The 71785-nt window shown below is 47.6% G+C and overlaps 1 protein-coding gene across 1 annotated transcript; it reads right to left on the bottom strand.

Moving 5' to 3' along the window:
- Nucleotides 1–19530: 19530 nt before the first annotated feature.
- Nucleotides 19531–45304, bottom strand: LOC147526215 (coiled-coil domain-containing protein 68-like). Its single transcript, XM_086630310.1, has 9 exons — nt 45185–45304; nt 43388–43528; nt 42868–43013; nt 42473–42589; nt 41378–41461; nt 38969–39074; nt 38437–38515; nt 35470–35520; nt 19531–19703 (listed from the first exon to the last, which is right to left on the bottom strand). The coding sequence occupies exons 1-9, from the start codon at nt 45302–45304 to the stop codon at nt 19531–19533; spliced, it is 1017 nt and encodes a 338-aa protein (XP_086486436.1).
- Between the last annotated feature and the right edge of the window lie 26481 nt (nt 45305–71785).

The following is a 71785-nucleotide window of genomic DNA, read 5'->3' as shown; positions in this document are numbered from 1 at the left end:
GAGGAGCATCACAGGGAGTTGAGAAGACGGGCGTGAGAAGACCTTTCTCCTTCCTGATACAGCCTCAGCTGGAAGAGAGAAATAACTGTTCTCTCTCTGACTTAAAGGGGTTAAAACTTCTGGGATAACCAATTTGTGCCTGAGCAGTACAATAGACTTGAATTCCTAAAACCTTTCATGGAATAATCAGATTGCTTCAGTGTTTGAATAAGATTGTCTGCCCTAGAAAGAAGAAATGATTTACTGTTTCAAAAGCAGTGATTTAAATGTGTAACAGCCATTAGCTTGTTAGAACTAATGACTTTCTGTCTCCAGGATCCTTCTTTGCAATTCGCAGTCCTTAAAGGGCCAGGAGAAATGGGATCAGATTATTTGATGAGCCGAACTGTTTTGATCACTGTTGTATGTTTTTATTTAAACAGGTATTTAAAATATTTATTTAAAATGGTACATTTATTTAAATGGTACAGGGAGTGGGAATCTGCGTTATTGTATGGAGGGAGGTGTAGCTGCTGTTGTGGCTAACAATTATTGCAGCGATTGTTTAAAGGGACACTCAAAGTGTTAGAGCTTTCCTGAATAATAGGGAACCAAAATAATTCATTTTCAGTTATGCCAAAAATCTTCTTGGACCATCAGCTTTACAAGAATGATGGCCATGATTTTTCAGAGCTGTAACCAGCAGTAAGCTCCGCTCGCTGCTTTCTGTCTCTTCCCAAACTGATATGACTGGGTTTCCTTATTTATTTATTTTTTTCCTTTACTATACATGCAGCCCGTTATCTATAGGCAGCACAAAATAGAAATTCTCTTAGTCTTAATCTTGATTCAGACTTTCCATTAGATAATTTGCTATGAAGATGCTCGAAAATACAGGTTTGGGTTGATCCGGGGATCAATTAGAGGGCTAATGATGGCCTCTGGCTGATTGTGGTCAGCCTGGTGTTCCCCTACTGCTTCCAAAATATTTTTGGAAGGACGTTAGAGAGGATCCACAGTAACAAAATGGAGGTGTATTGGCCAGCCTTTGGGCTGACTGTAAACCAATGTAACTGGTTGGTGGAGCGATGCTGTTTCGTAGCGTCGGAGGACGGCCCCAACTATCGGGACAGACTTCCGAAGCTGTGGAGTTGACTTTCCTCCCCCCATCCCTTTGCTCTTTACTCTGCTGATAACTGTTCGTTGCACATATTGATTCATGTACGCAGGAAGAAGGGGAGTGTTATAAAAAACACGAGGAGCTGGCAAACGTTCAGGTCTTTTAGATGTAATTATCCAGTTTGGAGTCTTCATCAGCATATCAGGGTTCCTAAATTTAAATAGAGATCTGGAGAAAAACAGGGTAAGAGTCTGGTGCTTGGTGGCAAAGGCTGGGCTTTGTCAAAGGAGATTTACAAAAGATTTCTGATGAATTTTGGATTCAAGACATGAATTCGATAAGGTCGGGGAGAGATGAAGTATGGATAATGATACCATGCTTCTGCAGTTAAAAGGGAAGTCTAGCCCACTTCGTGTCTTTCAGATAACTCTCTTAGCTCATAAATTTTCATAGAATGTATCTCTTTTCCCCTGACACACAGACAGAGAAGTAACATAATGAATGGTGGGTTTCACTTGCCTTCAAAAGAGCAGGAGAGACGTCTCTTCTCAACGTCTCTCCTGGAACCCGGGGCATGTTGGGCTGTGTCGGTGGGGTGGGAAGTGACCCTGCGCTTGGGACAGCAGTCCCAATACCCCCTTTCTCTCCCAGTTAACCAGGGGTATGTCCAATCCTTGTACAACTTTTGGACTTCAAAGGGAGTTAGATAATTTATATATATTTGATGAGATTTTTTTTTCAATGAGCCACTGAAACTTCCTCATTCTATATGTTCATATATTTCTTCCTCCTTAAATACATTCCTGTAAATGCTATTAGTACCTGTGCTTGTTTTCCCTTTTGAAGTGTGGACGAAAGGTTAGAGTTTTTGCCGTCTGGGTTATTTTACAGTGGCAGGATTCTGCTGCCTTTTGCAAAATCCCTTTCTGGCTTGTGTATTTTGCAGGTATTTGGGAAATTATCCTTATTTTCTGGTCGATAGCACAGTAGTCAAGTGTGATAGACTGGGGTACGTGCTAAATACAGACCTACTGTGGCATGGTCAACCCAGAACCAATTCCTGTACTTACCGAGCAGGTTTTTGACATGGTGACATAGAGGAAGATGCGTGTGGTCGCTTGTGTCATAACTCACCTCGTACTACGTGTTTGACCTAGAGGAAAAAAGCACCGGGGAAGTGTCGTGATAACAGCTTCTGGTAACGGTTGGGCACGGTCCTTCTCTTTGCCTTTTTTTCTTTTTTGGATTGCATGCATTTTTTCACATTGATTAATACTGAAAATGACCAAATTAGTCACTCTTCTCCCTTGCCCACGTAAATGTAAATATGTATTTGCTGTGTGTGGATGTAGCGAGAGAGTTTTTAGGCAGCAACACCGCAGCGGCTGGAAAGGAAGGACTTCAGTGCTACTCTTCCCTCTTTAAGTACAACTTGGAGTGGCAGAGCACACCGTGTGAGAAAAGGACCCCAAAAGGTGTGGGTATGTGATTAGAAAACCTGGATGGATGTGGGTAGCTGAGAACGTACTGCTTGGCTTATTCTGAATAATGCCTGTGGGATGTGTGGTGACGTGGATGGGTTCTGGCTTAGGAAATGTCTGGTGTTTACCCATCTATTTCAGAAAGCAATATTTGGAGATTTTACTGGTTTTACTCCTGTGAATTGTGCTCACTGCGGGCTCCTTGTGAGGGATTTTTAAAGTGGAAGTCCTGATGGTTCCTTCGCAGGGCACATTTAGCAGCGAGTGGTAACGAACTCACCTCCTCTCTGATACAGTTTTGTTCAGCCTGTGCTCAAATGAGTGAAAGCTGAAAGTCCATCTATTTAAAGAAGAACTAAATCGCAATGTGTTCTGTATATATTTCTTTCTCTGTTAGAAAGGGTATCCTGGCTTACTGAAAAGAGAGTAGTACGTGGCTGTGGCTTGCCAAGTCTTTTACATACTGAAGCCTGAAGCTGTCTGTGCTCAAATGCTGCGAGGCATCCGTGCCAGGAAGCGTCCGTCTGGTCCTGCATGCGTTTCCACTCTAAGGAAAAAAACGAGGAAAGATCATTTCTTTCACACTGATGCCACATTTGTTACATATTGTTGCTCACAGTTCCTATATGAGAATTATTGTGTATGCCTGATTTTGAGCAAGGAAGCCAGCTTTGATTTCATCTCAGCATAGCTCCAGTGAGCTGTTTGATTTTTTTTTTTGAGGAGAAAAAGTGTTTGGCTCATTGCGGGCCATTTACTTGGCAGCTGTGAGCCTCTGCTTTTTTGGCAGATGATTGTAGACAAATTATAGTGTGAAGCTGGGATGACTGGACAGAGTTTTATCTTATCTTTCCTATGTCCTGTCTCTTTCTCCTGCTCAGGAATGACTTGTGAGGCTACTTTCTGATAATACACTCTTAAATTTAATTCTCTGTCTGTTCCACTTTGTGTTGCAGATGTTCCTGTATGTTCTCTCTGCTAGGGAAGAGGTGTCTAATGTGGCTGCGTAAACAAGTTTGATGTTAATAATCTGATTGATGTGGGGTTCTTTCTTCAGTGCTTCATCGGTGAGAGACATTGTCCCACAGCAAGAGAGTAACAGGTTGTGAAGTTTTAAGGGTGACAGGGGACTGGAGCTTAGTTCTTCACTGTACTGGTTGTGGCTGGGATAGAGTTAATACTGGTCAGAATCTTGAGGATGAAAGAAAAGGAAGTTTTCTGATGTTCCCGCAGAAGACCAGAGGGGGCTTTCTGTTTGTGTTGCAGAGCTTTGCGTGTCTTTTCAAAGGACGTAGCTGAAGAACTTCAAAGTCCAGCCACGTCCAGGTCAATCTTGGGATGTCTTTCTGCTACAGCCTGTATGATTTCTTTAGGAGGATAGATGGAGCTAGGAATAATGCATTTCAAAATTCCCTTTACATAGTGACTGATTTCCAACAGGAACCTGCTGCCATCAGTGTTTTTCATCTCCTAGAAGATATTCTAACAGGAAACCTAGCAGGCAGCCTGTCCTCCCACAGATCAGCTTTGCCTAGCTCTCTGCTAGTTGGAAGTCTCTGTGCAGCTCTCTGTTTATCAGGAAGTTAATGGTACGTCTGTGGAGTGCTTGGGGATGAGAACAGGTCTTCTTGGTGGTACCGTGCTAAACTTGGTCAGTGCCCACCTGTCCCTCAGGCCCTTTCCAAAGTATTTTTAAACAATGAGTTGGTATTGGAGTCATCTCTCTGCATGCCACACGTTGGTCATGAGTTCTTTTGTCACCTATAGCTAATTGCTGACCCCAAAGAGATGCAGGATTGGGATCTCCAGAGTGAAAGGATGGTGCCACAGTCATTCCGAGGGATCCTGAAGGTCATCTTCATGCGGTCCAGTACCTTTGCCTGCACTTAGGCACGTCATCTTGTGACCCAGGGCATGATGGCTCGTGCCATGCACCAAAGAAGGTTGACTGGGCTTGGTTTGTAGTTTTTTGGTGTTACTGGATCTATCAGGCTGTTGCTGGGCTCTTGGAACAGCAGTGCATTTTATTGGAGTGTCAAATTTGTATCAGCTGATGGACACTTTTTAGAAGTAGGTTGAACTCCTTTCAACAACTCTCTCCGTTAATGAGAAAATGTGTTATCAGAAAATCTATTTGATTAGGAAAGTCTTTTTAAAATTTAAAAATCTGCAAAGTTGCAAATTTAGAAGTTTTAAAATTTTTCAAACTTTTCCAATTCTGAGAGGCTAAAAATATGACTAACAGGCAATGTTTTTAGGTTAGGTTCATCAGAATTTTAGCCTGCTTAAATTATTTTTTACTGTATGTATAAACATCTTGAGATGAAAAAGAGTTTCTGAATTGAAACCATTTTTCTACAGAGTTTGTTCCCAACCAAAAGTGATTTTTTTCAAAAGCAATTTAGATTTCAAGGAATTGCCTTTCTCCCAGTTTTTAAGGAACACACTAGAAATGGAAGAAGAAAACCAGACTTAACAACTTTTCTCCCCTGCATCTCTTTCCGTGTGCTGGGGTGGGTCTTCTGGAGCAGAGTTCAGCGTTACTTCAGAGAGAGCTGCTGACTTGAGCCGAGGCTGCTCCTTCAGTTGGAGGGGTTATTGATGATGGAATCATAGAATGGTTTGAGTTGGAAGGGACCTTCAAGATCATCTAGTTCCAGGGACATCTGCCGGTAGACCAGGTTGCTCAAAGCCTCATCCAACCTGGCCATGAACACTTCCAGGCAGCCACAACTTTGCTGGGCAACCTGGTCCAGTGTTTCACCATTCTCATTGTAAAAAATTTCTTCCTTAGATCTAATCGAAATCTCCCCTCTTTCAGTTTAAAGCCATTGCCCCTTGTCCTGTCACTACATGCTCTTGTCCAAAGTCCCTCTCCAGCTTTCTTGTAGCCCCTTTAGGTACTGGAAGGCTGCTGGAAGGTCTCCTTCTCCATCCTCAACAACCCCAGCTGTCTTAGCCTGTCTCCATAGCAGAGGTGCTCCAGCCCTCGGATCATCTTTGTGGCCTCCTCTGGACCCACTCCAACAGCTCCATGTCCTTCTTGTGTTGGGGACCCCAGAGCTGAACGCAGCACTGCAGGGGGGGTCTCAGGAGAGCAGAGCAGAGGGGCAGAATCCCCTCCCTCGACCTGCTGCCCACGCTGCTTTGGATGCAGCCCAGGATACGATGGGTGATGGATGTGCAAAAGGCTGGAGCCCTCGTGCTTCCATGGCCTGTGGTCAGTGCCACCTTTGGAGGTGCTGCATTCGGGAGGTTTCTCTGGGCATGCCAAGCTGGGTGCGGTGGGATGTGCCGCGATGCGTTTTCTCCGTGCCTTGGATACGAAGCCGCAGAGCAAAGGCACAGTGCCCAAGGAATAGATTTTCCCATCCCTGTAGGCTGTAACTGAGTGTCTTAAGGTTTGGTTTGTTTATGTGAAGCCATATCTCTCTATCGAGAAAATGTTCTCTGGACTATCTGCTGACAAGTGCCAGATTTTAAATGATCTCTCACACTGTAGTTAGGGAACATTAAATAGAGATGGAACAAAATAATCAATCAAGAAACAAGATGCTGCTTCTGTTCTAGATAAGAATCTTATCTGCCAAGAAAGCAGAAGAGTGTTGTTTGGGTTTTTTTTTAATCAGGCTCTGTCTAGATGCACAGCCTGGAAGAACAGCATCAAAACGTCACGTTTATCATCCTCTAGCTGTTGGCCATGATGGGAGGGCTGGTCAGGAGGCCTGTTTGGGTAACGTGGTGTAAGAGAGACAACACAGGCTTTAGAATTGGAGAGGGAGATTGCGTTAGTTGAGGGGAAAGTTGGTTTTGGTGTGGGTGGGTGCTGGCAGGTTGGCTGTGCCCTGCGGGACAGGCGGTGGGGGAGACCTCGCTGGCTCTGGCTGCTCTGCCTGCAGGTAGTCACAGTCACAGTGAAATGAGTCACCATCGCTCCTGTGAACAGCTTCGAGTCTGTTTAGATGCTCTCGGGATGGTGAGGACTTGAAAAGTTCAGGATCCAGCCACAGGGGTGTTTTTTGAATGTGGTCATGGAAAATCGGGAGTTGAGTTGATTTAGTTTACACTGTGAGACTTTAACCTTACAGCCCAGGGGGGTTTCTTTTCAGTAGCTCAATATATTGAGCCGTTTAAAATTAGAGTTCAATAAAATATATTGCACTTTTATTGAAATGCCTTGTTAATAACCTCTCAATAGAAAATTTTAAAGTGTTTCTCCGATTGTTGCTAGAAATTCTCTTCAAATAAAGTCTCTTTTCTTTAAGAACCCCAAACCTCCTCCTCTGAAGGATCTTGCTTTGTTTCAGATACGGTGTCTAATTTTTGTACTTCAGTTTTACATACTGTTTAATCATAGAATCATAGAATGGTTAAGGTTGGAAGGGACCTCAAAGATCATCTAGTTCCAACCCCCCTGCCATGGGCAGGGAAACCCTCCACTACACCAGGTTGCCCAAAGCCTCATCCAACCTGGCCTTGAACACTTCCAGGGATGGAGCATCCACAACTTCTCTGGGCAACCTGTTCCACTGCCTCACCAACATCTGAGTGAAAAATTTCTTCCTTATATCCAATCTAAATCTCCCCTCTTTCAGTTTAAAGCTATTTCCCCTTGTCCTGTCACTACACATCTACACATTTACAGGCTGAAAGAGTTGGGGCTGTTCAGCCTGGAGAAGAGGAGGCTCCGGGGTGACCTTATAGCGGTCTTCCAGTACCTCAAGGGGGCCTACAGGAAAGATGGGGAGAGGCTGTTCAGGAGGGCCAGTTATGATAGGACAAGGGGTAATGGTTTTAAAATAGAGGGAGGTAGGTTCAGGTTGGATATTAGGAAAAAATTTTTTACTATGAGAGTGGTAGAACACTGGAACAGGTTGCCCAGAGAGGTGGTGGATGCTCCATCCCTGGAGACGTTCAAGGCCAGGTTGGACAAGGCCCTGAGCAACCTGATCTAGTTGGAGATATCCCTGTTCCTTGCAGGGGGGTTGGACTAGATGACCTTTGAAGGTCCCTTCCAGCCCTAACCATTCTATGATTCTATGATTCTATGATTCTACACGCCCTTGTAAAAAGTCCCTCTCCAGCTTTCCTGTAGGCCCCCTTTAAGTACTGGAAGACTGCTATAAGATCACCCCGGAGCCTTCTCTTCTCCAGGCTCAACAGCCCCAACTCTCTCAGCCCACCTTCATAGCAGAGGTGTTCCAGCCCTCGGATCATCTTCGTGGCCCGCTCCAGCAGCTCCATGTCCTTCTTGTGCTGGGGACTCCAGAGCTGAACGCAGTATTCCAGGTGGGGTCTCACAAGAGCAGAGCAGAGGGGCAGAATCACCTCCCTCGACCTACTGGCCACGCTTCTTTTGATGCAGCCCAGGATACGGTTGGCTTTCTGGGCTGCCAGCGCACATTGCCGGCTCATGGTGAGCTTCTCCTCAACCAACACCCCCAAGTCCTTTTCCTCAGGGCTGCTCTCAGTCCATTCTCTGCCCAGCCTGTACTTGTGCTTGGGATTGCCCCCACCCACGTGCAGGACCTTGCACTTGGCCTTGTTGAACTTCATTAGGTTCTTACAGGCCCACCTCTCCAGCCTGTCAAGGTCCCTGTGGATGGCATCTCTTCCCTCCAGCGTGTTCACAACACCACACAACTTGGTGTCATCTGCAAACTTGCTGAGGGTGCACTCGATCCCACTGTCCATGTCTCCAACAAAGATGTTAAATAGCACTGGTCCCAGTACTGACCCCTGAGGAAAATAGCACTGGCCCCAGTACTGACCCCTGAGGAAGTTAACATTTGTCATGAAACCAAATGAAATATTCAGAATTTGCAAATCCAGTTAATTATAGACACGTTTAAAAGCACGCTTAGATGTTTAATAGTAATTATTAGTAATGAGTAGTAATTTTAACTCTCATTCTAAATTAAATTAAAATGTTAATGTTAAAATTTCTTGTGGAATAAGAACTTCGTTTCTGTACTACAGCGTTTTGGAAGTGGTAAACCAGTGATGGCAGAGGATATATCTGGGCTATGAAATTTCCCTCGAACCCGAGGTAAATTGAAGCATGTTCCTCCCACCTCCATCACATAACTGGTCAACCAGGGGAAAAACTGGAAGCTTCAGGTTAAAATCTGAAGGAATAAAACCCCTTTTGTCCAACCAATTACTATATTATTGTCATGGTTTGATGGGGGGGGGGAGGTTTCTGGTGGCAGGAGCTGGCCACCAGATCGGACTCCCATCCCCATCGGAGTTTGAGCCAATCATCAGCACCTCTGCGAATTGCCCTATTTACGTTGGGACAAAGGAACCAGAAAGGTGTGCCTTTGCCCAGGAGCGAGGAGAGGGGAGGGGGGCGCCGCCCCCGCTCCCCAGTGCCTGGCCGGGCGGCAGCCCGGGCCGGGGCCACCCACTGAGGATGGCTGCGGTGGAGCCGCTTGGGGAACTCGGGGAGAGCCCCGCTCCCGGGGTGCCCACTGGGCCGAGTTCACCCAGAGAGGACTGAGATCTGAGAGAAAGGGCCACATCGACACCAGGTCAGTGAAGATGGAACGGGATGAGGTGTGCCGCAGCTGAGTTTCCCCTGCAACCGGTGGCGAGACGGCAAGCGGCCCCCCTGCAGCCAAGGTGGTCCCGGGGGAGCAGAGACCCACTTGTGGCCCATGGAGAACCCATGTCGAGAAGTGTCGGAGTGCAGATCCTTGAAGAGACTGCACGAAGAAAATCCTGTGTAAATAAAGACTGGAGCTCCAAAGTTAGGCCTCAAGGGCAGAATGCCCTTGAAGTTAAGGATAAGAAAACTATGCAGTATGATAAGGGAGTAGTGTTTGCTTAGAGCAGAGCTTCGCTAGGCGGGTGTCTGTTTGAAATAAGCTGTTACATATGACAAGCGTATGTATCATCCAATAATGGTGTAGAAAAGGTGTGGTCTCAGGATTATTGGCAAATACTGTCTATATAAGCAATAAGAACTGCGCAATAAACGAGACTTCCTGCAGCTAACTCATATTGAGTCGTCTCAGTACTTCTCCAAATCCCTTCTCCGCAGAGAAGAGATGCCTGGGCCTGAGAATGGTACGCATCTAGAGTCCGTGGGATGACCCCCGTCAGTGGGGAGGTGTTTTGTTTAGAGGAGATGCCTGAGCCTGAGGACAGTCATGAAGCATGGGCACAGGTAGAGACACATTTAGAGTCTATATGATGACCCATGCCGGAGCGAGTGGCAGCAACTCCTTAAGAATCCGAGACTGTGGTAAAGCCCACACTGGAGCAATCCGATGGGGAAGGATTGCGTCCTGCAGGTAGGACTCACGCTGGAGAAGTTTGTGAATTTTCCTCGTGAGTAGGGGATCCATTGGAGCAAGGGAAAATGGTGTAAGGACTCCTTCTCCTTTAAGAAAGGAGTGGCAGTAACAACATGGGATGAACTGACCTGCACTTCCCCATTCCCTGTCCCCCTGCACCGCTGGGGGAGAAGGTAGAGCCGGGAAGAAAAGGCAAGTGGGGTGGAGAGGTGTTGTTTTTAAGATCTGGCCTTGTTTTCTTTTTATCCTCTCAAGTAACTGGTTTTGCTTGTCTTTATTCTTTAAGTAATTGTTAATAAATTGTTTTGTTTTCAGAAAGTTGAGTCTATTTTGCCCGGGACCATGGTTGGTGGGTGCTCCCTCTGTTCTTGTCTCGACCCTCAGTCCTTTTATTATATTTTTCTCCTCTCCACTTTACTGGAGTGAGAGAGCGGCTCTGTGGAGTTTAGTTGCCGGATCGGCCTAACCCACGACAATTACTTTCCTCTTTCCAGAGAACAAGGAGATGATCTTGTAGCAATTACTGAGACTTGGTGGGACAGCTCGCATGACTGGAATGTGGTCATGGATGGCTATGTCCTCTTCAGGAAAGACAGGCCAGCAAGGCGAGGTGGTGGAGTTGCCCTTTACGTGAGGGAACAACTAGGGTGCATTGAGTTCTGTCCAGGGGCAGATCAGGAGCAAGTTGAGAGCTTGTGGGTGCGAATTAAAGGACAATCTGGCATGTGTGATACTGTTATTGGTGTCTATTACAGACCACCGGATCAGGATGAGGAGGTTGATGAGGCCTTCTACAGGCAGTTGACAGCAGTCTCGCAAATGCAGGCCCTGGTTGTCATGGGGGACTTCAACTATCTTGATATCTGCTGGAAGGCCTGCTCAGCCAGCCATCCACAGTCCAGGAGGTTCCTTCAGTGCATTGATGATAGCTTCCTGATGCAAATGGTGGATGAGCCTACTAGGAGAGGAGCGCTGCTGGATCTTATTCTCACTAATAAGGAGGGTCTGGTTGAAGTGCTGAAGGTCGAGGGTAGCCTTGGTTGTAGTGACCATGAAATGGTGGAGTTCAGGATCTCATGTGGCAGGAAGAGAATACCTAGCAGAACTAGAACCCTGGACTTGAGTAGGGCCAACTTTGATCTTTTCAAACAATTGCTAGGAGAAATCCCATGGGACAGAGTACTGGAAGGTAAAGGGGCCCAAGATAGTTGGTTAGCCTTCAAGGACCTCTTCTTCCGAGCTCAAGACCATTGCATCCCAACAGGTAGGAAGTCAAGAAAGGGTACCAAGAGACCTGCATGGTTAAATGGGGAACTGTTGGGCAAAGTCAAGTGGAAAAAGAGAGTGTACAGATCATGGAAGGAGGGGCAGGCCACTTGGGAGGAATATAGGTCTGCTGTCAGAGGATGTAGGGAGGCAACTAGGAAAACTAAGACCTCCTTGGAATTAAACCTTGCAAGAAAGGTCAAGGACAACAGAAAGGGCTTCTTCAAATACATTGCAGATAAAACTAACACTAGAGGCAATGTAGGCCCACTGGTGAATGAGGAGGGTGCCCTGGTGACAGAGGATAAGAAGAAGGCAGAGTTACTGAATGCCTTCTTTGCCTCAGTCTATACTGCTGGAGGCTATCCTGATGAGCCCCAGAACCCTGAGGCTCCTGAGGAAGTCAGGATAGAGGAGGAGTCTACCCTGGTTGATGAGGACTTGGTTAGGGACCAGTTAAGCAACCTGGCCATCCATAAATCCATGGGTCCTGATGGGATGCACCCGCGGGTGCTGAGGGAGCTGGCGGATGTCATTGCCAGGCCACTCGCCATCATCTTTGTTAAATCGTGGGGAACGGGAGAGGTGCCTGAGGACTGGAGGAAAGCAAATGTCACTCTGATCTTCAAAAAGGGCAAGAAGGAAGAATCAGGTAACTATAGACCGGTCAGCCTCACCTCCATCCCTGGAAAGATAATGGAACAACTTCTCCTTGGTGCTGTCTCTGGACATATCAAGGATAAGAGGGTCATTAGGGGCAGTCAACATGGCTTCACTAAGGGGAAGTCGTGCTTGACAAACCTGATAGCCTTTTATGAGGACATCACCCAGTGGGTGGATGATGGTAGAGCAGTGGATGTGGTCTATCTTGACTTCAGTAAAGCATTTGACACAGTCTCCCACAGCATCCTCACAGCTAAACTGAGGAAGTGTGGTCTGGATGATCGGATAGTGAGGTGGACTGTGAACTGGCTGAAGGATAGAAGCCAGAGAGTAGTGGTCAATGGGACAGAGTCCAGTTGGAGGCCTGTATCCAGTGGAGTCCCTCAAGGGTCGATACTGGGATCAGTATTGTTCAACATATTCATCGATGAGGGAATAGAGTGCATGGTCAGCAAGTTTGCTGATGACACTAAACTGGGAGGAGTGGCTGACACACCTGAAGGCTGTGCTGCCATTCAAAGAGACCTGGACAGGCTGGAGAGTTGGGTGGGGAGAAATTTAATGAAATACAACAAGGGCAAGTGTAGAGTCTTGCATTTGGGTAAGAACAACCCCATGTACCAGTACAAGTTGGGGACTGAACTGTTGGGGAGCAGCACAGGGGAAAGGAAACTGGGGGTCCGGGTGGACAGCAGGATGACCATGAGCCAGCAATGTGCCCTTGTGACCAAGAAGGCCAATGCTACCCTGGGGTGTATTAGAAGGGGTGTGGTTAGTAGGTCGAGAGAGGTTCTCCTCCCCCTCTACTCTGCCCTGGTGAGGCCGCATCTGGAATATTGTGTCCAGTTCTGGGCCCCTCAGTTCAAGAAGGACAAGGAACTGCTTGAGAGAGTCCAGCACAGGGCCACAAAGATGATTAAGGGTGTGGAGCATCTCCCTTATGAGGAAAGGCTGAGGGAGCTGGGTCTCTTTAGCTTGGAGAAGAGGAGACTGAGGGGGGACCTCATTAATGCTTATAAATATGTAAAGGGTGACTGTCATGAGGATGGAGCCAGGCTCTTCTCAGTGGCATCCAATGATAGGACAAGGGGAAATGGATGTAAGCTGGAACATAGGAGGTTCCGCTTAAACATGAGGAAGAACTTCTTCCCAGTAAGGGTAACAGAACACTGGAACAGGCTACCCAGAGAGGTTGTGGAGTCTCCTTCTCTGGAGATGTTCAAAACCCTCCTGGAGGCGTTCTTGTGTGATCTAATCTAGGTGGTCCTGCTCCGGCAGGGGGATTGGACTAGATGATCCTTTGAGGTCCCTTCCAATCCCTAACATTCTGTGATTCTGTGATTCTTTCCCCCTCAAACGCTGCTCTGTCTGCACGTCAGGGATTAGACGACGGACCAGGGACATATCAGGGATTACAAGACAGACCAGGGACATGGCAGTTCTCAGGTTCCCTCTGTCCCACAGCACAGAGGTACACGTGAGTGTGCAAAGCCACTGTCACTCCCCTGGGGACACCGTTTAGCTCCTGAGGGGTGTCAAATCTCTCAAAAAGAGGGGATTTGCTGACCACTGCAGCACCCATTCCGCTTTAGAGAAGAGAAAAAGCAGCTCTCCTCCCCGCAGCAACCGCTCTCCCTTGCAAAAGGGATTTCAGCCAGAGGGAAGGCTCAAGGAGGAACTTGACACTCCTGCTGTGGGTGGAAAACTTCCTATTTGCCGTGGAAAGTTTTCAGGAAAGCAAGAGAAAAGGATCCGCTCGTTCCTTGCCCAAGGACACCAGGACATTATGCTGCTTCTACGTGCTGAGCCCCTCTAAAGACAGGACCACCGCTCCACCTCCACCCTACGCTCCGTCCACCCTACAACAGCAGCTGGGAAAGCAGCGACCATGCCAACATACCAGGTAGCCAAAGGTTTCTTTTATAATCTTAATGAAACGAGAGTCACACTTCAACTGAGTCTCTGCTGCAGTTGGTGTAGGTAGAAGCCCCTTGGTGCAGGCAGGTGCATGCTGCTGCCCTCACCATGGCCACCACGGAGCTGCTCCAGCAGTGTAACACCCCCCAGGCATGGCCGGGGCTGCATTAATGAGCTCATCACCTCTCCCATCAGCTCTCGCCTCATTTCCAGGTTTATTCTTTCAAGCGCAGCTCCGCAGCACTGCTTCTGCACCATGTTGTCGGAGAGGGGCAGCACATGCTGAAGGTGCTTTGCTGTAATGAAGAGGTTGTAGGAGCGACGGGTCGCAACACATAGGAAAAGTCCTTCTGACAAAGGTAGGAAACAAACATCCAGTCGGTCCTTTAGCTCTTTTGCTTCCTTAGCATCAAGTAAGGGGATGCTCTGAAAGCTCTGAATGCTTGCGGAGTGCTGCAGAATGAAACACAAGGTAGAGGTCGCTCAGACACCCTCGCCTGCCTAAGCCAGGCTTAAATCCACCACAACCATATATGAAATAAATCAGAGGTTCATAACTATGGCCCTAAGTAGAGGAGCTGACTTTAAACACCTGCTCTGCTAACTGAGGGGAGAAACTTGTGTCCAGATTTGCCACAACAAGAAGGCTTCAGGCTGTAGCTCCAATGCAGGCCAATGTACCTCCAGCAGTCAGGAGAGAAATCCCCTGCTGCTAGGAAGAAACACTCCACCTTCTAAGAGGAAATGCCCTACCTTAAATAATTACAAGTCACATGGCTCGCCAGATGGGTCAAAGCTATTGGTCACTTGACCATCCACCTCCCAGAGTGATTGGCTGAATGCTACAGCACCTGTTTCAAAACATCTTTCCCAGTGTAACAAGCTACAGGTGTTTCTCAGCTAACCTGCATGGGGAAAGAACTTTAACAGTATGCTGCAGCAGCTGGAAAATTTCTCCACAATTCCCCCTTTTTGTTTAAGACCAATTTAAGGTGGGCAGAGAGATTCTCCAGCAATGCCATGGGAGATACATCTAGCAAACCCAGTTATACATTCCATCATTAATTCCAAATAGCCGTAAGGGCTCTAACATTCTGACTCCATAAGAAACTTATAGTTCAGTCTCTACTTGTGGATGGACCAGGCTGATGGTCAACATTTCTGTCATTATCTTCATCAGAAGGATCATTCGATTGATGATCCGCATTCTGGCCATCATTTGAAGGTTGCCTGTTTTGCTTCTGGTGCCGCAGGTCAGGGCGAACGCATCTTGCAGGCAGCCATCGTACCCCAGTATCTGTGGAAATGCAAACATACCCACGACCCCAAGCAATAAGCTCACACGGGCCTTCCCACTTCTTAGTGAGTAGGTCCCATACCCAGACTTTCGCTCGAGGCAGGTGCATCTCACCTGAAGACTGTAATGAAAGAAAATGATTCAGAATAACAGGATTATTTGAATTTGATGGCACCGTAAGATGGTTAATTGTGTATAACGCTTTTTCTAGGCGACTCTGTGGGGTTTCTCCATGCATTCCCCCTTTTTGTTTATCTAAAACACGCTTCAAGGTGCCATGAGCGCGTTCAACAATGGCTTGGCCAGTAGGAGAATGCGGAATACCCAAAGTATGATTTACACCCCATAGGTGTAAAAACTGCCGCGTCTTCTGTGAGACGTAGGCTGGGCCATTATCGGTTTTCACAGAAAAAGGCACGCCCAAGACCACAAAAGCGAGTTTCCAATGGGCAATGGCATCGCAACCTTTCTCCCCAGTATGAGCAGACGCCCACATAGCTGAGGAGAAAGTGTCAATAGACATGTGCACATACTTAAACCTGCCAAATTCAGGAACATGCATTACATCCGTCTGCCAAAGCTGCAGGGCCTTTAGGCCTCTGGGGTTTACCCCCGATGGCAGAGGCGCAGCAAGTCCGTGGCAGTCAGCGCAAGCACTGACAATGTCCCAAGCCTCAGTGGGCGTTAAGTGAAACTGTTTCTGCAGGGTATGTGCACTTTGATGGAAGAAACTATGCGATGCCTTGGCTTGTGCAATTTTATCAGGCTGAGGTGCTACCCATGCGGGGTTAGCTAGCATGTCAGCCCTGGCATTGCCTTCTGTTATAAAACCTGGCAAATTAGTATGACTATGGACATGCAGAATATAATATGGGTGAACTGGAGCTTGAATTGCACACCATAAAGTTTTTAATAGAGAAAACAGAGCCGCATTATTTACTTCTTTCAGAAGCGAACAATCTAAGCTTTGGGTTATATCCGCTACATAAGCAGAATCAGTGACTAAATTCAAAGGTACCTGCGAGAACCGTTGAAAGGCCATGGCGACAGCCCTTAGTTCAACCAACTGGGCTGAGCCTGACTCATGGCCTTCCAGCACCTGCCACTCAGATTCCTCCTTCCAGGTAACAATAGCTTTCCCAGTTTTCCCGGACCCATCCGTGAAGACGGTGGGTCCTTGTTCTGGCACCCGACTATTTTTTGGCCACAAGGTAAAGCTTGTCGATTTTGCCAATTGAAGCAATTTATGGCTGGGCAGATGGTATGCAATTTGTCCTGAGAAATTTTCCAGCGCACTTTGGAGAGGAGCACTGTTAGTAAGGCTCCACTCAAAGTGTTCCTGCTGTACTGGAAGAACAATTGTTGCAGGATCCGCTGCCATTAATTGCAAACACCGTTGGCAGCATTTGATTATCAGACAATTGATTAATTCAAATAATGTGGATGCTGTCTTTTTTGGTTGATGCGGCAAAAAGACCCATTCCAGAATATGCAAGGGGTCAGGCCACTGTTTATTCCACTGGCCAATGATACCTGTAGGATGAAAATCTGGAGTGGTAATAAAAACGGTAATATCAATGGAGGGATCTACTCGGTACACCTGACGGGCAGAAATGGCCTGTTGAACCTCCTCCAGTGCTCATCGCGCTTCAGGAGTCAATTTCCAAGGTGAATTCAACTCGGGGTCCCCCTTTAAAATATTAAAAAGCAGGGAAAGTTGCGCCGTGGTTAGCCCTAGATAAGGACATAACCAATTGATGATACCCAGCAATTTCTGAGCATCATTCAAGGTCTTAATAGAATCTGAGAATTGCACCTCTTGGTGTTGTATAGTTTGATCCAGAATTTTGGCTCCTAAATATTTCCAAGGAGGATGCTGTTGAACTTTCTCCGGAGCCACTTGCAATCCATAAGAAAGCAGAGCAGCGAGTAGCCGAGGCTGTATCCTCAGCAGTTCGTCCTGGGTGGATGCTGCTACCAGGATATCATCCATGTAATGGTAGCAGTATGCTTCAGGAAACTGCTCACGGATTCCGGACAAAGCTTGAGCGACATACCATTGACAGATAGTTGGGCTGTTCTTCATGCCCTGAGGTAGAACCTTCCATTGGTACCTCTTTGCAGGTTCAGCATTGTTGACTGCAGACACAGTAAAGGCGAACTTTGGTTTGTCATCAGGATGTAAGGGGATTGTGAAAAAACAATCCTTCAAATCAATGATCGGGATTTCCCACCCTGCTGGAATCATGGTGGGTGAGGACATACCAGGCTGCAATGCCCCCATACTTTCCATAACTGCATTGATTTTTCAGAGATCCTGTAATAATCTCCGTTTCCCTGATTTTTTCTTAATTACAAAAACAGGAGTATTCCAGGGACTAGTGGAAGGCTCAAGGTGTCCCTATTGTAATTGCTCCTGAACTAACTGATGAAGGGCAACTAATTTTTCTTTTGGTAGGGGCCACTCGGGTTGCCAGATGGGTTTGCTTACTAGCCACTGCAAAGGCAGCGTAGGATACTCTGCGCCCTTCAGCACAGTGGCCCCCATCAAAAATTTGTCCCAATCCTTACCCCCCAAGCCGCCAATACATCCCACCCCCAGAGGTTAAGTGGAGCTGCAGTGACATAGGGCCGAACCGTAGCTGTTTGCCCCTCTGCATTTTTCACCACCACAGGTCGTTCACTTAAATAGCTCTGTGTGGTTCCCCCCAGTCCTGCAATGGCTGACCCCACAGGGGCTAAAGGCCATGTGGGAGGCCATGCAGAGGAGGAGATGATTGTCACATCAGCGCCCGTGTCAATCAAACCTCGGAGACGAATCTTGGACGGCTGGGCATTTGGTAGAGTTAGGGTGCATGTCATCTGCGGCTTTTGGCTAGATATATCTGCGGTCCAAAAGACCTGTGGAAATCCCGTAGATCCAAAGCCACCATCTTCGCGACTTCGCTGTTCTGTCTTAGGAACACATGATTTGAAAGGCACAAGTTGAGCGATTTGAGTCTTTTCAGGAATAGTAACGGGGAGGGTGGGTGTGGAAACCATGGCACAAATCTGGCCTGTAAAATCAGCATCAATAACACCTGGGTGTACAAAGATCCCTTGAATGGTGGTACTAGATCTTCCCACCAGCAGTGCACTCAGTCCCTGTCCTAGGGGCCCAAATGCATCCAAGGGAACCTTATAAACACAACAGGATTCTAAGATGACTGTTGATGCGGTGTGCACATCCACCCTGGCTGATCCCTGGGTGCTGGCCCTAAGCTGGCTGAGTAGGCCTGTGTCGGTGCCATGCCTTGGGGAAACGTTTGTGTCTGAGCGCACATCCCCATTGCGCTCCTGGTCAAGTTTCCCGAACGTGTCAAGAGTCATCCATTGGCATGGTACGTAGCTTCGCAGTATTTTGCAAAGGGACCTGGCCTATCACATCTCATGCAGCGAGCAACTCTCCTGTTGTCCTTATTTTTCCTCTTTTGTCTGGTCTGTTTCTGGTTGCTCTCACTCTCAGGTTGCCTTTTTGGTCTACGATCAGAATTTTTGAATTGAATAGGCTGCAGAACTGCAGCCAGAGCAGATCTATGGTCTTCAGATCCTACCTTCGAGCAGGCTTCGACCATGTCTGTTAGTGTGGGTTCCCCTGGCAAAGCATCTATAATTCTTCTGCATTCATCATTGGCATTATCTCTTGCTAGTTGTTTGCACAATAGCTGCCTCAGGGTCTCATCTTCAACCTGTTTTTCGAGGGCTGCAGCAATTTTCTCCACGAAGGATAAAAAGTGCTCTTTCTGTCCTTGAGATATCTTCACATATCATGTTTTAGGAGCAGCCATGTCTATGCTTTTTAATAGGGCTCCCATACCAATTTTTTGAGCCTGCTCAAGGACTTGAGAATGCCAGGTAGCTTGAGCATCAGGATCAGAGAAAGCATTAGCTCCCATAAGAGCATCTGCTGAAACTCCATATCTAGGATTGGTTGGAAGTAATTGCATGTTCCCAGCTGCAGTTCTTTCAGCCATCCTTCTCCAATTGGCCTCGAAGACTGCATATTGAACAGGTTGAAATAATACCTGACCCAGATGCTTAATATCAAATGGAGAGAGCAAGTCAGTATTTAGTATTCTAATGATCTGCATGACTTGAGGAGAACTTAGGCCATATTGTGCCACTTTGATGGCTGTAGATCTTCTTTTGAAGACTGTAGATCTTGAACCACTCTCCAACAGATAACTTCATGTTTGTCTGATTGAACTGAGTTAGGAAGCGCTTTCTGCACAAGAAAGGCTTGGATAATACCCTCTGTGGGTTCACTACTTCCCTGAACAACCTGCTCAGGTCTCTTCATATTCAGGCATGCCAACTTTCTCTATTAAATCCCAGTCCCCAGCCTCCAGCGCCTGCCTCTTGACCCCTTCCCAAAACTGTTTTGAATTTTTTGGACGCACAGTCACCTTACATTCTGGAAGCATCCAAGGACAGTTGTGGGCCAGCTGTGTTACTGGTTGCCGGCGTCTAACTGCTGCCACAGTTTCCTGCAGTGTAGTAAGCGTGTCCGTAGTGACACTGCTTACATTGTCGGGTAGAGGTATGTCCGATGGCCTCACGGATGAGGAAGGCTGGCACAAGTCCAGCAGTAGTAGCCTGCCGCAACACCTCCGTCAGTACCACAAGTTGCTGTGACGTTTCTTGAAGGACCGCCAAAAACTGGTATGTCAAGAAATTTGTCAATGGTGGTTGCACCATCTGCACCTGTACCGGAGAATGTCTGGATGCTGGTGCATGTGCTGGATAGCCGAGCTCTATAGGCGATAGTGTGGGACACGAAGATGCCAGAAACGGAGCTGCGGAAGACCAGGGTGCCATGGTCACACCCAGGAACAGTGTGAAAGGTCCTTGCGGCGCCGCCAGGGCGGATTGTGGAGCAGCAAGCATGGGTGCCTGGCCTGGTTGAGGAGTGAATGGCAGAGCCGTAGGACGGACAGATCCCGCTGGCTGTACGGGCGGCTGTAGCACAGGGGAGAAAGGGTAGGCAGCTGAGGCAAAGGGTGGGGAACCCTCCAATGCTTTGTTTTGTGCGGAGGGATATTCCAGTATCACAAAATCGCATGGAACATAATCCCACAGAGAGGGGTAGGATCCCTGTGCAGTCTCCACAACTCTCTCAGTCTCTGAGGGCAGTGGAGACACTGCCCGTGTTGCCCGGGGTCAGTGTCCCATCAGATAACTCATCGTCCCCTTTGGAACCTTCACTCACAGATTCATCAGAGCCCGATAATTCTTTTTCTTTTCTTCCTGCTGTCCATTTTTGCATTATGTCATGCAGGATCCCCCATGTACACAGCAGGTCAACTACACTCTTATCTTGATACGGGGATAGGTATAGGAGTAGGCATAAGACTACATAAGACTATATTAGCTATTATTTCTATGGATAGGTATAAGAATAGGCATAAGACTCTGGGAAATACATAGCTCTGTGAAATAGCTCTGTGAATTGCTAGAAGTTATCAAATACTAATCCCTGCTTTGAAACACTAACTACCCGAAAAGAAGGCCGGTAAGAGAGACAAAATAAATGATGGCAAGGTTGTAACTCGTGACCCATAGGGAGAAAAACAGACAAAGAGGAGAGATAAGGACTAACGAGAACTAACATTTGTCTTCAAGCAATAACAAGTAGGAGACAACCAGGTGTCCACTCAAGGCCAGGCCAGGCTGGGAAACGGTTTGGCTCTGCAAGCCCAGCCAAAACAGGAATTTTAGGGAAGAAGTGAAAACACACAGCAAGGAAGACCTACGGCGTTCATCCCAAAGACCCCTGCCCACGACCACCAGGAGGCGTGTCAAGGCGGATCCTGAGGCGGGGGCTATGGAAATAATCTCCTGGGAGAGACTGCCCTTTTGGGGGAGGGGGTGATGAGTATGTCTGTATAAATACAAGAAAAACTGCTACGGCAGGTGTGCACATTTGTGATGGAGCGATCCCCTGTGCACCCAGCGCTGCACTAAACATACCTACTTTACAACTTTCCAAGTTGTGGAGTCTATTTCCACACATCAGTTTTGGCAAGCCAGGCAGGAAACTCTGCTCGACTGTGGAACCGACTGCGGAGCGGACGCCCCTAGGCGCGCCTCGAGAATTTTCCTCGGAGGAGCCTCCTCTCCTCAGCCGATTACCCAGAGGCAGACAAGGACTTCCTGAGCCGCGGACAAACGGTATGTTTGGGTAAGAATGGCTGGAAACGTCCGGCGTATGGGGCTGCTGGTAAATCGCGCGGAGACGTCCGGCGTGCAGCATTGTCCCTGGGCAGGGCAGGGTGCCCTGCAGTAAGGAGGGCCCTGGGGAGTTTGCTGCCTTAGAGGATCAGAGACTGGTGAGCTGGAATCCGTGCCAGCAAGAACCAGAGACTGAGACCAGGGACTGGTGAGCTGGAATCCAGATCCAGAGACTGGGCCAGCAAGAACCAGGGACTGGCAGACCGCTAGCGATCTTGCGAGCAGATCGAGCAAACTCAGAGGCTGTCGCTACTTCCCTGAATGGCGAGGCGCCGTTTTGGCATTTCACTTGGGCGTCTGAACACTGAGTCTGACTCCGCGGTTCAGTTCTCCCATGAGGGAAACAGCCGGAGACGGACAAAGCGAGTGACAAACTAAAAATTGTATTATTATTCACATGAGCATCAGACAGAATATTAAGGTGCAGTTAAAAGGGAGAAATGGAGTAAAGGGAAAGTAAGTGAAATGGGGGGGGAAAAAGTAAACCTTATGAAAAATCCCCTTTGGGATGTATATTAACACACTGGGAAGATATAGTGGGACAAGGAGGCACGGAGAATACAAAGAAACTAATCAAATATTGTAACCAATGGTGGCTGCTTTATAAGCTAGAAAATGAAGCTAAATGGCCCAGTGAGGGTGGAACACTAAACTATGACACGCTTTTACAATTAATGTGTTGTTCCTAAGAAGGGAAGAAAAATGGGATAAAGTTAAATACACAGATATGCTCTTTGTTCTCTGAAATAACCCTGAATGATGGAGAGATTGCGGACTAATGCCTCCACGAGATCCTATAGTCCTCGCATTAGAAAAAGAAAACAAGAGGGAGAACAAAAATAAATTAAAAAGCTGCTGCTCAGCCTGCAGCATTGGACAAAGGTGTACTAGAAAAAGTAAAATGCGCCAGGGCACAGAACAAGATCTAACTGACATTTTCAAGCCTCCCCCTCAGTTTCAGGAGCGGAATGAGGATTCAAACGAGACCCCTACTCCTCCAGACAGCCCGATATCCTCCCGCACTAAGAAAAAACAGCCAGCAACAGCAGAGCAGCCAACAGCAACGATTCTGCAGGCACCCCTCCGGGAAGTAGTAGGACCAGATGGTGGGACAATAAGAATTAAGGTACCATTTTCCTATAATGATTTAAGGGAATGGAAGACAGCTGCTCAGGAATATTGCAACGATACAGTAAGCACCACCCAAAATCTTAGATTCATAATAAAGCAGCACAACCCTGATTGGAATGATATACAATTATTGATAGAATGTTTAACTGAGACAAAGAAACAATTAGTCATAAAAACTGCCAGGGATCTTGCAAAAGATCACTATGAGGCTAGGGGAGGAACGAAAGGAAATGGAATTTTTACTAGATATGGTGGCAACATATTCCATTTTAAATCAAACCTTAATGCCTTTAGGAAATTATTACATTGTAGTAAAAGGAGCAACTGGCCAGAGTGAAAAGGCTTACTTTTTGAACCTTTAAAATATAAACTGGGTAAGCAAGTGGGCATTCATAAATTCTTGTATATGCCAAACTCCCCAAAAGCCCTTTTGGGAAGAGATCTATTAGAACAATTGGGAGCCACGATAAAATTCAAAAAGGGTGAAATTACTCTGGAGGTAAATGATCATCAGTATGTACAAATAATGAGCTTGCTTTTAGTTAATATTCCCACAGAAGGAAAAAATCGACACGGAAATCACTGACCGGGTGTATCCAGGAGTTTGGGCAACTGATGTTCCAGGATGTGCCACAAATGCCCAGCCAGTGGTAATAAATTTGAAAAGCGAACACAGAGCGGTAAGAATTAAACAATACCCACTAAAAAGGAAGATAGGGAAGGGATTCGTCCAATCATAGAAACAAAATAACAGAGGATCAATACCCTGTGGTTGCTAATCCATATACCCTGTTGTCGTGGGTTAGGCTGAGTCCGGCAACCAAACCCACGCAGCTCTCCCAGTCCAGTAAAATGGAGAGGAGAGAAAAATGTAATAAAAGAGCTGAGGATCGAGACAGGAACAGAGGAGCACCCACCAACCACGGTCCCGGGCAAAAGAGGCTTTTTCTTAATGCAAAACTATTTATTAACAGTTACCTAGAAAGAGAAAAGCACACAAAAACGGTTACTTAAGAGAATAACGAGAAAACAAGGCCAGGTCTTAAAAACAACACCACTCCCCCCCTCTTTGCCTCTTCTTCCCGGCTCTACCTCCTCCCCCCAGCGGCGCAGGGGGGCAGGGAATGGGGGAGTGCAGGTCAGTTCATTCCAAGTTGTTACTGCCGCTTCTCTTAAAGGAAAAGGAGTCCTTACACCATTGTCCTTTGCTCCAGCGGATCCCCTACTCACGGCGAAAGCGTGAATCCTACCCGCTGGGGGGCAAATCCTTACCCCATCAGATTTGCCCCAAGTGCGGGCTTTACCAGTCCTGGGCTTTTAAGGAGCTGTAGCCACTCGCTCTGGCGTGGGTCATCAATAAACTTTAAATGTGCTCCGGCGTGGGTCGTCATGTCGACCTTAAATGCGTCTCCGTACAGATTCTGAATGCGTAAAATGCGTAAATGTGTCTCTACCTGTGCCCATGATTCACAATAGTCTCAGGCTTAGGCATCTCTTCCCGATGTGGGTCATCCACTGGTTGCGAGTGGGTCTCTGCTTGCTCCACCGAGGACTGTTACAAAGGGGCTGCTGGCAAGGGGGACTCAGCCGCGGCACACGTTGTTCCGTTCCATCTTCACTGACCTTTTATCTGTGTGGCCGTTTCTCTTAGATTTCAGTCCTGTCTGGGTGAACTCGGCCCGGTGGGCGCCCCGGCAGCGGGGCTCTCCCCGAGTTCCCCAAGCGGCTCCGCCGCCGCCATCCTCAACGGGGCGGGCATTGGGCCCGGCCCGGGCCACCGGCCCGGCCGGGAGCCAGGAGCGGGGGCCATGCCCCCCTCCCGTCTCCTTGCTCCTGGGCACAGACACCCCTTTCCGGTTCCTTTGTCCGACGTAAATAGGGCAATTCGCAGAGGCGCCGATTGGCTCAAGCCCCGAGGGGGACGGGAGTCCGCCCCGAGGGGGACGGGAGTCCGGTGTGATGGGCAGCTTCTGCCACCCGGACCTCCCCCCCCACTTCAAACCATAACACCTGTTAACCACTCTGACTCCTGATTTGACTTGGTTTACAGTTTTAGATTTAAAAGATGCCTTCTTTTGCCTCCCTCTCCATGAAGCCAGTCAGAAAATCTTTACTTTTGAATGGGAAAATCCCAAAAGTGGTCGAAAGACCCAGCTCACCTGGACGGTGTTGCCACAAGGTTTTAAGAACAGCCCTACGATTTTCAGAAACCAGCCAGCAAAAGACCTAGAGTCATGGGAATGTGAAATATGTTCATTTGATTCGTGTCAATATGGTGGTAAGGAACGGGGTGTGCCCATTCAAGATAAATGATTATCTTAGTTCAAGATCTCTGTGAAATGCAAAAACATAAACCTGCGAAATTCCTCATGATGCTGTCGACCGCCAGAGTGATACACAGGATGCTCTGGCACTGCAGAACAAAGAGCTCTGGTGACAGTTCATCGTGATGCAAAACGAGATAAAAGGAAATGGTGAAAAGGTAGAAAAGGATGGAGAGCATAGATGCTGGGAAGCTCTCTTCAGGTGGTCACCTTCAGCTCCAGGATTTTTCAGTCATTTAAAATATCCTGTGACAATACTGTTAATAGCTGCAGCTGCTTTAATATTGCTACTGACACTGCTGTACATATGGGTTTGGTGTGTATATTTTCAGTGCACAAAGTGTTATATCAATCGGGAAACTTATGCAAGTAAAAGAATTTACTTGATCTAATAAAAAGGGGGGGGCTGACAGAGGGAATATAGAAATACTAACAAAATCACATAAGAGGGTATATATTAGTTATTGTTTAAATACCAAATACTAACAAGTTATTGTTTAAACATTCAATACTAACTGCTACATTAACTGCTGTATGAATTATTGCTTGCCTTAATTAAAGTGTGAAGTCCCAGTCCCTGCTGGCTGCCCAGGGAGGAGGTTGGTGAGAGAGATAAGACAGATGCCAGCAAAGTCGTAACTCAGGACCCACACATCTGTAGGGAGGAAAGGAGACAAAAACTAGCCTATGTGGGCAAGATAAGGACTAACAAGAACTAACATTTGTCTTCAGGCAGTAATAGGTAAGAGACAACCAGATGTCCACTCAAGGACGGACCAGGCTGGAACCGGTTTGGTTCTGCAAACGCAGCCAAATCGGGAATTTTAGAGAAGAGGTGAAAAGTGCACAGTGAGGAAGACCTCCGGCCTTCATCCTGAAGACCCAGGCCCACGACCATCAGGAGGCGTGTCAAGGAGGAGCCTGAGGCGGATCCTAAGGCGGGGACTATAGAAATGATCTCATGGGAAAAAACTGACCTTTTTGGGGGGGCTATGAATATGTTTGTATAAATACAAGAAAAACTGCCACGGCAGGTGTGCGTCTTGGTGGAGCGGAGACTCCCGGCGCACCCAGCGCTGTTTGCTTGCTTTTATTCGCTTAATAAATTGTAAACTTTAATTGGAGTTCTGTTTGGGACTCACTCATTTATCACAATTGGGGGCTCGTCCGGGATGGTCTTAGTTCCTGAAGTCTGACCTGATCTAGGAGGGGCGCCTCACCATTTACTTTTTTGGTGACTCCTGGTCGGGTTGGGTCGGGACTGACACCATCCTGAACCTGAATAGAAGCAAGCAAAGAATTTTATTTTTATACGAGCTCAGCTCCCTTGCCGGTTTCAGTAGTTTTGTTTTGCCCGTAATTCTCTGCGCGCAGACCCGAGCGACCATTTGGTATAATCCCGAACGAAGACAGCGGAGCTGTGAGTAACGCCGCGTGTGATTGTGGTGTGCGTATACTGTTTGGTTCGATCCCGAACCGAGACGGCCGAGGCCGTGCGTACACCGTTCGGTTATATCCCGAACGACAATCCGAATGACGGAGTCGTAAGAAGACGACGGAGGTGTAAGTATTTAAGGCGTTGATCGTTCGGTTGGGTGGGATACGGTTGCCTGTGTGTGTATGTGTGTGTGTAAGAGTGTGACCGAGACGGAACGTAGTTCCGAAGCGAGTGCGGAGGTCTTCTAACCGCGGTTCCAATCTCCCGCGAGGGACTTGGCCGGTGAAGGACCGAAGCGATTCCTATAGGACTCGTGGGTGAGTGATAGATCATTAACCCCCTGCCAGACACTCATACCAGCAACCAAGGGCTGTAGGAATTGTCACACACTCATATCAGCCACCAAGGGCTGTAGGAATTGCCACACATTCATACCAGCAATCAAGGGCTGTAGGAATTGCCACAGTAAAATTCCTAGATGGGTCAAAACAAGTCAAAGACCCAGGATCAGGAAAAAGGGAGCAAATTACCAGATATACCGGTAGAAAGTCCATTAGGACTAATGATCAGAAATTGGGATGAAAGGGGCCCCAGAAAAGAAAAAGATAAATTAAAATTGATTCACTACTGCATGATTACATGGCCAAAAGAACCTTTAAAGCCACATGTTTTTTGGCCCGTTTTTGGATCCTTTGAAGATTGGATTTGCCAAGCCTTAAATATATATGTTAATTCAAAGGAACCTTTCAGTCAGGAGGAAAGCGAATATGCAAAATTATGGATCAGGACTTCAGGTCCTTTTTCAGCCTCAATACTTACATTAAAAACGGATGAGAAATTTGAGGAAAAAGAAGGAGATAAAAGCAAAGAGAAAAAAAAAAAAAGAGAGAGACAATAAATAAAAACCACTGGATAATTTACCGCCACCATATCTTAACAATCCGCCTCCTGTGGTGGTTTCCCCCCCAGTGGCCGTAATATCCCCATCAGAACTGTCTATACCTCTGCCACCTCCACCGACAGCACCGGAGCTGGAAAAACCCCGGCTGCTTGTACAAGAAGTAAGATTGCCGTATCCAAGGGAGCCTCTTTATATCCTTTACGAGAGGTTCCTCTCGGGGGCAATCAGGGGGGTATAGGGTTCGTAGCAGTCCCATTAAATACCACAGACATAAGAAATTTTAAGAAAGAAATGGGAACCCTATTGGATAATCCCCTCGAAGTAGCAGAAAAATTGGATCAATTCCTAGGTCCTAATACTTATACCTGGGAAGAAATACAATCCATTTTAGGGATTTTATTTACTGCTGAAGAAAAAGGAATGATTAGACAAGCTGGAATGAGAATTTGGGAAAGACAAAATCAAGCAGGACCCCCGGGAGACCAGAAATGGCCTAATGTGGATCCCCACTGGGATCATCAACAACCTCAGGGGAGACAAAACATGAGGGATCTGAGAACGTTGATCATACAAGGAATAAGGGAAGCGGTTCCCCGAGGGCAAAATATTAATAAAGCATTTAATGAACAACAAGGGAAAGATGAATCTCCAACAGAATGGTTGGAGAGGCTAAGAAAAAGCCTACAAATGTATTCAGGAATTGATCCGAATACAGTGGCCGGGACCGCATTACTTAGAACGCAATTTGTAGCTAAATCCTGGAAGGATATAAGAAGGAAATTAGAGAAATTAGAAGATTGGCAGGAAAGAGGATTAGAGGAATTACTTAGGGAAGCCCAAAAAGTCTATGTTAGAAGAGACGAAGAGAAACAAACGGCAAAAGCAAGAATCTTTGTAGCAGCAGTGAGAGAAAGTCAGAGGAATAAAGCCCTGTCTGGGGAAGTAAAAAATTAGAAAACATACCCCGGGGGCAGCCGGTTTTAAAAAAAAAAAAAAAAAAATAAAAAATTCACGGTTCCCATTTGTTACTACTGTAACAAGAAGGGACATGTTCAAAAGACTGCCGTAAGCGAGAACAAGATAAAAAAAATGTTTAAGGAAGAATAGGGGTGTCAGGGGCTATATATTCTGGGGACTTCAACATCAACAGAGCCCTTGATAAAATTAACAATAGGTCCCCATAAGGAAGAGGTTCTATTTTAATAGATACAGGGGCCAAAATATAAAGAAAAAGGAATTAGAAAAGTAGAAATGGACCCCGTAAGCGTTTACATAATAAATCTACATCACCCGATTAGAATCAAGCAATACCCTATACCCATGGAGGGTCGAAAGGGGTTAAAACCCGTAGTTGACGGACTTTTAGAAAAATGAACTTTGGAACTATGTATGTCACCTCATAATAAACCCATCCTCCCCGTAAAGAAACCGGGTGGGTCATATAGAATGATGCAAGACCTGAGAGCTGTAGATCAGCGAACAATCATTAAATTCCCTGTGGTAACAAATTCTTATGCTTTACCTGCCCACGTGAGGAAGACCTCCGGCCTTCATCCTGAAGACCCAGGCCCACGACCATCAGGAGGCGTGTCAAGGAGGAGCCTGAGGCGGATCCTAAGGCGGGGACTATAGAAATGATCTCATGGGAAAAAAACTGACCTTTTTGGGGGGGCTATGAATATGTTTGTATAAATACAAGAAAAACTGCCACGGCAGGTGTGCGTCTTGGTGGAGCGGAGACTCCCGGCGCACCCAGCGCTGTTTGCTTGCTTTTATTCGCTTAATAAATTGTAAACTTTGATTGGAGTTCTGTTTGGGACTCACTCATTTATCACAGGAACCACCACAAGAAGAAAGAAAAGTATTACAATATGTAGACTGTGGAGGAATTCCTTTCCGAGACTGGCCATAATATTCTCTCGGGTATGGACAATCCCTGTTTGGGCCCCAGAGCACAAGGTTACCAACTAGATTACTTTTGTCCTTCAAGTTATCTCAATGGCCTTAAAAGGAAACGTAGACTGATAGCCTGCCAAGATGCACGCCTCCTGGATGCCTCTCCGATGACCGCAATGAGGAGACTGAAGGGATGAGCTTATTACCTGTGTTCTGCTAGCGCTGCCCTATCACTATAACCCACGAGAGTGTGTTTATGCTAAGCAAGCCAATTGTAGTATGTAGTCGTGTCACGCCACATTCCGCTATATAACCTGTGTGTTGTTTGTAATAAACGGAGCATGATCTTTTAACCATATTGGTGTATGTTCATGACTCTGGGCCGTCCACAGAAGGGATCCTGCAACAGTAGACGACCTCCTTACCGCGACTAAGACCAGAGAATCCTGTGTCATCTGGACTGTAAGTTTACTAAATTTTCTTGGGCTCCAGGGGTACCGGGTTTCTCAGAGAAAGGCACAAGTAACATTGCAACAAGTTACATATCTTGGGTAGGAAATCAGTGCCGGTCAGCGTTTCCTGAGACAAGCCCAGAAAGAAGCCATATGCCAGATCCCCAACCACAGACAGTGAAAGAGCTACAAACTTTCTTAGGAATGATGGGGTGGTGTCGGCTCTGAATATACAACTATGGCTTGCTTGTTAAACTGCTGTATTCTTTAGTAACATCCAGCCAAAATTACCTCCAGTGGGATACGGAGTCAAACCGAGCATTCCACCAGCTGAAAAAGGCCCTGATGTCAGCGCCAGCATTGGGACTTCCTGATGTGAGTAAACCATTTTTCTCAGAGAATAGCATTAGGGATACTGACACAGGACCTGGGACCATGCAGACGAGCTGTGGTGTACTTTTCCAAACAACTGGATGTTGCCGCAAAAGGATGGCCCAGTTGCCTGAGAGCGGTAGCAGCAGTCATCCTGAATATCCAAGAGGCCTGGAAGTTTACCTTAGGCCAGAAAATGACTGTTTTCGTGTCCCACACAGTGTCCACGGTCCTTGAAGCAAAAGGGGGACATTGGCTCTCCCGCAGAGGTTCCTGAGGTATCGAGCCATCATGGCCGAACAGGATGATGTTGAAATTATAACTACTAACATTGTTAACCCAGCTTGATTTTTCAGTGGGAACACTGGAGAACGAGTGAATCGTGACTGTCTCAAAACAATTCAGGCGACGCACTCAAGCCGCGCTGACTTCAAAGATGCCCCCATGAAGGGGGTAGAACACTGGTTCACAGACGGAAGCAGTTATGTTATGAGTGGAAAGCGACATTCGGGATACGCCGTCACCACTTCTGAAAAGGTAATAGAATCGGGACCATTACCAACTGACACCTTGGCACAGAAAGCTGAAATCATAACCCTGAGTCGAGCTCTAGAAAGAGCTGAAGGAAAAGCTATCAAGCATGCAGAAGAGACTTTAAAACTTTTAATGCAGTACAACTTCCTGAAAGAGTGGCAATTATGCACATCGGCACACCAGAAGGTGAGCACAGAATTGGAAAGAGGGAATGAACTGGTGGATAGAGAGGCAAAACAGGCTGCTAGAAAAGAGATACAGGTAGAAGGGGCACTAATCCCCAATGGATGCATATCTTTAGAAGGTAAGCCAGAGTATACAAAAGATGACCGTAAACTCATTACAGATCTAGAAGGATCATATAATGAGGATAGGTGGGCCATGCCATCACACGAAAAACTTACAGTTCCTTCTTCTATGGTTTGGCCATTAGCCCGAGAAGAACACAAGAAAGGCCATTGTGGGGTGGAAGCATTATACAAATATCTTATCAAAAGTATAGTGGCTCAAAATCTGTATACCGCTGTCAGACAAGTAACTCAGCAATGTGATCTCTGCCTCCAGACTAGTCCAAAGACCATTGCACAGCCAGAAATGGGCCAAATTGGAAAAGGGAATGCTCCAGGACAACATTGGCAAATTGATTTCTCGGAACTTCCTAGAAAAGGGGGGTATCAATATTTGCTTGTACTAACTGATACCTTTTCAGGCTGGCCAGAAACCTTTCCGTGTAGAACAGCTAAAGCTCGAGAAATAACCGAAGCATTACTCCAAGAAATAATACCCAGGTTTGGAGTCCCAGCAGTAATATCCTCAGACAGAGGAACCACACTTCATCTCTAAGGTAGTGCAACAAATTAGTCACCATCTAGGAATAGATTGGCAATTACATGCTCCATATCGGCCACAATTGAGTGGCCAAGTAGAGAAAATGAATCATTTGATTAAACAACAAATTGTTAAATTGGGACAGGAAACTAATTTGGCTTGGCCCCAATCTCTGCCTCTGGCAATTTTATGAATACGAACCAAACCCAGAGCAAAAGAAGGGCTGAGCCCATTTGAGATTTTATATGGGTGGCCTTATGGAGTACAAAAGGGGGTGTCTTCACAAATTGGTGAAGGAATTATGACTTCCTATATGGTGGCATTAAGCAAACAACTCAGAGAAATTGAAAAACATGTATTTGGAACTCGGAGCAGAGGTCTAGATGGACCTGTACATAATATACAACCTGGAGATTTTGTATACGTCGAGTCTCTTGCAGGAAGAACTTTGGAACCACAGTGGGAAGGACCATTCCAAGTACTCCTCACCTCCTACACAGCAATCAAGATCAAGGAGCAGAATGCCTGGATTCATCACACCAGAGTAAAAAGTCCATAGATCTCCATGGAAGGTCACGCAAGTTCAACCAGGGAAATTACTTTTCTCACAGTCATAATTATAATTCAGGGGTGGGAAAGCACTTGTAGCCAGAATGATACTAAGTGGCCTTGGTAGGTATATTGGATCCATGGGGAAATACTCTGCTCGAGAAGGTTTAAATCTATCTACCGTGGTTATGTATGGAAATCAAGAATATTTAAAACAAGAACGGAGTAAGGATACAAAGGGAATTCACCAACTTCAGGGAAATGTAGGGGGAAAAAAAAAATCAAAGTAGGATGCCAAATTATTAATTGCCCCACCCATAAAAAGGCATCCCAAATTACTAAAATTACTATCTCAATTACTCCCACAAATAATGTGCTTCTAAAGAATTAGATTGTTGGCATAATTTCACACTAGTGCAAACCACTGAAGTGGTTTGTCTCTGGGCCAATAGTGCTATTGGACTTTCATTTAAAGTTAAAATAAACACTGGGACGCATCGTAAAGAGATATGTCTACCACACGACCTACGCCAGTACCTAAGCTAGAACCCAAAATTTATGAAATTGGTCCATATGTAATAAGAAACACAGGACAGCAGCAAGTGTTATTCAACCCAGACTGGTCTCTCAAAAAGGTTGAGTTATCAATGCAGATTAATGTATCAGAAATCCAACCATTGTGTTCTCCTTTCTTACAAACCTCTTATGAAGGATGGACTACTTGGCTAAGAAAGAGGAAAGGTATTTCTCAAAGACAAAAAACAAGAGACCTGACGAGGCTATTAGGAACAGGGTTGGGAGTTCTGAGTACCATAGACTCAGAAGTAATAATGAACAAGCTGGCCGCTGTCACTACAGATCTGTCAAAACTGCAATGGCACTTACAATCCTCGTTATTGACTTTAGGAGTTCACCAGTGGTTAGCATCACAAATCTGACCAGACTGGGAACAAACAAACATAAGAGACCACAATATAATTGTAGATGTGATCGACGGGCTACAAGCCAATATCTCACTAGCCCTGAGTTGTGTTCAGGCCCAACTATGGATGCAATCAGATACTATAGTATCGCCTCTATTATAAGAGAAGGAGAAGAAGGAATATTTCCCACTGAAATCCGAAAGGTAGTCTGGGATGGTGCCACAAGTAAAGAAAGAGCGCTTCAATCCTGGTGGAATATGGTAAATTTTACTTGTAACCCCACCACGCACACAGTTACAGCCTTTGTACTAACCATTTGTAATGCTCTAATAACTGTGATCCATAACATCATAGCTTTAGGGATATACCATGACAGAACCCTGCTTTATCCTTTCGAACATAGAACATGGGCCCAAAGGGTAAGAGACAGATGACAAACAGTAGCTCTAAAATCCTGCATTGTGCGAGAACAACAAGGATTTCTAAGTGAAAGTAATACCATATGAGCACAAGATATCTGTCTTGATACTGATCAAAAGGTGTGTCACTTCGAAATTCGCCCTGATGTTGGCTCAAAGACAATCATAATATATGCAGGGAAAGGTTGTGCATGTCTACGAACAAAATGTAGCTCCGTATTTGTAGAAGAAACGGAAGTAGGCACTAAAAATCATTCAAACTTCTGCATCTGTAATTTCACTCGAATCACGGGATGTGACTTCCACTATTCTGCTCCCGTCACATCCCATCATATTCTAAAATCAGACTATACATTGATCTACGAGTTAATACCCGCACCTATAGGAACAAATCTAACTTTGATAAAGAAATTGCTACAGCATCCTGGTTTAATGCAAATACTGGGCAAATTAGAAAGAGCGGACAGAAAACTCTGGTGACAGTTCATTATGATGCAAACAAGATAAAGAAAATTGAAAAAAGAGAGTAGAGAAGGATGGAGAACATAAATGGTGGGAAGCACTTTTGGGATGGTCAGGATTTTTCAGTCATCTAATACATCCTGTTATAATACTGTTAATAGCTACAGCTGCCTTGATGCTGTTACTAACACTGCGGTACATATGGATTTGGTGTGTGTTTCGAAGGGTATCTTCAATGCACAAAGCGTTATATCAATCGGGAAACTTAGGCAAGTAAAAGAATTTACTTGATTTAATAGAAAAGGGGGGACTGATACGGGGATAGGTATAGGAGTAGGCATAAGACTACATAAGACTATATTAGCTATTATTTCTATGGATAGGTATAAGAATAGGCATAAGACTCTGGGAAATACATAGCTCTGTGAAATAGCTCTGTGAATTGCTAGAAGTTATCAAATACTAATCCCTGTTTTGAAACACTAACTACCCGAAAAGAAGGCCGGTAAGAGAGACAAAATAAATGATGGCAAGGTTGTAACTCGTGACCCATAGGGAGAAAAACAGACAAAGAGGAGAGATAAGGACTAACGAGAAGTAACATTTGTCTTCAAACAATAACAAGTAGGAGACAACCAGGTGTCCACTCAAGGCCAGGCCAGGCTGGGAAACGGTTTGGCTCTGCAAGCCCAGCCAAAACAGGAATTTTAGGGAAGAAGTGAAAACACACAGCAAGGAAGACCTACGGCCTTCATCCCAAAGACCCCTGCCCACCACCACCAGGAGGCATGTCAAGGAGGAGCCTGAGGCGGATCCTGAGGCGGGGGCTATGGAAATGATCTCCTGGGAGAGACTGCCCTTTTGGGGAGGGGGTTATGAGTGTGTCTGTATAAATACAAGAAAAACTGCTATGGCGGGTGTGCACGTTTGTGGTGGAGTGATCCCCTGTGCACTCAGCGCTGCAATAAACATACCTACTTTACAACTTTCTGAGTTGTGGAGTCTGTTTCCGCACATCAATCTCCAAACACAACTTCATGCATTAACTTATCCCCTAGACATTTCCAGGCTTCTGGGCTAAAGACAGTGTTAAGGTCAGCTAGACATTAATGTTCTGCCACCTAATTTAGCAATTCGCAAAGAGTTTTATCACTTATGTCAGCTCCTGCATCCGTTATTACAGATTTGAAAGCAGAAAACATCACACTTTCTTTCAAAGAGTTCTGCCCCTGGAGCCCCACAATAGAATGCATGCACCTTCTGATTTCATTTGCGTTCAGATCACATCGGGTTCACCAATTGTTGCAACAAGAAGGCTTCAGGCTGTAGCTCCAACACAGGTCAATATACATCTAGCAATAAGGAGAGAAATACACCACCTTCTAGGAGAAAATGCCCTACCTTAAATAATTACAAGTCACATGGTTCACCAGATGGGTCAAGGCTATTGGTCACTTGACCATCCACCCTCCCAGAGTGATTGGCTGAATGCTACAGAACCTGTTTCAAAACATCTTTCCCAGTGTAACAAGCTACAGGTGTTTCTCAGCTAGCCTGCATGGGGAAAGAACTTTCACAGCATGCTGCAGCAGCTGGAAAATTTCTCCACACAGATTGACTATAGCAAAGGACTGTATCCCCTAGAAAAGGCTCCTGTTTAAATTCAAACTGATGTACCAGCTTCTGAGATGCCCTTGGTGGATGTCCTGAGCATGCCCCATCCAAGCTGGACAGCTGCATGGGAGTCAGGACTTGGGGAACCACCCTCACACCACCAGTTTGAAGCAGAGCTTGTGTTTTTCCTCTCTTTTACAGAGAAGGTAATCTCTGCAGGATGAAATTTGGTTGCTCTCAGCAAGGCCTGACTCAGCTCTGCAAGGATAGCAGAGGTAAGAGGCACAGGCTTGGTTGTTCCCATGTCCCGTGGTACCTCCCAAGGTACTTACTCGGTCCAGACGGCTTTTGAAACTCTACTCTGTCTTTCAGTTCTTTATTCTATGAGGGAAAAAAATAAAATAATCCTCTTTCAGCATAACATAATTTCATAGATTTCATAGATTTCTAGGTTGGAAAAGACCTTAGGGACGGTTGGACTGGATGATCTCTAATCTCCCATTAAACCATACCCCTAAGTAGTTCATCCACCCTTTTCTTAAACACATCCAGGGATGGGGACTCAACCACCTCCCTGGGCAGCCTATTCCAGTGGCTGACAACCCTTTCAGAGAAGAAATACTTTCTAACATCCAACCTGAACCTCCCCTGACTAAGCTTATACCTATTTCCTCTTGTCCTATCACCCATCACTAATATAAAGAGCCCTTCCCCCACCTCCCCACCATTCCTTCTCAAGTATTTGTAGGCTGTAATCAGGTCTTCCCTCAGCCTCCTCTTCTCCAGGCTAAACAGCCCCAATTCCCTTAGCCGCTCCCCATAAGTTTTATTTTCCAGTCCCTTGACCAGTTTAGTCGCCCTTCTTTGGACCCGCTCCAGGAGCTCAATATCTCTCTTAAAGCGAGGGGCCCAAAACTGGACACAATATTCCAGGTGCGGCCTCACCAGTGCCGAGTACAGGGGCAGGATCACTTCCCTGCTCCTGCTGGTCACACTATTCTTGATACACGCCAGTATCCCATTGGCCTTTTTGGCCACCTGGGCACACTGCTGGCTCATATCAAGCCAGTAGTCAACCAACACCCCCAGGTCCTTCTCCGCCAGGCAGCTCTCCAGCCACTCTTCCCTGAGCCTATAACGATGCTTGGGGTTTTTACACCCCAAGTGAAGGACTCTGCACTTGGCCTTATTAAAGCTCATGCCATTGGCCTCAGCCCAACGATCCAGTCTGTTCAAATCCCTCTGAAGGGCCTCCCTACCCTCAATCAGATCGACACAGCCTCCCAGCTTGGTGTTGTCTGCAAACTTACTGAGGGTACATTCAATCCCCTCATCCAGGTCATTGATAAAGATGTTAAACAGAACTGGACCCAGCACTGAGCCCTGGGGAACCCCACTGGTGACCGGCCTCCAGCCAGATTTAGCCCCATTTACCACTACTCTTTGGGCAGGAGACAAACCTGGACACCAGCAAAGACCCCCCAGAAAGGGGTTGGGGGGGATTTTTTTGTTTGTTTTGTTCTTTGGGTTTTATTTTTTTTTAAATCCAGTGGAAGATGCAGTGCAAAGAAATACCACCCCAACAGTGTCATACTGTCACAAGCCCAGCAGTGTGAAGGGCCCCCTGATTGTAGAGAACTGCTTTTGTGTGGGAAACTATGGCTGGTCCGTGGATCCCAGGACAGAAGATGAAGAAACTGACCTTGGAGAGATTGCTGTGTACCCCTGCAGATCTGAAAACTCCCTGAACAGAAGAAATGGAAAACAACTTGCAGGTGCTGGGAGAGCCAGGAAACCGTAAGATAAGGAGGAACTGTAAGATAAGAAACTGGACTGTGCTTTTGCACTAATTGCATGATGTAATGAATTTGGCTTGGATTATATAGAGCGCGTGATCACCAATCATGTATTAGGCTAAGGCGCGTGAACAGCTGTAGTTAACCAATCACCTAATTGCTTATGTCGCGTGCACTGTTAGAATTAGTATAAAAGTGTGCTGGAACCTGCAAGAGGGAGATGGAATTAATTATTGTCGTGGTTTTATAATAAAAGGACTGAGGGTCGAGACAAGAACAGAGGGAGCACCCACCAACCATGGTCCTGGGCAAAACAGACTCAGTTTTCTTAAAACAAAACAATTTATTAACAGTTGCTTAAAAAGGACAAAGGGAAACAAAACCAGTTACTTGAGAGGATAAAGAGAAAACAAGGCCAGATCTTAAAAACAACACCTCCCCACCCCCCTTTCCTTTTGTTCCCGGCTCTACCTTCCCCCCCAGCGGTGCAGGGGGACAGGGAATGGGGGAGCGCAGGTCAGTTCATCCCATGTTGTTACTGCTGCTCCTTTCTTAAAGGGGGAGGAGTCCTTACACCATTTTCCCTTGCTCCAATGGATCCCCTACTCACGAGGAAAAATCCACAAACTTCCCCAGCATGAGTCCTACCCGCAGGACGCAATCCTTCCCCATTGAATTGCTCCAGTGCGGGCTTTACCACAGTCTCGGATTCTTAGGGAGTTGTGGCCACTCGCTTCGGCGTGGATCATCCCACGGACTCTAGATGCCTCACAACTTCGTCGTGCATCCCAAGCTCCATTATTAACAGTTACTCGTCGTGCATCCCATGCTCCACCACCTCTCTAAGGCTCAGGCATCTCTTCCCCGACGTGGGTTTCTCCACGGGCCGCGAGTGGGTCTCTGCTCCGCCAAGCCCATCTTGGCTGCAGGGGGGCCACCTGCCGTCTCGCCACCAGTTGCAAGGGAAAACTCAGCTCCAGCACACCTCCTCCCGCTCCATCTTCACTGACCTGGTGTCTGTGTGGCCATTTCTCTCAGGTCCTAGTCCTCTCTGGGTGAACTCAACCCAGCGGGCACCCCGGGAGTGGGGTGCTCCCCGAGTTCCCTAAGCGGCTCCATCGCCACCATCTTGAGCACGTGGCGCCGGCCCGGCGCGGGCAGCTGCCCGGCCGGGGCCAGGGAGCAAGGGCAGCGCCCTCCTCCCTTCTCGCTCCTGGGCAAAAGCACCTTTTCTGTTCCTTTGTCCCAACTTAAATAGGGTAATTCGCAGAGGCGCCGATGATTGGCTCAACCCCCAGGGGGATAGGAATCCAATCTGGTGGCACAGGGAGCAAACCCTCTCTCCTGCTACCAGAACCCCCTCCCCCACATCGAACTATCACAATTATATAATAAATGAATACTACTTGAACCTGTGTATGTCGTGTCCGTCTCAACAGCGACATACAGCAACACTTTTGCTCTCTCCCTTCAATATATTTTTTTTACTTTCTGACTTCATCTGTGCTTCCAGTGCAGCCAGCTTCTCTGTCAGGTCTATTTTTTTATCTTGGCTTTTGAGTTCGTTGTTCATTTCCTCTGCCTGAGAGTTAAGAAAGAAAGCTTGTAAGAGATTTAAAACCCTTAATACATCAGAAACATCTCTGTGTCAAACAAAACCCAAGAGTTAAACATCTCCCGTGCCAGGGGAATCGCAGACCGTTCAAGTCCCTACTATTTTACCGTCGAAGAACTCAAACTAATGATTAACTGATTTATGAAACAATTTCCCAACACACGGTGTCGTGTTTTCCTTAGGACAAGTCTACCTCCTGTTGTCATATTACAGAAACCTCGTTAGTGCTGGGCCTTGCCTTAGCTGGATGGGAAAAGAAAGTGCTCCACGAGGTGAGGGGAGCACTCTAGGAGAACTCAAGGGTCTGCCCGAAATCATTGACTCCAACACAATAACCCCATTTTTAGTGATGCCATTTCCATCTTAATGGAAGTGGACCACTGAAGACCTGCCCAATGGGACAGCCCGCGCCAGCCTGACCTCCTGTATCACGCTGTGCAGGCAGTGGTGCTGTGCCTGGATCATGTGCTGCAGGTGACAGATCTGCTCCTGGAGGATGGACATCTGCCTCTGGAGATCCAGGCACCTGCGGGCAAGAGCAGAGCACCCCGGGTTCAATCCCCAGGGATTGCTGACCTGCAGGAGCAGCTCAAGAGCTTGTTGCTAGCAAGGATGTTTCCTGGGGATACATGACTGTAATCCATCCAGAACTATATGTATAAAGGCTTCTCTACTCTGTTCTCGTGAGACCCCACCTGGAATACTGCATTCAGCTCTGGAGTCCCCAACACAAGAAGGACATGGAGCTGCTGGAGCGGGTCCAGAGGAGGGCCACGAAGATGCTCCGAGGGCTGGAACACCTCTGCTATGAAGACAGGCTGAGAGAGTTGGGGCTGTTCAGCCTGGAGAAGAGAAGGCTCCGAGGTGATCTTATAGCAGCCTTCCAGTACCTGAAAGGGGCCTACAGGAAAGCTGGGGAGGGACTTTTTACAAGGGCATGTAGTGCCAGGACAAGGGGAAATGGCTTTAAATTGAAAGAGGGCAGATTTAGATTAGATATAAGGAAGAAATTTTTCACTCAGAGGGCGGTGAGGCACTGGAACAGGTTGCCCAGAGAAGTTGTGGATGCCCCATCCCTGGAAGTGTTCAAGGCCAGGTTGGATGAGGCTTTGGGCAACCTGGTGTAGTGGAGGGTTTCCCTGCCCATGGCAGGGGGGTTGAAACTAGATGGTCTTTGAGGTCCCTTCCAACCCTAACCATTCTATGATTCTTTATTGAGCAGAACAAATAAAACTATGGTTTGAGACATATTTTGCCTGGTAGGACCACCCTTACTAGCTGTTGATAAGTAAATTCATACATCATGAAGGCTTCTGCCTTACCTACTGCATGCACAATGTCACTCGCCTCCAGGCAAGAATCGGGAGAGGTGTCGTGGTTTTAGGCTGATCCAGCAACTAAAACTCACACAGTCTCTCCTTCTCCAGTAAAGTAGAGAGGAGAGAAAAAAAAAAAACAAAGGGACTGAGGGTTGAGACAAGAACAGAGGGAGCACCCACCAACCATGGTCCTGGGCAAAACAGACAGGGCTTTCTCAAAGCAAAACAGTTTATTAATGATTACTTAGAAGGACAAAGGGAAACAAAAACCGATTACTTGAGAGGACAGAAAGAAACAAAACCAGATCTTAAAACCGACACCTTCCCCCCCCCTTTCCTTTTCCTCCCGGCTCTACCTCCTCCCCCCAGCAGCACAGGGGGCAGGGACTGGGGGAGTGCAGGTCAGTTCATTCCGTGCTGTTACTGCTGCCTCTTTCTTAAAGGAGAAGGAGTCCTTACACCCTTTTCCCCTGCTCCAATGGATCCCCTACCCACGAGGAAAAATCCACAAACTTCTCCAGCGTGAGTCCAGCCCACTGGAAACAATCCTTCCCCACAGATTGCTCCGGTGTGGGCTTTACCACAGTCTCGGGTACTTAGGGAGCTGTAGCCACTCGCTCTGGCGTGGGTCATCACGCAGACTCCAGATGCCTCTCTGCCTTGCCGTGCACCCCAACACGACCATCCTCAGGCTCAGGCATCTTCTCCCCACGGGCTGCGAGTGGGTCTCTGCTCCACCGAGGCCGTCCGGGTTGCAGGGGGGCCGCCTGCTATCTCACCATCAGCTGCAGGGGAAACTCGGCTCCGGCACACCTCCTCCCGCTCCATCCTCACTGACCTGGTGTCGATGCGGCTGTTTCTCTCAGATCTCAGTCCTCTCCAGGTGAACTCAGCCCAGTGGGCACCCCGGGAGTGGGGTGCCCCCGAGTTCCCCAGCTGGCTCCGCCGCCGCCATTCTCCGTGGGTGGCACCGGCCCAACGCAGGCAGCTGCCCGGCCGAGAGCTAGGGAGTGGGGGCAGTGCCCTCCTCCCTTCTCTCCTTGATCCTGGGCAAAGCACCTTTTCCGGTTCCTTTGTCCTGACTTAAATAGGGCAATTCGCAGAGGCGCCCTATTGGCTCAACCCCGAGGGGGATGGCAGTCTGATCTGGTGGCCAGAACTAAGCCTAACCCGGTTCCAAAACCAGGGAGGTCGCAGGGAGCAAAACCCCTCTCCTGCCACCAGAATCACCCCCCCTCCACATCAAACCATGACAAGAGAGAAGCAATTCGTGCATGCAAGGTGGAAGGAAAAGTACTAGGAATTGGAGTAGAATCAACATCTAAGAGCTGTAGAACATCAACATCTGTCTTGGCTTCTCCAAGCACTCACAGTAAATCAGGTTTTGAACCAGTCACTTTCGTCAGGAGTAATTTTACTACCAGAAGGTAACTGAGGAAGCGATCAGTACTCTGCTTGAAATAATTTCCCAGAAAGAAAGAAAAACACTTTATCACAGGCATTTAATCACCGTTTGCTGTCTTCATTGCTTGATGTCATCTCTTGAAGCATCTTTTCAAATGACATTTTCTTCTCTATCAGAGTTTTCTTTTCCGAAGGAAACAATTCCAAGTCACATAAAAACTATTATTACATCACCTGCCATTTTAGGCTCCTCTCAGTGTCTAAAACCAGACAGAATTCAGCAATAATCACCCACATCAACACCAGCTGGAGATATAAACCAGTCTGACCTCTCTGAATTTAATCTGGAAGGGATGACAGTACTGATTTACCATGAGAAAAGTCCAAACTCTTTTAAAATAGCAGTTCTCTCCTTGACTTAATTAGCAAAATCCTGAGGTCTGGTGAGAGTCTGTGCTCAATGGTCACAGGCTACTGCGTTACTGCTACATCCACCTCTTAAAACCTTGGCCACAGAGGGAAAAATCTGACCAAAACTGATGACAAAACTCTTAGTATCAGAAAAACTCACTGCCTGTAATGGAGGTAGAAATACACTCATTGACTCCCTAATCCCAGTAAATTACAGTAATCTCAGGACAGGAAAAACTTCATTTTAGAACGGCACTTCTGTAGGAGTAATTTCCACCACTATTGAGTGCGTACATCAGAGAAACAACGCACAGTGCCATCACGTCTTCCAACGCAACTACCATGAAGAAAACGCACAATAAAGGCGAAGAAATTTTCTGGAAGTTTCTGCCCACAGCACTCATTCGCCTGCCCGGGATTTCGGATGCTTACGGTGATGCCTTCTGAGGGCTAAAAGGAGCAGGTTTTAGTGCTGGGATGGCTACGTTTTCATGTCCAATGCTAGATGGAGGAAGGTGGAAGAGCAGCTCTTCAGGAGTAGAAATCATAGACTTCTCCCTGATGCTCTACAGATTTTAACCAAATACCAAAATAACTGAAAAAAGGAGCTCAAATTGCACCTTTTCTTTATAGTTCCAGCAAAAGGAATTTGGTGGAACATGGCAGAAGCCTTTTTAGTCCCAATTCCAACAGCTAACACACCCCAAACCCTGAGCATCAACTCCTCTTCCCAAACGCCGGCGTTCCCAGGGCAGAGCTGACTCCCACTGCCAGGACAGCTGGACGTACCTCCTCCATCCTTTGCACGTGCTTCTCCATCTCTGCCACATGGGCACATTTTTCCTTGATGCCCTCGGTGAGGCGGCTGGTGTCTTCCGAGCTTTGCTTCTTGTTGGAGATTGTAGACCTGGGACCAAGAATGTTAACGCAGCCGTGCTGGGAGCTGGGGAACGTAGAGGACGGATCGAGATGGGGCTGCCGCAACGGTTCAAGGAGTTTTGAGCCAACTCTACCGCCCCAATTCCAAAAATTAGGAATAAAACTAAAATAATTTTACATTTTAATATTCCTATTGAACTCCCCACTCCACGATAGCTACTCAGTAGCTCTTAGGTCAAAGTTTGCAGCACAGAGAGCCAGAGCCTGCATAAATATTTTGCGAGTGAACAGGATGGTGGTGGCCACACATGGGGGAAGATTTGTAGCTGGATTTGCTGCTTCTCATTCTCATGCTTTTTTTTCAGTTCCTCTGACCGAGTCTGGTAACTCTCGTAGAGTTTCTGGGAGGCAGATCTGAGAGCCTGTACACCTGCTTCTCTCATGGCTTCCAGCTAGAACAAGTAATAGTACAACACATATATATTGTGCTTTGAGAAAAAAAAACAAGTGATGTTACAATCACATTTTCACGATTTTAAATTTAGTTTCCAAATAAAGGCAGATTTATTCAGTATTGAGCCATCCCCCCATGACGAACGGTGGATGATGGCTTAAGAGGAGAGATGCACTTACAACCGCTTGTAAATACATCTGCTGTCGACTACTAACAGAGCTGCCTGTCCCGTCTCACTGGCCACAAATAGGATGCGTTCCCAGGAGCGGCTTTCCACATGAATTTTGTTCATGCCAACTCTAACTGGGCTGGAAGGCACAAGTATTCATCCGAAAGCTTAAAAAAAAAATAAATAAAAATCTCCAAACACACCTTGATCTTCAGCACTTGGTTCTCCCTGCTCACCAGCAGCAGCTGCTCTTCGGTCTCCTTCATGGTCCTCGCAACGAGGCTGCAGCTCCAGCTCCAGCCACTACTCTTGGACTCCGGTTTATTGCCCGAGACTTGCGGAAGCTGCTAAAAGGAAACACATATGGAAATTTTTTATTTTTTTTTTTTAAAGAATAGAAAAACAGCTTGAGTGATCGATCCGACTCTAAAAGATCTGGCTTCTTATAAACACCTCTCCGGCTCGTGCAGGGAGTGGGGTCTGAGCTGCTAAAAAAAATACCCTGTTTTTTTTACTCCCACATATTTTAACTGTTCGGACACAACATTGCCACATCTGTTTGCTTCCCAGGGGTTAACTCTTTGCTCCAAACCACTTGCTCAAAGTGGTTTTAACTTGCTTAAACCACTTTTTTTCCCCCTCTCTGCAGGTGTTCAGGAATGCGTGCTCAGTGTTTGCCTCCCGGCCGTTTTGAGAGCTGGTACGTGTGAGGGGACAACCTGCAATCTGTCGGATTTGCGCCAGAACACGCTGGCATTTATACAGCCTTTCTTCCAGTACTCCGAGTTGATTTGTTAAAAATAAACCACCACCACCAAAGGGCAGTCTGTACTTCTGAAAGGGTTCAAACCATAAATCACTCCCTTTTCCCTACAGAGGCTTTTGTTTCAGCTCACTCCTCAAGCGAGCAGAGAAAGGAGGAAGATTTTTCTAAAAATAATGTTTTGAGATTGATTCTTTCTTAATTAACCGTGTTTCAGCCCGCTGATCCTTCCTCTCCCTTGTTCCACAGGGCTCTTCTGGGATGCAGCAAAACTGCTTTTGTGGATTATCATCACCATGCTCTGCTGCTTAGAGCAAAGAGAGAAGATACTGGATCCACCAGCCTGAGTCTCGCTGCTCACAAGATCTCTCATGGGGAGAAAAAAAAAAATTAGAAAAAAATAAAGAATTAAAAAGGAATAATAAGGCATGTGCTACCTATTCATGGTGGTGTCATCATCAGGCAGTGCCCAACTTCCTGGGCCCTTCATGAGCTGGTGTCACCACCACAGAATATAGTTTTTTTGTCGGTTATTGCTTCATGCAAATGATTTTGGATTATGAGATGCTTAAGTATCCACCAGAAAATTTATGAAATTACAGTACTGTTCTGCAAGTCCATAAATTTAATCATAAAGGGATTTAAGGAAGTCTGGGTTTTTTTAGCTTAAATCAAAAGTTGGAGCTCTTCTGTCATTACACACAAGAGTTCATTAAATGCACTCATTAAACTCCATTTTTCCTGCATTTCCTGTGGCATTCAGGAAAGGAACAACTCAAGACTATTTCACACCTCTCAAAACTACTGTATGCTGTGCTCTCCTGGGTGCTCTTGGGTTTGCTGACCGACACCTCCAGGATCTGCCCATCCCACAGGTCATCCTCCACCTCCCAAGATACCGGTCCTCCAGACCAATATTTCTACTCCAAATAAAGCTGTTCACTGCTCCAGAGCTTATCGTAGAATCATAGAATGGTTTGGGTTGGAAGGGACCTTCACGATCATCTCATTCCAACTCCGCTGCCTGGTCCAGGGAAGTTGGAACTAGATGATCTTGAAGGTCCCTTCCAACTCAAACCATTCTATGATTCTATGATCGATGCATAAATCAGAAGGTTTTCTAAGTGCGTGTTGCCACACGGGTCAGGATTTTCTCTTTCCGTGGTTGTTAGTTTCATTTACCCTCTTTCCTGCTGAAGCAAAGAAAGGAACAGAACAGTGACGACTTCAGAAATACCTTTTTCACATATTCAGCTTCCTCAGTGATTTGGGAACACAAGGATCCATAAAGGACATAGTTTCCCTCTGAGCCGTGGTCTTCTCGTGTTATTTGCTCAGTGAGTAGCAGGGTAGTCATCACTATACATGTGTTTTTCTGGTATGTACAAGCGAGAGAAGAAAGGAGCCTGTTTCATTACACAAGGATGGAGAACAATCCTATTATTCCATCCCATTTAATTCCATTTCAAGCTCAGGGACATACTGGAGCCAAGCAGACATCGCAAGCTTAAAGCACTAAACATTAAGGACCACTTAAAAAAAATAAAAATGCAGACACCTGATTTATTATTTTTTTTTAATGGATGGGAAAAGTGATATATTCACAAATTATTTTCACCGAAGATTTCAATGACTTTTCACTACCAGCCTACACCCCCGTCCTATATTATTTCAGAAAACACATGGCCAGAGATCCCAGGCAGAAAAACAAGCGCGTAACTCCCACACACACAGTTTAACCAAGAACAACTCCAAACTTTTGCCATCCATCTGCCCAGTTTATAAACCAAACAGGACCATCCTGCCCACGGTAATCCCACTGCCGTTGGGGAATTCAGGCCACGCTTGGCTCTGCCTTCTCAACGGCTACGCCAGAACAGAACTGGTTTTAATCGGGCTCAGCAGGATTAACCTCGTCCTGCTCAGATGCTACAAGCAGCACAAAGCTTAAATGATGTCATAACTCTTAGGAAAATGAAAAAAACCTCAACTACTTAGGGGGAAATAGATGGGAGATAAGAGACGTGGCTTTTTCTCGCAGGGAAAATAACTTCCCAGCACCTTCGGTTGGGTTTGTGCTGTGCAATGGTGACATCCAGTGTCAGCCGCATGGCTCTGAAGTGAGCATTGGGATTTCAAGACGCCGCATTCCCAGCCCTATCCCAGGCACACGATAGAGCAGCTGATTTTTAACGAGCACATTTGAAGGATCTGAAACCGATTCAGGTTAACACGGAGGAATAATAAAGCCAATTACGGAGCACGGAGGGTGTGGATGGGCTCACAGCAGGAGAGACAAAGAGCGGTTGCACTTTACAAAGCTCAGAGATAATTATTTACAATAATGTTTCATTTTAACATGCATTTATTTTAAAATACTCAAGTTCAAGGTCCTGGGGCTCCTGCCCAGGCTGGTGGTTGAGTCAACCCAACACAAAGTATTGCAGCGCTACCGGGGAGATTGCCCAGGTGAGCCCGTTCCTTAACTGGCTCATTTTCCAATAAAACATAATGAGCCAACTTGAAATGTTTATTGCGGAAATGGAGGAGGAATGCCATTCCCTGAGAGCTGCGTGGAGCTGGTTTGCGTAACTGCCCAGGTGGATCTGCAGCAGCTCACCCCACCAGGGACATCTCCATATACCTTGTGTCCCAGGCGAACAACAACAGAAACAACAAATTAACTATAAATGAGCATAGAGAAATTTAACACGTGGGCTTGAAGTGCCCCAGGGCACTTCAAGCTTAGAAGCTTAGAAGTGCCCCAGGATACTTCAAGCTTACTACTTAGAACTCCAATTCTTAAGTGATTTGCAAATTCCAAGAGCAATAAAATAAAAACTCTTATTGCTTTCCTTTGTACTCTTCTCCACCTTCTAGAAGTCAGGAGTATCAGCAGATGCCACATCCCTGTTCTGGACATGGGAGAGAGGAGGAAAATCAATTTGCATAAGAGCAAGCTACATCTCCTACCAGAGCTTCTACTCGAATAGCAAAGAAGAGCTGGAAATCCAGACACGACCCTGGAGGGCTTTGACCTCATGCAAAAAAACAAATCCTTCCCTCCAAATGTCATCCCCTGATTCCACAGTGCCACGACTGATCCAGGCTGGAAGGTAAAGCAGAAACCACAGATGCCTACGGCTGCAGCACAGGAGAGGTTTTTCACCAGTCCCACCAATGCTACAAGGGGTTAACCAAAGTTTGTTCTGTCTTTCTGGCTGCTGTTTTCCCTCCTGCCCACAATCTAACAGCTACTGAGTCACTCAATGCCAAGGCAACCCAGGAGCAATTCAGGCTGAAACCTCCAGGAGATAAGTCCTGGACTGGAAAATATTTTTCAGCTCGGAAGCAGCTGAGCCAGGAGAAGGGAGCGATAACAGGCACGCCTCCCTACCCTGATAGGCTGGTCCCAGGCTGTAGGAAACTACGGCTGGTCCGTGGATCCCAGGACAGAAGATGAAGAAACTGACCTTGGAGAGATTGCTGTGTACCCCTGCAGATCTGAAAACTCCCTGAACAGAAGAAATGGAAAACAACTTGCAGGTGCTGGGAGAACCAGGGAACCGTAAGATAAGGAGGAACTGTAAGATAAGAAACTGGACTGTGCTTTTGCACTAATTGTCTGATGTAATGAATTTGGCTTGGATGATATAGAGCGCGTGATCACCAATCATGTATTAGGCTAAGGCGCGTGAACAGCTGTAGTTAACCAATCACCTAATTGCTTATGTCGCGTGCACTGTTAGAATTAGTATAAAAGTGTGCTGGAACCTGCAAGAGTAGGTGGAATTAATTATATAATAAATGAATACTACTTGAACCTGCGTATGTTGTGTCCGTCTCAACAGCGACATACAGCAACACCAGGCTGTGTGGGACAAATCCTTGGAGAGGTCCTTCTTCCTCAGCTGGTAGACCACCAGCAGCAGAGAAGCAACCCATGGGGCTGCACAGCTGGATCTGCCCACAGCTAGACCCCCAATACTCCTCCGGGCACCTCTGTCCCCATAGCAGTGTTAAAAGAAGTGCCAAGTTCATTTATTATTCACAGACTTTCCTTGCTAGAACCCCATCAAGCGTGTGAGGTCACCTTTGCTCGCCCTGAGATCATCAGCGCGGGTGTGAGAAAACACTGGAATATTCATAAAATATTCTATTTTTATGAATATAGAATCATAGAATGGTTTGGGTTGGAAGGGACCTCAAAAATCATCCGTTTCTGACCCCCCTGCCATGGGCAGGGACACCTTCCACTACACCAGGTTGCCCAAAGCCTCATCCAACCTGGCCTAAAAAATATAAATATAAAATACAAATGTAAAAACATGTCTCTGTGCTTTCACTTCCGTTTGGTTGCTTGCTCCAAAGCTCACGCAGGAGAGAACCTAGGACGCAGCAAGCAGGGAAGCACCACTCTCGCTTACATAAGGAAGAGCCCAAATTATTCAGAATAACCTTATTTTGAGTAACATCCAATATAAAACAACGTTTCTCTTATCTCTCGGCCAGAAAGAGGTGCAGCTCCTCAGCCGCAACCTTCGTGAGCGACTGATCAAAGGTGACGCCGACGCCGGAAACACAGATGCCCTGGGGACAGCGAGACTCATCGCAGCCGGGGCAGGCTGGCAGCAAAAAGGGACACTTGAGAATTTCAAAGGTCCAAAGGCAGGTCACCTGCAACCACGAGGGCCAGGTGTTCACCATAAACCTCTGCTCAGGCTCGGGTAGCCTGACCAGCTACGGAATGAAGGCAGGGCTGGAGTCATTCGCATCGAAATGAATCCATTTAATTGCAATTATCAGGAATAGGCAGATAAATTAATTCCAGCTGAGCACTGTAACTCAAACTCAAGGTTTCTGCATTTTTGTTGTGGGTTTGTTCCCCCCCCCCCCATGCATGCTCCAGGAACAGCCACGTAAATAAATACCGTGCTCATTCCACAGCTAGACAAGGATTTTTAGAATATTCATTCACTTTTTAACACCTGGTGCCTGAGCACAGCCACAAAAAAACCCACAAACACTTATTTGTTACCGTTGTCCTTTTGCAAACAGCCCACGGACTTTTGGCTACAAGACACGCGTTGGTCTTTGCAAGCTGCAAAGAATAATTCACCTCCGGCTTTACGCAGACTCATTAGCAGAGGCAGGGAAAGAAAGATAAACGGGTTGTGCTTTGGTAAAAGCAGAGGTGTGGGTGTGAATGGTACCTCCAGGGGAGGGGGATTTGTCAAGGTTTGGGTTCTTGGGGTGCAGTGATTTGGGGGGAAACGCTGAAAAAAGGCTTTATGGAATGCTGAGCTGATACCCAGTGGGTGGGAACGGGGACCTGTCCCCTAAGAGTCCCCTAAACAAGTGGGGTGAGAGAAGGGGCTCTTTGGGTGCCACCAGGGGTCAGGAAAGGGGCTCTTTGGGTGTCACTGGGGGTCGGGGAAGGGGCACTTTGGGTGCCACCAGCAGAAGGGGCTTTTCAGGTGTCACCGACAGAAGGGGCTCTCTGGGTGCCACCAGGGGTCAAAGGAAGGGGCTCTTGGGGTGCCGCCAGGGGAAGAGGCTCTTTAGGTGCCACTGGGAGTCAGGAAAGGAGCTCTTTGGGTGCCATGGAGGGTCGAGGAAGGGGCTCTTCGGGTGTCACCGAGGGTCAGAAGAAGGGGCTCTTCAGGTGGCACCAGGGGTTGGGGGAAGGGGTTCTTCGGGTGCCATCGGGGGTCGGAGAAGGGGAAGAGGTGCCGCCGCCCCACGGAGAACAACGCCCTGCCCCTAAACCCCCCCTCTCCGGCAGCCGGAGCCGAGACTCACCTCCGGGACTTGCGGACATGCTACAAACCGACCCCACTCCGCTCCGGTCCCGGGTGGAGCCGGTGCCGGGGCTCCGTCGTCCCGCCCCGCTGGCCCCGCCCCCACCTGCGGGCCGGCCTCGGGGGGGTCCCAGCCCCGGGAGCAAAGGCTGGTGCTGCCCTCCATGGGGGGTGACCCACAGCCAAGACCCCCAGCTTCCCGTCCGGGGGGCTTTTGGGAGGTCAGTCCGGATCCTGGCTGCAGGGAACAACTCCCCGGCCTCAGCCGGCAGCACCGCGGTGGGATATGGCTGCGGTGGGGCACGGCCGCGGGGAGGGGGACATGGGGTCACAGAATGACTGAGGTTGCGGAAAAAGACCTTGGAGATGTTTGAGCCCAAGAGTGAGCCCAAGGCTGCCAAACCCATCACTGAACCGTGGCCCTAAACGTGTCCATGTCACTGGGAGCATGTCGAGGTTTTTTCTGCTTGGATATGTGGTCAAACTTCTCATTTTCTACACGGGAAAGTGGGTGGGGGAAAAGGAGGTGTGGAGAAATACCCCTTCCAGCTGGGGTGATTAATACAACCTCGTAGTCCTAATGAGGCAGAAGGAAGAAAGTGAGAAAATGTAGTACATGCAGATAAAAGCGAGGCACGGAAAAGCAGATGGCTGGAAGGAACGAGGAACATCTTGGAGAAGAGGGCTTTCAAGAAAAATATTGATGGAAATACGACCGAGAAAGCCACAAACGGACCGGGAAACGGGTTAAAGGGCAAGAAGATAAAATGGAGAACAGGAAGAGAAAAGTGTACAATAAACTCTTTCACAAACAGGAAAGTCTTGATCAGTGAGTCAAGTCCCCTGCGATCTTTATCCCTCCCTATCGCATGACGGCCATAAAAATATCAAGTTGCACTTGGTTTTCTTTTTCCAGCAACATTTTGAATCTGAGGGTGCTTTGGCCCAGGGCAGGCAGAGGAGGTCCAAGTGCTGCACACCCATACATGTCCCACCATACATGTCCCACCGTACATAGAATCATAGAATCATAGAATGGTTAGGGCTGGAAGGGACCTTCAAAGGTCATCTAGTCCAACCCCCCTGCAAGGAACAGGGATATCTCCAACTAGATCAGATTGCTCAGGGCCTCATCCAACCTGGCCTTGAACGTCTCCAGGGATGGAGCATGCACCACCTCTCTGGGCAACCTGTTCCAGTGTTCTACAACTCTCATGGTAAAAAATTTTTTCCTAATATCCAACCTGAAGCTACCTCCCTCTATTTTAAAACCATTACCCCTTGTCCTATCACAACTGGCCCTCCTGAACAGCCTCTCCCCATCTTTCCTGTAGGCCCCCTTGAGGTACTGAAAGACCGCTATAAGGTCACCCCGGAGCCTCCTCTTCTCCAGGCTGAACAGCCCCAACTCTTTCAGCCTGTCCTCATAGGAAAGGTGCTCCAGCCCTCTTATCATCTTCGTGGCCCTCCTCTGGACCCTCTCCAACTGGTCCATGTCCTTCTTATGTTGGGGACTCCAGAACTGGACGCAATACTCCAAGTGAGGTCTCACGAGGGCTGAGTAGAGGGGGAGAATCACCTCCCTCGACCTGCTGGCCACGCTCCTCTTGATGCAGCCCAGGATGCGGTTGGCCTTCTGGGCCGCAAGAGCACATTGCCGGCTCATATTGAGCTTCTCATCCACCAGTACTCCCAAGTCCTTCTCCTCAGGGCTGCTCTCGATCCATTCTCCTCCCAGTCTGTATTTGTGCCTGGGATTGCCACGACCCAGATGTAGGACCTTGCATTTGGCCTGGTTGAACTTCATGAGGTTGGCACGTGCCCACCTCTCCAGCCTGTCGAGGTCCCTCTGGATGGCATCCCTCCCTTCCAGCGTGTCGACGGCACCACACAGCTTGGTGTCATCGGCGAACTTGCTGAGGGTGCACTCCATGCCACTGTCCACGTCACCGACAAAGATGTTGAAGAGGGCCGGGCCCAACATGGACCCCTGAGGGACACCACTCGTGACCGGTCCCCACTTGGACATCGAGCCGTTGACCACTACTCTCTGAGTGCGGCCATTGAGCCAATTCCTTATCCACCGAGTGGTCCATCCATCAAACCCATGCCTCTCTAGTTTAGAGAGAAGAATGTCGTGCGGGACAGTGTCGAAAGCTTTGCACAAGTCCAGGTAGATGATATCCGTTGGTCGACCCTTGTCCACCGATGCTGTCACCCCATCATAAAAGGCCACCAAGTTGGTCAGGCACGATCTGCCTTTGGTGAAGCCATGTTGGCTGTCACCCACCACCTCTTTGCTCTCCATGTGCCTTAGCATGGTTCCCAGGAGAATCTGCTCCATGACCTTGCCAGGCACAGAGGTGAGGCTGACCGGCCTGTAGTTGCCCGGGTCCTCCTTGTTCCCCTTTTTAAATATGGGGGTTATGTTCCCTCTCTTCCAGTCATTGGGGACCTCGCCAGACCGCCACGACTTCTCAAATACAATGGCCAGTGGCTTGGCAACTTCATCCGCCAGTTCCTTCAGGACCCGCGGATGGATCTCATCAGGTCCCATGGACTTGTGCACCTTCAAGTTCCTCAGATGTTCCCGAACCTGCTCTTCAAGTACAGTGGGCGGTGGTTCATCCTCACAGTCCCTGCTAGTTCTTTCCACAGCTTGGGTGGTAAGACAAGAGGCTTTATCAGTGAAGACTGAGGCAAAAAAGTCATTGAGTAACTCAGCCTTCTCTATGTCCCGGGTAACCAGAGCACCAGTATCCTTCCGGAGGGGGCCTACGTTCTCCTTGGACTTCCTTTTGTCCCCTACATACCTATAGAAGCTTTTCTTATTGCTTTTTATATCCCTTGCCAAATTCAATTCCTTCAGGGCTTTAGCCTTCCTCACCTGATCCCTGGTCAGTCGTACAACTTCTCTGTATTCCTCCCAGGCTATCTGTCTCCGCTTCCACCCTCTATAGGCTATCCTCTTCATTTTCAGTTGGTCCAGGAGCTCCTTGCTCATCCATGCAGGCTTCCTGGTCTTTTTGCCCGACTTGTTCTTCATCGGGATGCACCTCTGCTGAGCTTGGAGGAGGTGCTCCTTGAATGTGGACCAACTTTCCTGGGCCCCTCGTTCCTCCAGGGCCGCCTCCCACGGCACTTTGCCCATCAGGTCCTTGAAGAGGCTGAAGTCCGCCTTCTTGAAGTCTAGGGTACAGAGCTTGCTGTATAGTTTCCTTGCTGCCCCATGGATCTTGAACTCCACCGTGTCGTGGTCACTGCAGCCAAGGCTGTCCTTAAGTTTCACATCGCCCACCAGTCCCTCCCTGTTGGTGAGCACAAGGTCAAGCATGGCACCCCTCCTTGTCGGCTCCTCTATCACCTGCAGGAGGAAGTTGTCGTCCACGCATTCCAGGAACTTCCTGGACTGCCTGTGCCCTGCCGTATTGTCTCTCCAACAGATGTCAGGGTGGTTGAAGTCCCCCATGAGGTCCAGGGCTTGTGACCGTGAGGCTGCTCCTATCTGGCTATAAAGCGCCTCATCTGCTCTGTCCTCCTGGCCAGGTGGCCTGTAACAGACCCCTACCGTAACATCCCCTATCCGTCCCCGTCCTCTAATCTTGACCCATAAGCTCTCTGTCAGCTCATCCTCCGACCCCAGGCGAAGCTCCAGGCACTCCAGCTGGTTGCTGACGTAGAGAGCGACACCCCCTCCTCGTCTCCCCTTCCTGTCCTTTCTAAAAAGCTTATACCCCTCCATGTTGACACTCCAGTCATAGGAGTCGTCCCACCACGTCTCCGTGATGCCAATAAGGTCGTAGTCCTGCTCATGTGCACGCATCTCCAGCTCATCCTGTTTATTTCCCATGCTGCGTGCGTTGGTGTACATACACTTTAGCTGGGCTCCCGACAAAGCCGACTCACTGGCTGGAGCGACAGGGGTTCTCTTGGACGGCAGTGTAAGTTCGTTTGAACATACCTGCGATCCTTCCTCAGCCTCTGGACCCTCGGTGCTGGCACTGGCGCCATGCTGACAGCGGTGGGCTGAACTGTGCTCCCCCTCCCCCAGCAATACTAGTTTAAAGCTCTTTGCACAAGTCTGGCAAGCCTTTGTCCAAGCACCTTCTTCCCTTTCTCGGTTAGGTGCACGCCATCTGCCCCTAGCAACCCAGGCTTCTCAAAAATTACCCCATGGTCAAAATACCCAAAGCCCTGGCTGTATCACCAGTCCCTGAGCCATGAGTTAACCTGCCAGATACGTTTGGCCCTTGCAGGTCCCTGCCCCTCGTGTCCCATCGTACATGTCCCACTGTACATGTCCCATCATACGTGTCCCATCATACATGTCCCACCGTACATGTCCCATCATACGTGCCCCACCATACGTGTCCCACCATACGTGACCTACCATACGTGCCCTACCATACACACCGCACCTCCTCGGAGTAAAGGCTCATTCCTGAGCGAGGTCGAGTCCTGTGTGACTCCGGTGTCTTAACAACAGGTTTCTGGTGGAGCGTAAGAGGATTTTCTTATTCATTAGAACCTGGGGGGAAAAAAATTTGCTGCTCTTTCCTGCTGCCTGGTACATACTGCCCCTTCCTCGCCTCCTTCCTTGCCTCCCCAAGGAAACAAAGAGCCTCAAGGACGAAGTGCGGCCCTGTTCCCAGCCCTGGTTGCAGAGCAAACACAAGGAAGGCAGCGCCCAGCTCCAAGGTTGGCTCTGACGGAGCCAAGGGCAAGCGCTGCCAGGCACCAACCGGGCAGGTCCATCCTTACCGACCTGCTCCTGCCCTGCTTCAAGTTACTACTGACTCCTGGAGTGTTACTTCCTGAAAAACCCCCAAAACAGGGGGCCCAAGAGTTGGCTTTTCTTGTTATCAGACCAACTGAATTAATTAACCATTGATGGTTAATGTTTAGCGGGTTCCTGGGACTAACAACCTTCTCAGCAGGCTCTGACTGTTCTCTGCAGCCCAGGAAGGATCAGTCCAAGGTGATGATTTCACTTGTGTTTTGCTTAAGGAAGGTGAAGCAAAAATGGGATTTGATATATTTTTGAAGCCACATATGGAATTGCTCACGAACCCCACTGTGTTTTGCCGAGGGAAATCCCAGAGGGTTTAAGATTCAGTGCTTTGCAGCATGATTGTGACAGCGGAGCGGTGACACAAGGTGACATGGAGATACCTCTTCTAACGGGGAAGCCCATTTGGGGTGATTTATGAGCTACAGAATGAGTTGACCCCCTCGCAGATGCCCACGTAGGGCCACATCAGTGCCACCAGCACAGCAGAGGTGTTCCGTGGTGCTGTCAAGATCCACCACACAAAAATGGGTTCCACGCGACTCGTCCTAAACTTCTGCGGTTTGGACTCAGGGATTAACCTGAGTCTGTGACACGTGTCACGCCCACGTGGCAGCGGTGGCTAACAAACCCTGGTAATTAAGGTTAGTGATTCAGTCTTGCCCTGGGATCGTCGTTCCTCCTTGTTGTGGCATCCTGTTTTGATCCAGCTGTAGAATCATGGGATCATAGAATGGTTTGGGTTGGAAGGGACCTTCAAGGTCATCTAGTTCCAAGCCCCTGCCATGATTCTACTACACCAGGTTGCTCAAAGCCTCATCCAACCTGGCCTTGAACACTTCCGGGGATGGGGCAGCCACAACTTCTCCGAATCAATACACGTAGGGTTTTATGGGATACACTGAGAGCTCAGCATATGACTGGAAACTCTTTCAACTCTGAGAACTTGTTCAATTAAGCAACCGTTTCATGTTTTCATTCAAATATCTAATTTTTACCTACATAGAACTACAGTTATACGTACAAACTCATGAAAAAGAGAATGAAAAAGTTAATATGTTGCTACAGGTTTTCCCTCAAAACTTCAGCTCTGTGTTTTGCTGAGTAAAGCATTAAGCTTATTTGCAAATTTGGGGGTCTGACCCAAAGCCTGTTGAATACAACGGAAAGAAACTTCGCATACATCTGTGGAAGAGGCTCTATTGAAAATATAACCAGGAATTCAGCCACGTCACGTTTTCCTCTGCGCGTGATAGCTCTTTGATTGGTGTGACTGCAGAGACCTGCCAGCTTCAGCAACCATGTCGCAGCTCTCAATTAGCGTGACGTTGCTCCTCAGCTCCAGTCTAGCTGGGAATTTCCTTAGCGGGAAGGTTGCTGATCAATAAAACACAACACATCCCTCTTTGGGAACCGGTTTGTCCCAACTCACCTTTCTTCTGGCCAAGGCACACAGCCGGCTCTTCCCTGTGGCCCTCTGCCATGTGTCCTGCCCAGCGCATCTCACTCTCTCCTCCTCAAGGAGCTGAGCCGAAGCCAAATTCCATGGAAAAAATTCAGGAAGATTTGAAGTGAAGATTTATAAACTGTAATGGAGATTCAAAGTTCTTTCAAGCAAAGCCCCTCATGCATAAAGAGCCTTTATCGATAGCTTTTAATGTCCTTTCCAGACACAACCCCAGAAAGAAGATATCTAAAAAAAACAGATTTAAGGTTAGAGTTTGGAGATAAGAATGTCAGGCTGCATTTTGGCTCTGACAAGCCCCTCAGTTCCATAAAAGCCGTGAGTCATGTGTCTGCTGCCTGCCGTGAGTCACTCCGCACTCCAAGAGAACCCAGGAGATGAGAGATGCCAAATACCGAGTCTGTCCCACGGTGCCACGCACACAGGATTTCACCCGTGACATTTTCCCCGGCCTGACTCCAGGCAATGGCTTATAGGGTTTAATTAAAATCCTTCTGCAGCTGATGTCTGGGTCCATCTCTTAAGGATCCTTGTTGCAACCACTGAAATCACCCAGAAACTGGAGGAATGTGTTAGAGGAGGTCCCAGCTCCCCCGCGTCACATACATGTTAGCAAAGCCGCTTCAACCACCTTTACATGGCACGCTGGAGGGAAGGGATGCCATCCAGAGGGACCTTGACAGGCTGGAGAGGTGGGCCTGTGAGAACCTCATGAAGTTCAACAAGGCCAAGTGCAAGGTCCTGCACGTGGGTCGGGGCAATCCCAAGCACAAGTACATGCTGGGCAGAGAATCATAGAATCATAGAATCATAGAATCATAGAATCATAGAATCATAGAATCGTCTGGTTGGAAGAGACCTTCAAGATCATCGAGTCCAACCATTCACTCTTGTCGTGGTTTTAGGCTGATCCAGCAACTAAAACTCACACAGTCTCTCCTTCTCCAGTAAAGTAGAGAGGAGAGAAAAAAAAAACAAAGGGACTGAGGGTTGAGACAAGAACAGAGGGAGCACCCACCAACCATGGTCCCGGGCAAAACAGGCAGAGCTTTTCTCAAAGCAAAACAGTTTATTAATGATTACTTAGAAGGACAAAGGGAAACAAAAACCGATTACTTGAGAGGACAGAAAGAAACAAAACCAGATCTTAAAACCGACACCTTCCCCCCCCTTCCTTTTCCTCCCGGCTCTACCTCCTCCCCCCAGAAGCACAGGGAGCAAGGACTGGGGGAGTGCAGGTCAGTTTATTCCGTGCTGTTACTGCTGCTTCTTTCTTAAAGGAGAAGGAGTCCTTACACCCTTTTCCCCTGCTCCAATGGATCCCCTACCCACGAGGAAAAATCCACAAACTTCTCCAGCGTGAGTCCAGCCCACTGGAAACAATCCTTCCCCACAGATTGCTCCAGTGTGGGCTTTACCACAGTCTCGGATACTTAGGGAGCTGTAGCCACTCGCTCTGGCGTGGGTCGTCACGCAGACTCCAGATGCCTCTCTGCCTTGCCGTGCACCCCAACACGACCATCCTCAGGCTCAGGCATCTTCTCCCCACGGGCTGCGAGTGGGTCTCTGCTCCACCGAGGCCGTCCTGGTTGCAGGGGGGCCGCCTGCTATCTCACCATCAGCTGCAGGGGAAACTCGGCTCCGGCACACCTCCTCCCGCTCCATCCTCACTGACCTGGTGTCGATGCAGCTGTTTCTCTCAGATCTCAGTCCTCTCCAGGTGAACTCAGCCCAGTGGGCACCCCGGGAGTGGGGTGCCCCCGAGTTCCCCAGCTGGCTCCGCCGCTGCCATTCTCCGTGGGCAGCGCTGGCCCGATGCAGGCAGCTGCCCGGCCGGGAGCCAGGGAGCGGGGGCAGTGCCCTCCTCCCTTCTCTCCTTGATCCTGGGCAAAGCACCTTTTCTGGTTCCTTTGTCCTGACTTAAATAGGGCAATTCGCAGAGGCGCCCTATTGGCTCAACCCCGAGGGGGATGGCAGTCTGATCTGGTGGCCAGAACTAAGCCTAACCCGGTTCCAAAACCAGGGAGGTCGCAGGGAGCAAAACCCCTCTCCTGCCACCAGAACCACCCCCCCCCCCACATCAAACCATGACAACTCTGCACTGTCAGGGTCCCTAAACCATGTTGCTCAACACCAAATCCACACGGTTTTTAAACACCTCCAGGGATGGGGACTCCACCACCTCCCTGGGCAGACTGTTCCGATATTTCACAACCCTCTCTGTAAAGAAATTCTTCCTGATATCTAACCTAAATTTCCCCTGGCGTAACTTGAGGCCATTCCCTCTCTCCTGTCATTCATAACATGGGAGAAGAGATCGACCTCCATCTCCCTACAACTTCCTTTCAGGTAATTGTAGAGAGCAATAAGGCCCCCCCTGAGCCTCCTCTTCTCCAGACTAAACAGTCTCAGCTCCCTCAGCCGCTCCTCATAGGACAAGTTCTCTAAACCCTTCACTAGTTTCGTTGCTCTTTGAACCTGCTCCAGCACCTCAACGTCCTTCTTGAAGTGAGGGGCCCAAAACTGGACACAGTACTCAAGGCGTGGCCTCACCAGTGCTGAGTATAGGGGGACAATCACCTCCCTGCTCCTGCTGGCCACACTGTTTCTGATACATGCCAGGATTCCATTGGCTTTCTTGGCTGCTTGGGCACACTGCTGGCTCATGTTCAATCGGCTGTCGACCAGCACCCCCAGGTCCTTCTCTGCTGGGCAGCTTTCCAGCCACACTTCCCCAAGCCTGTAACGCTGCAGGGGGTTGTTGTGGCCCAAGTTCAGGACCTGGCACTTGGTCTTGTTGAATTTCATACAGTTGGCCTCGTCTCACAGAATCCTTATATTTTTCATGAGTGATTAGCCCCTTCTTCCATAGGTCATAGTCTTTCTTTTTCTTCTTGAGCTCTAGCCAGAGTGCTCTGTTCAGCCAGGCTGGTCTTCTGCCCTTCCGGCTTGTCTTGTGGTTCACTGGGACAGCCTGCTCCTGGGCTCTGAAGATTTCCCTCTTGAGAATTGTCCAGGCTTCCTGGACTCCTTTGCCTTTCAGGACCAACTCTCAAGGGACCCTTCCAACCAGTCTCCTAAGAAGGTTGAAAGGATTGAGAGCAGCCCTGAGGAGAAGGACTTGGGGATATTGGGTGAGGAGAAGCTCACCATGAACCGGCAATGTGCACTGGCAGCCCAGAAAGCCAACTGTGTCCTGGGCTGCATCCAAAGCAGCATGGGCAGCAGGTCGAGGGAGGGGATTCTGCCCCTCTGCTCTGCTCTTGTGAGACCCCACCTGCAGTGCTGCATTCAGCTCTGGGCTCCCCAACACAAAAAGGACATGGAGCTGTTGGAGCAGGTCAAGAGGAGGCCATGAGGATGATGAGAGGGCTGGAGCACCTCTCCTATGAAGTCAGACTGAGAGAGTTGGGGCTATTGAGCCTGGAGAAGAGAAGGCTCCAGGGAGAACTTCTAGCAGCCTTCCAGTACCTAAAGGGACTACAAGAAAGCTGGAGAGGGACTTTTTACAAGGGTATGTAGTGATGAGACAAGGGGAAATGGCTTTAAACTGAAAGAGGGGAGATTTAGATTAGATCTAAGGAAGAACTTCTTCATTCTGAGGGTGATGAGGCACTGGACCAGCTTTCCCAGAGAAGTTGTGGCTGCCCCATTCCTGGAAGTGTTCAAGGCCAGGTTGGATGGGGCTTTGAGCAACCTGGTGTAGTGGCAGGTGTCCCATGGCAGGGATGTTGGAACTAGATGATCTTTGAGGTCCCTTCCAACCCAAACCATTCTATAATTCTATGTCTGCAAACACGAAGGGTTTTGTGGCTGCGCTTTTGCACCAGAGAAAGTGACCCAGATTGTTCAAGCTCATGTTCAAACTAAACGTAATAATCCTTCAACGAGGAGCAAAAGACAGCTCTTTGCCTCAAGTGTTTAATAGTCAGCAGGGAAGCTGGGTAATTAATTTATTGCTTTAATTATACAGTATGTTAACTGTTCCTGTCAATGTCTTTTTAAGATAAGAGTTTTGTTGCATGAGTAGTTTGGGCAAGAATAAAGAGTATTCCTTATCTTGCCGAGGCTGAAAACACAACATCAGCAGGAAAATGAAGTCCTTACTCTTCCTGCAGTTTATAGAGACATTTTAAACGTGTTTAACCAAGACTAGGAAATGCCTGCTTACTCCTGACTAAACAGGTCCTCTCCCAGTATTTGTTATTTGAAAATGAAATAAATATTACATCTGGTCTAACCAACCACTGGTTTGAATTCATTAAATAGAAACCAGAGCTTGGAATTTGTTCCTTCTGTTTCGTACGCACAGAAGAGCTTGTGAACCGAGGAGCTCGTCATTATTTTTTTTTTCCCCAAATCATTCATTTGTTCTAACCAAATGCTCTCCCTATAAAATTTGCTTCACTCTAATTAAAATTAGGGGTGGTTATTGGCAAGATTTATATGCTCTGTTGGTACTAAATAATCCTTCCAAACTTTCCTTGCCTTTCTCAGTAATCCTATATAATTATCCAATTGCGTATTGAAATGTCTCTATCATTCCTCTGGGCAAGTGTGTACCCGGGAGGTGATGCTTAAGGCACGACTGTTATTATTTATGGAAGGACCTTCCCATTGCAGTTGCTTTTACCAGGATACCCAATGGTGCTCCCGGGAGCGCGGGGGGAACAAGGCAGTGCTGGGGCAGTGGCCGTGCTCGTTGCATCTTGGCTATGTGCGGTTGCAGAACTGGGATGAGGGTCTGGAAGGCAATATGTGCTCTGGGTCTGTCTGGAGAATTGATAGCAGATGGGACCTTTCCCTTTGGATAAACATCCTGTCCTCCTTTCATGGCTGGATTCCTGTCTCCTACAAGCAGTTTTAAGGCCTAGTTTTTCATTTCCGCTCTGCACTTTTGTCCTGGTTTTAGCTGGGACAGAGTTAGCTCTTCTTTTTAGCAGCTAGAAGAGCTCTGTGTTTTGGTTTTACTCAGAGGCTCACTCTGAGAAGAATGTTGATAGCAAGCTGATGTTTGTGGTTGGACGTGAGACTCCAAGGACTTTTCAGTGTGCTGTGTCCTGGCCGGAGTGCAGAAGCACGGTGAGATAAGGGGGGAGCATAGCCGGGACAAGGGGGCCAAGATTTCCCTTGTGATTTGTGGTGGAACTTAAGATTGAGGGCCAAACTGGCCAATTAGTATTCCATATCATGCAGCGTCATGCCCAGTATAAAAGTGAGGGGCAGCCGGAAAGAAGGACTTTTTGCGCTTTGGCTCTTTCTCCGCTTCTGCTCTTTTGTGCTTCTGCGCTTTTGCTCTATTACCTTTTTTTTCTCTCTCTTCCAGTACTCCCACTCTCGGAGTACTATCTCTCTCTACCCCTCTCTATTTCGGGGCCTCGCGTTCATCCGGGATTGCAGCTTCGGGACGAGACGGGCTGTGGATAAGAGGGGGTGGTGAGCATCTACACTGTGTATTAAATCATCTGTATTAAATTGTTCTTATCTCAACCCACGTGTTTCCCATTTATCCTTTAATTCTCTCTCTCATCCCTGGGGCTGGGGGAGGGTGAGTGAACGACTGTGTAGGGTTCAGTTGCCGGAGCGGCCTAACCCATGACAACTTTGCAAAGTTGGAAGAAAACCCCTACTTTTCCTCAAAACCACCAGTTGATGGTCCAGCAGCACATTGCTTTCTTCCTTCCTGGGCTCCTCAGGCCAGCACAAGGCTGGATGATGAGATCATATGAACCAACTAATCCAGTTGGACACTGGACAGAGTCCACCCTGGCAAGGGGTCTCTGGTTGGGAAGAGAGACTCTTTCCACAAAGAAATTCAAAGGAATCGGGAAAAACCTGACCTAGACCATTATGGTTATGTTTACATCTGGCTACTAGAAAGGGTTAATTAGCATTAATTTTCTGCACTCAGGTCTGGAAATTGTGAGTCACCGGTTTCCACCCCGATCTGCTGTGCAGCTGTATGGCACAGCAAAGCACAGACACTTGGGAGTTTTTAATCTTCAGACATGGTTGCTTCTAGAACATGACTATTTTCATGGTCTGATGCTGAAGAAGAAGATCCGAGACACACATTTTCTTGCCTATATGAACATTCCGGATGATAAACGATGCAGTGACATTCTCTTACCTACTACCAAACCAAGCTGTCTTCTTCCATCCCAGGTTCTAAACTTATGGTTTTCTCTTCCTCCAGACCTTTTTTTTCCCCTCATGAACATGGTGGAATACACAAAGGTATAAATCTTCTAGGATTTGCGTTGCAGGGTGTTATCCTCAGCTGCAGGAAATACTTGGATCTGCCTTGGGTTGCAAAACCTGTCTTTGACCTGTAGCAAGAAAGTTCAGTCCAGAAGAGGACAAGATGGGCAACCATGGCTGTGCCAGAACCCATCACTTTGCTGCCTGCAGGAGCCCACAGCCTTGACCCTTGCACATCAGGTTATCCTGGAGGAAACGAGTTGCAACGTGTGGCTTTCACCCCGAAACAACACAAGACTTGGGAGACACTGCCTGTCTATGGGCGACGCGCGTTTGTACCCGTTCAAGAAGAAAGGAGGATTTATCCTGGGTAAGCACACCGTGCATGGGCACACCAAGTCAAGGACTGGCATCATCCTTCTGGAGGTGCTTCCAGTTGGCCCTCACCCAGCAGATACGCCCAAGGAGCTCTTGTGGGTGAGATAAACAGGGCAGAGCCTAATCCTGAAGTCTTAATGTGGCTGAAACGTGACTGAGGGGTCTGGTGAGATGGCAGCAGCCATGTGCTCAGCAGCAAATACTGATCATTGACCTGGAGATCTATCAGGAGAAATGTCTGGGCTCACTCAAAACCTCCCTGGCATTGAGGATACACATTCCTATTTGGTTTCTTAAAGCAGCGCTTAGATGAGACACCTAATTCTTTTTGTAGCTTTAGCCTTGAGACATTTTCCTGCCTCTCAGCACAGGAAAAATCCCATTTATTTGAGCATTAGTCAAGTGCTTGAAAAGTGTGCCCAGGAGTGTTTCAGCAAGAGGGGCAGCAGGAGCTGTGAGCAGGAGCCGGTGTGCGTAAGGGTGGAGGAATGCTGCGGTGTAGACGGTGGTGGATTCGGGTTTGGAAAGATGAAGTCGTCATCACAACCCCAGAGCAACTGGCTGTGGCAAGGAGGAGTTATCAACATCATTTTATGGAGTCATCTCAGAGATCTGCAGTTTTACAGCACCGCCCATATCATGTTCACTAGACATTCCATGTCTACTGACAGGTGTCCCTGGCCATGGCAGAGGGATTGGAACCAACCAAGGTCCTTTCCAACCCAAACCATTCTATGATTCTATGTTATTTCTTAGCGATCACATCTTCTATAGGAGATCTACCTGAATCCCCATCACACCTTTCAATCCTATCACCCGTCATGTTTCCTCCCTGATTTTCAAGCAATTGTGTCATCAAGTGTTAAACTGAGAACACTGTAGAACCAACATGACTACAACACAGATTTGGACCCTTACTGACCTTCCTTGTGGGTTACAGGGTCTAGGGTCTGGAGCATCATTTGGGTGGGCTGACCTTGATGCGTGATGAGAGCACCGTCGTTTTGGGGAGGCTCAATGCACGAAGTTAGACGGGATTTTAATGAACTCGTGATGATTTTAGTGTCTCGGTGTCTTAGTGGAGAGCAGGAATCCTTGAATTTCAAAATAAAATAGCCCTGGTGAATTTAATTCTGCAAAGTCCATTTGGTCTGAAGGTCTATCTGAAGGTGTCTCCTCTCTAGTTACACGATAAATATGAATAATGAATTCTCCAAACCCAATCACTCAGTGCCGCCTTGCTTGAGCGGGCTCGGTGAATCAATCGCTTGTGTTGGGAGGTAGTCATTAAATTCCCTTCTGTTCAGCTCCTTCCCACAGGACTGCTCCGCTATCCACATCAATCTCCTTCTCCCCATCCTACAGCTGCTGCCCTGGGTCTTCATTTTGATAAACAATCTGTTAACTGAAAATGGAGCCCCAAGTTACTGGAGCTAAACAATGGTTATTCTCCTCATCAGCAAGTGCAGCTTAGAAACAAACATATTGAAAAATGACAGACAGCGATAAATTTGGGGGTTCCGTTCTAACAGATTTGGAAAATGTGTCGCTTCCATTGAAGTCCGCGCTCGAGAAACGATAGCGCTGCTTACGGCACTTGACATGGCACCAGATTTTATCTCCCAGGTGCGGCATCGCAGAAGCGACGTGATAAAATCTCACTGGGGAAAAAAGTGCCAATGTCTCCGCAGCGCAGCCCCAGAATTATTTAATGACTCAACTCGCGGTGCCCAGTCAGAGGACCACATCCTGACTTCCCACCCGGGCGGATGTGCCATCATGCAGGGTGGGTGCTCAGCTCACCCCAAGCTGGGCACGAGAGTTTTGCCGGCTGAATCACCCCTCTTCTACAAACCGAATTTCATGTCGGAGAGCCTGAGGACGCAAAATGTGCTGTCCTTCACTTCAAAACTGCTTCTCAATAGCTTTTCTTCTGATTTTGGAGTCTTCTGGTTTTGGAGAGCAGACCCTCTGCTCTTGTACCCTGCAGGTTTTTGATTTCGGGTGCGATCACTGAGCGATCAGGGACTTGCAAGCTCTGACTTTTCAAGGGTTATATTCTTTAACACAGTCGATGAGATGACAAGGTGGAACAGTTGGACCCAAATATGTTGCAGCACGTGGGTTTTTTCTTAGTTTCCCTTCAATCACCCGTTAATCAGTGTCCTAGTTTTAGCTGGGACAGAGGTTTTTTTTTAACAGCTAGAAAAGCTCCATGTTTTGGTTTTACTCAGAGGCTCACTCTGAGAAGAACGCTGATAACAAGCTGCCAAGGACTTTTCAGTGTGCCGGAGTGCAGAAGCACGGCGGGATAAGGGGGGAGCATAGATGGGACAAGGGGGACACGATTCCCCTTGTGATTTGTGTGGAACTTAAGACTGAGGGCCAAACTGGCCAATTAGTATTCCATATCGTGCAGCGTCATGCCCAGTATAAAAGCGAGGGTCAGATGGGAAGAAGGGCTTTTGCGCTTTGGCTTTTGCGCTTTGGCTTTTGCCGCTTTTGCTCTTGCTGTGTTTTTCGCTCTATTGCTTTTCTTTTTTTTTCCTTTCCTCTCTCTCTCCCAGTACTCCCACTCTCGGAGTACTATCTCTCCCTCTCTGCCCCTCTCTATTTCGGGGCCTCGCGTTCGTCCGGGATTTGCAGTTTTCGGGACGAGACGGGCTTCGCATACGAGGGGGTGGTGAGCACCTACATTGTATTAAATAATCTGTATTAAATTGTTCTTATCTCAACCCACGGGTTTCACGTTTATCCTTTAATTCTCTCCCTCATTCCTGGGGGTGGGGGAGGGGGAAGTGACCGGCTGTGTGTGGGAGGAAGTTTTCAACCTAACCCACGACAATCAGGAATTTAAGGATGGGGCTGTTGTGATCTGGAGGAGATAAGGTTATTGATCGATGCCTACCTGACATGAACATTTGATGAGCAACGGGTCATCAATCACCATTCTCTGCTCACAAAGGTGGAGCCGTGATCTTTTGGCCGAAAGAATCCATAAATAGGTTATAAATGGCCATTTTCACAGCTCCAAGGTGGATTACTCTCCGGGTGCCTATGAAGCAAACGCACGTTCTCAGGCCATCTGTGGTCGGGGAGTCACGCCAATTGCTCATTGCATGGGAGGAGGATGGACGGGCTCCCCAGTTAGTGAGGAGTTTCCCTCCTGGATGTGACACAATTGTCACTCCAGCACGGGGCCGCAGGAGATGATAGAACCGAAGGGGACTCACTTCAAGGGACTTTTGACCAAACCCTTAAGGGTTTTGTTGTTGTGATGTTTGTTTATCGAATTATTTAAGCCTTGACTATTTAACTTGGGAGGCTACACGACATTATCACTTTTGTCATCCCATTTAACTTAAGTAATTAATTTTAAATTAATCATTCTGGACTTCTACACATGATGATAGCATTTCGTATCTTTTAACTGAACTTGATCCTGGTTTTTGCTTTACCACAACATTTTCACTTTGCTAGGACACTTTTACTTTGCTAGGACATTTTTTCTTTACTGGGGAATTTTTGCTTTACTGGGAAGTTTTTGCTTTACTACAACATTTTTGCTTTGCTAGGATGTTTTTCGTTGTTAAAAGAGTTTTTTTTTAAGCCTCTTGGACTTCATGTTGAGGAAACTCTGAGGCTTTGAAGCTGTCATGTCCATCACTTATCTACCCAGGGAACTGCAAAGGGCCAAAGCTGCTCTTGACATACCGGTAGAGCTAAGATTAGAGCAGGGGGTGGATGGATGGTAACCATACCATGAAGGCCTGAGCATGCCACGTGAGTGACCCACATGCATACTGGTCCTGCCCCGGCTTCCCGACAGCCTGGCTCTGGCAATGCCAGGAGAGTTGTGGAGTCCTCAGCCAGCACCGTCCCAGTTCCCAGCCTTACACCAGCACTGGCGTGTGTGCAACGCGGTGGTGAGCAAATGACCAAATGGCTCCAAATGTGGATACGTGGCTTCTCCTGGCAGAGCAGACGCATGCAGTGGGCACTGTGGGCTCTGCCAGCGATGCCATTGCCATCATGGTCACCCTCGCATATGCTTGGAGGGTGGACCGGTAACACAAGACACTGCCTGGCTCTGGTTTAGGGCAAGATGTTGAGAATCGTGAGCTCGCTGGGCAGCACAGTCGCATCCCCGAGCGCTTCACATTTCAGTACCTCCCCATCACCCGGCTCCTGTGCAGCCGCCGTAACACAGCTCCCAGGCGGGAGCAAAAATCTAAAAGTTGTGATAAATATGGTAAATTGGGGAAAAAAAATGATTCCTGGAGGCACTTAAATGTTGCCAGGAGCAATGCCCTCGGTGATGATCGCAGCATCACCCTCCACTTCACCTGCCCCCCCTCCCCAATGCAAGACCCGGTTCTGAAGCTGGAATTCGCCCGGGGAGCAGCGGTGGGAGGGGGATGCGCGGGGAGATGAGCAGGGGGTGAGTAGAAGCTGCCCGAGGGATGCGCGAGACCTGCGCAGAGGATGCGCAGAGGCTGCTTGGGGGATGCGCAGGGGCTGCGCAGGGGATGAGCGGGGGCGGCGCGAGGGATGTACAGGGGATGCGCAGGGGCTGCCCGGGGGATGAGAGGGAGATGAGCGGAGGATGCCCGAGGGATGCTCAGGGGATGCGCGGGGGCGGTGCGGGGGATGTGCAGGGGGTGCGCAGGGGCTGAGCGGGGAATGACCGGGGGATGAGTGGAGGATGCACGGGGAATGCGCAGGGGATGAGCGGGGGCGGCGCGGGGGATACGCAGGGGATGCGAGGGGGATGAGCGAGGGCTACGCGGGGGATGCGCGAAGGTTTCGCGGGGGATGAGCGGGGGCTGCGCAGAGGCTGCGCGGGGGCTGCGCGCGGGCTGCGCGGTGCGGCGGGCCGACAGCGCCACCTAGCGCTGCCGGCGGGGCCCAGCGGCACCGCGCTGGAGGTGCGGGGGGGTTGCGGGAGGGTGGGCTGCGCACCCCAATCCCGCGTTACCCAACAATAAAGAGGTTAAAGTTTTTGTGTAAAAGTTTCATGAAGGGTTCAGTCGGCAGTAGGTGATTTACGCATACCTAAAGAAACTAACAAGACGTCCATCCTTGAAGCTGTCAGGAGTGATTAAAACAGAGACTCTTTATCAAGAACTGTCTGCCCTTGGAGGGAACATCCCAGGAACTGCATAAACATTGTTCTCATGTTTTTCTGAACTGTGAACATGCAGTGACTTGGGGGAAAAGGTAATTCCGGCAGGGGGAGATCGCGACCACCGACTCACAGGCCACCTGCCCTAAATATACCCCAGACCCAAAAGAAAGGGGCGGAGGAGGAAAACTGAGCATGCGAAGTAATTTACATGTAAAGCAAGAGAAAATTAGCCAATTGCTTAAGAATATGTAAATATGTTATGAATTATGCATGATTGTAGTGTATAACTAGTGTATAACTAATTTTCTGTCCAGAAGCCAGGTGTGCACGCTAGGAGGAGAAATCCCCCGTGCACCCAGCGCTGCAATAAAGAATACCTGCTTTCTAAAACTCCAAAACGAGTCTTGGAAAGTTCAGTTTCCTTTTCAGGTATCAGATTTGGCGACCCAGATGGGACCCTCTCTGTTCGGCTGCAGGACCCGCTGAGAACAGGACTCCCTTGGGCGCCCCTGGGGATTTCCCCAGAGGGACTCCTTGCCTCAATCGGATCACTGCGGGAACAGACAAGGACCATCTTCCATCTTAGAAAAGATATTCTTTTTGATTCTTTTGGTTTGGGGACCAGTCCATTAGGGTAGCTCTCTGTAAGCCGTACACAGGACAGTGTATACCGGGCAGCTAGCGCCTCAAAGGTATACTTTGGTTATGTAAGTGATTACAGTTGTGGGTTCCAGTCCCACCAGAGTCGGGGTAGCTCTCCGTAAGCCGTAAGCTGAGACTTGCGCAGGACAGCGTGTGCCGGACAGCCAGTGCCTTAAAGGTATACTTTGGTTACAATTGTGGGTTCCAGTCCCACCAGAGGCGCCTTAAAAGTACACTTTGGTTATTTAAGTGACTACAATTGTGGATTCCAGTCCCACCAGAAACCATCTGGAAGCTGAAATATTAATGATTGAATCCTATGTGATTGTTTGTGTGATTCTAAGAGTTGTATTAATTGTTTGTATGGTTGGATGTTTTTGTGGTTGTAAAACTTGTTTTTGTCCTGTTTGTGTGTGTGCGACTGAGACGTACTTTTAGTACAAAGCGAGTGCGGAGTCTTGATCTGCGGTTCTGTCCTCCCGCGAGGGAAACAGACGGAGATAGACGAAGCGATTGAAAATAAGAGTGAACGTGTTATTTTAATGATAATTGGTTATATCTAGGAGGTGTGATTTTAATTCTAGTTGTTTGTTTGGTAACAAGATTGGGATAATAATAATCCAGTAAATAATGGGTAACCAACAGAGAGGGGAAATTTTAAAAAAGAGTCCGTTAGGATGCGTCTTAGCACATTGGAAAGATATTGGGGGTCCCCCAGGAGGAAACGTAAATTAGAAAACTTTAGTCAAATACTGTAATTGGTGGTGGCTGTTATATAAATTGGAAGATGAGGAAAAATTGCTGAATAATATTTGTAATATATACTAATAATATATATTATATTATAATATAATACTTAGAGTATAACTATAATGCTTATAATTCTTATAATGGAATTGTAATACTTTATTGCAATTGATGCTGTTTCTCAGAAGAAATTATAAATGGAATGAGGTGGTATATGCTATTATGTTTTTCACTTTAAGAAATCATCCTGAGTGGCAAAAGGAATGTGCTTTAAATGTTCAGCCCCCCCCACCTTGTTTTGGCATTGGTTTAAATTAATACTTAAGACCTGGACTAGAAAGATACAGACATAATGTTAGATGCAATGACTGAAACTGAGAAACAGTTAATTCTAAAAACAGCCCGAACTCATGTGCAGGCTCAAATTACAGCCGGAATGCTGGCAGGGGGAGTCGATCAGTATGTTCCCCTGTAGCAGGATCCCTTCTGTGGACGGCCCAGAGTCATGACTGTACACCAATATGGTTAGAAATCATGCTCGTTTATTACAAACAGCACACAGGTTATATAGCAGAACATGGCGTGACATGACTACATTCTACAATTGGTTTGCTTAGCGTAAACACACTCTCGTGGGTTATAGTGATAGGGCAGCGCTAGCAGACCACAGGTAATAAGCTCATCCCTTTAGTCTCCTCACTGCGGTCATCGGAGAGGCATCCAGGAGGCGTGCATCTTGGCAGGCTATCAGTCTACATTTCCTTTTAAGGCCATTGAGTTAACTTGAAGGACAAAAGTAATCTAGTTGGTAACCTTGCACTCTGGGGCCCAAACAGGGATTGTCCATACCCGAGAGGATATTATGGCCAGTCTTGGAGAGGAACTCCTCCACAGTCCCCTGACTGACCCGCACTGGGATCTGAATGATAATACAGACTGAATGATAATACAGACTATCGTACATTAAAGTGATATCAAAATTGGATAAAATTTGGATTAGAGAACGCGATCCCAAAGGCTGTAAATTGGTCAGCACTCTATGCTGTAAAGCAAGGGCAAACTGAAACCCCCACGGAATTCTTAGATTATGATTGGCAATGCGTAAATATACCGCCTTAGACCCCTCATCTGATGTAGGGCAGCAACAATTGGTATCGTTGTTTTTGGGACAGTCATCAGAAGATATTAGAAGAAAACTCCAAAAACTAAAAGAGCCTGAATTGCGGAATTTAGAAAAATTAATTGAAGAAGCATGGAGGGTGTACAGGAACAGAGAAAGAAATGAAAGGAGAAAAATAGGTAGAACAATAGCCACAGCAACAATCTTGGCATTAGAACAACGAAGTGCAGGACCCCAAGGACCCCCTGGAGGCAGAGGCAGAGGAGGGCCTCCTCGGGGATCTCGAGGGAGTTTCCAAACAACATTACGATCAGACAAGTGTGCTTAGTGTGGAAGACGAGGGCATTGGAAAAAGGAATGGCCTAAATTAAAGCCTGAGGTGGGTGGTTGCTGAAGCTAAATGACAGGGACCTGAGGAATCTACCCTGCAGATCCACTGGTTAAATTAAAGCTAGGGAACCAGAATGAGGAGGTAGAATTTTTAATAGATACGGGTGCCTCATATTCTGTATTAAATCAAGAACTAATACCTGTAGATCATGATTTTGTAACTGTAATAGGAGCCACTGGCCAGCAGAAAAAGGCTTTCTTTCTACAGCCAATTAAATTTCAGACTGGAAAACAAATAGGGATTCACCAATTCCTTTATTTACCAGAATCTCCGAAACCTTTACTTGGACGGGACCTATTAGAGCAATTGGAGGCACAAATAGTTTTTGAAAAGGGTAAAGTAGAATTCAAAGCTAAAGATGATCGATTAATCAAAGTCTTAAGTTTGGCTATGATCCAAATTGAAAAACAAACTGAAGGTACCTCAGAGATTGAAGAAATCCTAGTGTATCCAGGGGTATGGGCTTCTGAGATTCCAGGTAAAGCAAAGAACGCTGTACCGATAAAGGTGGAAGTAAAACCTGGTTCTGGTGCAGTTAGAATAAAACAATATCCTTTAAGGTTGGAAGACCAAAGGGGCATAAAAGAAACAATTAAAAAATTCCAAAAGTTTGGGTTACTGATTGAATGTGAATCAGAATATAATACCCCAATTTTACCAGTAAAGAAACCAGATGGGAAATACGGAATAGTGCAAGATTTAAGAGCAATAAACAGAATTGTGGAGGATCTGTATCCAGTAGTAGCAAACCCGTACACCTTGTTAACCAGCCTGAAAGAAACATATGAATGGTTCACAGTTCTGGATTTAAAGGATGCATTCTTTTGCCTCACCTTGGCCCCTGAAAGCCGTAATCTATTTGCTTTTGAATGGGAAAACCCCGATTTGGGATGTAAAACTCAACTCGCTTGGACAGTGTTACCTCAAGGATTTAAAAACAGCCCTACAATTTTTGGGAACCAATTAGCAAGGGAATTGGAACTTTGGGAAAGGCCTCCAGGCAATGGCATTCTTTTACAATATGTGGATGACATTTTGATAGCTACAGAAAAGAGAGAAGAGTGTAAAGAATGGACTGTGAATTTATTGAACTTCCTTGGATTAAGTGGTTATCGAGTGTCATTACAGAAAGCCCAAATCCTGCAGAGGGAAGTGATCTACTTGGGATACCTGATT

Source organism: Tauraco erythrolophus, chromosome W, assembly GCF_009769465.1.
Source record: "Tauraco erythrolophus isolate bTauEry1 chromosome W, bTauEry1.pri, whole genome shotgun sequence".
NCBI lineage: Eukaryota > Metazoa > Chordata > Aves > Musophagiformes > Musophagidae > Tauraco > Tauraco erythrolophus.
The sequence above is the reverse complement of the archived record's forward strand: the minus strand, read 5'-3'. Positions and strand labels throughout refer to the sequence as shown.

Coding starts and splice junctions, on each gene's coding strand:
- LOC147526215 (XM_086630310.1), bottom strand. CDS start 45,304: ATGACTACCCTGCTACTCACTGAGCAAATAACACGAGAAGACCACGGC. Junction 41,462..42,472: donor CACGTGCAAAGGATGGAGGA/GGTACGTCCAGC, acceptor ATTGTTTCCTTC/GGAAAAGAAAACTCTGATAG. Junction 35,521..38,436: donor GCTGGCTGCACTGGAAGCAC/AGATGAAGTCAG, acceptor TTTTTCCCTCAT/AGAATAAAGAACTGAAAGAC.